General features: G+C 45.4%; 5 protein-coding genes and 2 pseudogenes across 6 annotated transcripts; 2 read left to right on the plus strand and 5 right to left on the minus strand.

The window, feature by feature from the left end:
• The window catches only part of LOC136468711 (uncharacterized), a 2,074-nt pseudogene extending 817 nt beyond the window's left edge, over window positions 1-1,257 (minus strand).
• Window positions 1,258-4,483: 3,226 nt separating this feature from the next.
• Window positions 4,484-6,240, minus strand: LOC136471375 (BIIDXI-like protein At5g11420). Its single transcript, XM_066469098.1, has 3 exons — window positions 5,994-6,240; window positions 5,405-5,905; window positions 4,484-5,279 (listed from the first exon to the last, which is right to left on the minus strand). The coding sequence occupies exons 1-3, from the start codon at window positions 6,073-6,075 to the stop codon at window positions 4,744-4,746; spliced, it is 1,119 nt and encodes a 372-aa protein (XP_066325195.1). The 5' UTR covers window positions 6,076-6,240; the 3' UTR covers window positions 4,484-4,743.
• A 2,702-nt stretch (window positions 6,241-8,942) lies between these two features.
• LOC136471376 (26S proteasome regulatory subunit 8 homolog A-like) lies at window positions 8,943-13,816 on the minus strand. The gene is made up of 9 exons (XM_066469099.1): window positions 13,488-13,816; window positions 12,522-12,619; window positions 11,272-11,496; window positions 11,141-11,203; window positions 10,892-11,055; window positions 10,605-10,761; window positions 10,419-10,517; window positions 10,221-10,331; window positions 8,943-9,443 (listed from the first exon to the last, which is right to left on the minus strand). Exons 1-9 carry the CDS (start codon window positions 13,696-13,698, stop codon window positions 9,303-9,305), a joined length of 1,269 nt encoding a protein of 422 aa, XP_066325196.1. The 5' UTR covers window positions 13,699-13,816; the 3' UTR covers window positions 8,943-9,302.
• Window positions 13,817-17,593: 3,777 nt separating this feature from the next.
• Window positions 17,594-24,482, plus strand: LOC136476004 (uncharacterized). 2 transcript variants are annotated; one of them, XM_066473670.1, is made up of 8 exons: window positions 17,838-17,976; window positions 18,754-18,848; window positions 18,925-19,060; window positions 19,749-19,830; window positions 20,870-21,045; window positions 21,649-21,786; window positions 21,872-22,011; window positions 23,945-24,482. In XM_066473670.1, the coding sequence occupies exons 3-8, from the start codon at window positions 18,936-18,938 to the stop codon at window positions 24,112-24,114; spliced, it is 831 nt and encodes a 276-aa protein (XP_066329767.1). In that variant the 5' UTR covers window positions 17,838-17,976; window positions 18,754-18,848; window positions 18,925-18,935; the 3' UTR covers window positions 24,115-24,482. The 2 variants fall into 2 exon arrangements, with proteins under 2 accessions (XP_066329766.1, XP_066329767.1); XM_066473669.1 differs by lacking the exon at window positions 18,754-18,848 and having other exon boundaries at window positions 17,594-17,976; window positions 23,945-24,481.
• A 229-nt stretch (window positions 24,483-24,711) lies between these two features.
• LOC136475998 (3-ketoacyl-CoA synthase 11-like) lies at window positions 24,712-27,250 on the minus strand. The gene is made up of 2 exons (XM_066473661.1): window positions 27,075-27,250; window positions 24,712-26,559 (listed from the first exon to the last, which is right to left on the minus strand). Exon 2 carries the CDS (start codon window positions 26,550-26,552, stop codon window positions 24,990-24,992), a length of 1,563 nt encoding a protein of 520 aa, XP_066329758.1. The 5' UTR covers window positions 26,553-26,559; window positions 27,075-27,250; the 3' UTR covers window positions 24,712-24,989.
• LOC136468712 (UDP-glycosyltransferase 73C3-like) lies at window positions 27,067-41,661 on the plus strand (annotated as a pseudogene).
• Window positions 41,662-52,260: 10,599 nt separating this feature from the next.
• LOC136476000 (UDP-glycosyltransferase 73C3-like) lies at window positions 52,261-53,852 on the minus strand. The gene has a single exon (XM_066473663.1). It carries the CDS (start codon window positions 53,850-53,852, stop codon window positions 52,341-52,343), a length of 1,512 nt encoding a protein of 503 aa, XP_066329760.1. The 3' UTR covers window positions 52,261-52,340.
• Window positions 53,853-70,913: the final 17,061 nt, after the last annotated feature.

The raw sequence follows: 70,913 nt of genomic DNA on the forward strand, positions 1-70,913 counted from the left end.
GTAGTATGCCTTCTTCCCACTGTTGTGCTATCTTCTTTCTGACGTACCTCTTCTCCATTATCAACTCCCTGAGTCTGTCCACTAGCTCATGGATATGAAGTCCCTTGAACTACTTAATCTGAGCATTGAAACTCTCAGACACGTTATTTGTCAAGTAGTCACACTTGCTCTCCTCTGAGAAGCCACACCTGTACCATATTCTGCCATGATAGCGCTCTAGAAAGTCAATTACACCTGGAGCGAATTCATAGATTTTCTGGATATGCCACTTGAAAAGCCCTTCTGTGTAGCTCCTTGCAGCAGGGTACATGTGTTCAGTAAAGACATCCCCTGAGTAGCGTTTCATGAAGTTTTGATATAGGTGTCTCTTGCACTCTCTGTTCTCTGCCTGTGGGAACACAACCCACATGGCTTTCTCTAACCCTTTACAAGCATCTGAGCATAACACCAGACCTGGAGGGTCTCCTATGACTACGTGCAAATTCTCCAAAAACCACTTCCAGTTATCCTCAGTCTCAGAGTAAAAAATTCCATATGCAATATGGTACAACCAGTTGTGTCCATCCACCCCAGTAGCTGAAGCTAACTGTCTAGTATATTTTCCATGCAGACAAGATGCATCTACACCAATGAATGGTCTACAACCAGCTAAGAAGCCATCAATGCATGGCTTCAAAGCAACAAATACTCTCTTGAACCTATTCTTTTTACCAACCTTCTCTAACTCAATTTGTACTCTACTTCCAGGAGAACTAAGTTCAATCTGTGCAGCCCAATTGAAAAGGATTTGAAAGTTTTCCTCACACTTACCATGAATGTGGTTTAGAGCTTGCTGTAAACCAGACCATGCTTTTGAGTACTTCAGCTTTATGCCAAAATCACCCTCCAACTTGTCTCTAGCATCCTTGGCTCCCTTAGTTGGGTTCTTCTTAATTCAATCCCCAAGTCTATCCGCACACCAACCCTGGGTAGCCATTTTGCCTTCTCTAAGCTTGGTGGTAGGACAATTGTGCTTGGCAGGTAGGACTTTGATCTGAAAAAGACATATTACAATGACTTAGTCACACATATTGACATGTACAAGGCATAATAAGGTTGATATGAACTTACCTGTACAGTTTTCTTATCAAAAATGGTAGAAGCATGTATGCGCCAAGGGCAATCACTAGCAGCACACCTCGCAATAAACCTTGTCTTGTCTATTCGGACCCCAAGTGCAAACTCAAAACCCTTGACGACAGCGTAATGCCTTATGGCTTTCCTGAATGCAATGATATCAAGAAATAGCTCTCCCTTTTGGATTTTTGGATTCAAAGGATCATGCAGAACATGAACATCCAAAGGGTCTTTATCACCAACCTCTGCCTCATCAACAACAGGAACAACATTATCATCATTATCAATACTAGAAGCAAATGCATTTTCAGATGCCTATGCATTGTCAGACTGTGCATTGTTAGACTGTGTATTATCATTAGCTGCCTCTACATTCCCAGTTGCCTGTGCAGTTGGCATTGAAATATACATAGCTTCATCATCCACTCCAACATATTCTTTAGCGTTATGAAACATATCAAGCACTACATCTACATCTACAGCAGCTGCCTTTGGAATGTCATCAGCAGACACATTGCATTTGGTTGTAGGCTCTGTAGGCATGTTAGCATCAAGGTTGCCTAACTCTACATCAGGAGGAACCACACAAAGTGGCTCCAGTGCACCAAATTCAGCATCTAAACAAACTGCCTTATCAAACACTCCAACTACAACCTGATAGCTCCTCTCCTCCTTGTACATTTCAAACATATCAACCATCTAAATCTCATTAGCTAGCCTAACATCCTCATGTAGTCTTTTGTCATAGAACCACACTGTAGGTTTCTGAGCAGAAGATAAATTCAACTCCTTACACAGACTACTCAGTAGCAACTCAAGTGTCAAACTCCCAAACTCGACATCCCACTTAAAAATAGTTCCCTTCATGTATGATTTCCTCCCATCAGAGCCATTGGAAGCGAAAGCTTCCACTTTAACCTCTAGCGCGAACATCTCACACCTAACGCAAATGAAATTGTAAATATGCAGAATGGCGTACATCTACACTAGCAAAGCACATAGAACCCTAATCCTAGCACTATGATGGACAAAACGACATCAAGAGTGCAAGAAAGGTACTTGTTGTCGTCGTCCTCCATCACCGCCGCTACCAATTGTCGTGGAGCACCGGTGGGGGTTATGGGGGCTCCATCGCCTTCGGTGTAGGCATGGTTGCCTCTGGGATCCCCAGCCACCATCGCCTGCTTACTTGCCTGGCCACCTACTCTGGTTCTCCAGCCGCTGCCGCCTGCACCGCCGTCGCTGCCTCCTTCAATCGCGCCAGCCGCCGCCACCTTCAATTGTCGAGCTAGGGTTCGTCGCTGAGAAAGGGGAACGGGAAGGAGAGAAAAAGAGTGAGAGCGACGCGAGCTGCTTAACGGAGGAGGCTGATAGATAACGCTCGTTTGCGTCCCTGTACGCATACGGTGCTGATAGTGGGCCCTAGTACATGGCATGTGTACAAAATGGCAAGGTTCAGGGATAACGGGAATTATAATGTCCTATCTCCGAATAGAGGATTTATAATGGCGTTTCTCAATACTTGAAGAATTATAATGGCCTCAATCTAAATATCCCAAAATTTTTTTGGACAGATCAAACGAACCGGAGGCGGAAGCGAGGGTACCTATCAAGATCAAAAGATGGTCGAGCTCGACGGAGCCGCCTCCTCCTCCGTCTTGGTGCTTCACAGCTCTGTTGCCATCATCATCGTGGCCCCGTACAATGGATCTAGTAGGCACTGCTTCTGGGAGGGGGCGGGTCGACGCGCATCTGCCACATCCTTGGCCGGAGCGGCGCCTCCGCTCCTGTTATGTTTGCCGCCGAGCCTGAGGAGGCCCTCCTAGCTGGCGGAGGCGTCGGCTCCTCCTGGCAGGCAGTGGCGACGGCGATGACCCAGAGACGGCGAGCCGCCACCGTCGGGTTCTACGCAGGCGACCTTCCTCTTCTGCCGCCACCACTGTTTGTGCTGAGATATCTTAGCTTCACCAGTGTTAAAAAGTGTGAGGGCGAGAGAGATAGGAGAGGAGATATGGCAGTCAACCTCATCGGGCCGCTGCGCCGACCGCCCGCACCGCCCGGGCGGGAAAACGAATGGGAAAGCAAGGATGGGGAGAGGCAGGGCGGCTCACCTACCGTAGTCGGCAGGACGATAGGGGACTAGGGAGACAGAACCGAGGGGCGCGCGACGTCTTTACTCCATGCCACGTCAGGTTTGCATCGCGGCGGAGGAGGCTGGTCCGCATCGCACCACCGCACCCCGCGCACGTGCCCAGTAGGCCCGGCAAAAGGCAGATTTTTCAGGCGGCACCGCTGTTGGGACCGAAGCCGTCAACCAATCCCTGATAGACAACGAGCTGGGCTGGCCAATCTCCAAGCGACAACGGCAAAGGTGCGCAGGCCCTCTGACCGGCACCGCAGAGACTCCTGTAGCGCTGGAGGCCAGGCCCATTGCGCCACCGCTGGATCCAAATCCAACCGCCGGCATTCGTTTCGATGACGCGACCACGCTGAGGCCAGGTCGGCTCCTACTGTTCTCTTGTTTTTAAATGCTTGAACTGTAGTAAAAATTTCATACTCATTGAATCATGTATAATTTAGTTATAGATTTATTTAGTCTACCATAAAAAAATAGAAAATGTATGTTCTCAAGCATACAATGATTATCTACCATAAAAATTTCACCACAATCGGACCACATAAACTGCAACTAGAAATTAATCACAGAAAAGCATAGATCTAAAGCTACAGAATTTTTTTTTGTACTAAAGCATACCATATCATATGTTTATTGTGTATATCTACTTATGCGGAGTCCAACAAAATTAGATTTTTTATTTTATGATTTTTCTGTAATTCACTATGATTTTTCAAATATTCAACCAAAATAAATATAAAAGAAAAAAGAAAAACCACATAGAGAATCAGCTAGAGAGGTCATATGTCCGGTTGAAGAAGAAGGGGGAGGAGTTATGTCTGTTTTTTCAGTTCATGAAAGAAAATCAGACTTTTGCGATAGTTAATGGAGGTAACTGTACTTTCTCCTTCGTGGATTGGCCTCCATTCTCCTGTAGGGCTCTCCGCCCTAATGGATAGGCCCTTTTTCTTACTCGATTTCCAGGATGAGCTTTTTTCCCTCTAAACATACAAGGCCCAATAGGGCTAGGCCTAGATTTAGAGACCAGGGCCTTGGTCATGCCCTAGCCCAACATCAGAAATAACACGTATATGACAATCTGAAACTTCCATCCAAATTTTGTTTAATTTTTTTCTCATATATTTCTCACTCATTCTCTAATCCGGACACTGCATTCTTTAATTCTTGTTTACGTGGAAACTTAAAGTAGTAGTAGAAACCATCGTCCTGTTCGTTTGGCTTTGTTTAGCTGATAAGTCATTGCTGAAAGTACTGTTAGCTGATTTGGTTTGATAGAAAAATATTGTTTATTAATTGAAAAAGTACAGCTTATAAGCTTAACAAACCCAAACGTATGCTATCTGACAGGACAATTTCCCATGGTTCGATCAATTTTCTGACAAACACGGCAAGTAACCGTGCGATAAAAACAGCACGAAAAAAATTCCTCCGTCTCCCTCTCGCACGCACGCGGCAAGCCCGAGCTCTACCGACCACCGGGCTTTTGCTCTCTAGCCGCGCTTATTGGTGCGCACGCTGACGACGGCGACGTCGTCGAGCACGGGCCCGCAGAGCGAGCTGAGGTCGTCGCTCCTGGTGCTGTAGAAGGAGCTAAAGAAGACGAGCCTGGTGCGCGTGGACGCGGCGCGGAACGGAAGCACGGCGCGCTTCACGCCGCCCTTCCCCGCCGACTCATACGCCACCTTGGTGGACTCCCGGCCCGCGTAGGCCTCCACCATGAGCGACCCCCGGCAAGCGTTGCTGGCGTCGCCGACCGTGAAGGACAGCGCGTACTGCCTCCCCGGCACGGTGCGGATCACCTGCGCGATGGCGCTCTCTCTCCCAGCCAGCAGCTCCACGGCGCGCCGCCCCCGGGGCACCGCGAAGCTGTCGCCGTCGATGTACTTGATGGCCTTGAGCGACTCCACCATCCACCCGGGAAGCGGCGAGTGGTCGTCCACCACCCGCGACGGGATCAGCACGCCCCACTTGGCCCCCGGGATGATGTACGGGCCCTCCTCGAAGTCGCCGTTCTTCACCAGGTTCTCTGCAATCAGGCATACAAAATTAAGGACTCGTCGACCGTCGTGTCAGGTCAGGCCACCGCCGGCCGGCACGCCTGATCGATGATGATGCAGCGCGGCAGCTCAGGGTGGGTGCAAGCATGCTTACTGTTGGTGCGGTGAGGCGGGTTGAGCGTCTTGATGGCGACGGAGTCGATGAGAGGACCGCAGGCGGGGTCCTCGGTGACGCCGGGGTTGTGGATGACGACCTCCACCTCGTCGGCGTCGGCGACCCAGGCCCAGGCGTACGAGTCCCAGCCGTTGCTGCTGTACATGGTCTGCATGGCCAGCAGGCCCGACTGCCCCGACGCCGACACGTTCAGCTGCTCCGCCTGCGCGCACGTCCGCGCCGCGCTGAACGTGAGCGAGTAACGGGCGCCGCGGGCGGCGCCCCGGAGCCGCTGCCTGATGGACGCCTCGTTGCCGAGCCGCACGGCGTAGGCGCCCTCAGGCACCACCAGCACCATGTCCCCCTGCTTCTGCCCCGACGGGATGTACTCCACGAACCCCGACGTCTGCCACGACGGGATCGCCGACGCGCCCACCACCCGCGTCCCACGCAGCTGCGACGGCGCCGGCCCCCGCTCGAAGTTGCCGTTCGGGAGCAGACCTGCATTCCATTTCCATGGCAGAAAAATCAATGAGAGATGGCGCCAAGAAACTGAACAACGACAGTGAATCAAAATCAACCACGTTACCATCAGTGATTCCGAGCGTCAGTCTGCACGTTGCGCACAGCAGCAGAAGCATCACCGGCACAGCGATGGCTAACCTTCCCATCTTGCTCCAATTTGCTCTCGATCTAAAGAGACGAACAGACTCTGAACTACGAATCGTGTTGCTCTGAATTTCTGATCGATCGATCGATCAATGTGGCCTGAGGTGGAGTGAGGAGGGCGCGGTGCTTAAATGGAGTGGGAGGCGACCTCCGGGACTGCACCTCGATTTGGGAGAGCTTAACCGTTCTGCCACTGAGGCGTTACCTCTGCAAGGTTCAGTTATACTATGTCAGAACCTGCGACGTGCGGTCTTCATGATCTGGCAGAGTCAAGAACATGAGTCCATGTTCGAGATCAATCAGTAACGCTTCTTATTGCTGAAACAAAATGCAATCAATTTGCAGGGCTCAGCCTGTAATATGGACCAAGATTCCACCTTATAGTTCTGAATTGTTTTTTCTTTGGATCACTCTCCTAAAGCTAAAGCTAAAGTTTGAGATGATGTGAGTCAGTGACAAACCGTCAGAAAAAATCGGAGTGTCGGTATTGCCCATTTTTTCGGTTCAGTTTGGTGTCCAAACAACTTATGTGACAGGGACTAAACTTTAGTCCCTCGAACCAAACAGGCCCGGAAGTATGCAGATCTTTCGGACATTATAGGAGGTGTTAGGCTTTAGATAGGTAGATCTGAAGCGAAATAGCTTCATGAGTGACTGGCATAAGATGAGATCTTCAAAGTGAAGAAGACCTTGCCTTATCGGTATGCCTTTAATTTGTGGCTTTTTTTGGATAGATCATCATTTATGGTGAGGCTTTTACTGAATTTAGCTAGGTACCGTCGGTATTCATGCTAAAACTGATGTACATGTGTTCTCAATTTGGGACAGTTTCTACTGTAACAGTGCAGATCAACAACGTCGTGAGTTCTGCTTCGCAATTCAGTTTTCAGTGAGAAGTGTGGCCTTTAACATCGCGGGTATGGCCAAGTCGCCAAGAGTCGAGACTCAAGCACCGATCTTTACAAGTGCTAACTGCAATACTACATTGTTGTTGTCTTGTGGATGATATACAAAGCCTGCGGTCTGCAGATCAAAAAGCAGCGCAGCAGACAATCTGAGCCTTTCTGTGATTAGTTTACTTGCTTGATCTCTGAACCCGTGGAAGTGGCAGTTTTGCCTATATGGCCAATAATGGGCACTCCAATCCATGTGAGGGACTGACGATGCCAAAGACCTTTGTTCTATCTTCCTTGCATCCACCGACCATATCATGGACTGAAATTTACCTGTAGTAATCGCGGATTGCTCATGCAGTGCATATCTGCACAGGTCGGCAAGACATGCACGCAGATCGCAGGGGGGACGGCCCCGGACCCCGGGATGCGATTCCGGCATGTGACCGCGCCTGCGCTGGCTTATCGGGTGATCGATCATGTGCCCGTGGAGGCTGGAGCTGATCGAAAGGAGGGCGGAGGCAGCAGGGCAGCAGATGGCAGGCACTCGCATGTGCAATTGCATGTGGAGGTGGAGCTACGCCAAGGCTTGTGCTCAATGCTCATGTGGGCATGTGTCTCTCCAGCTTTAGGTTCCAATAAGTACCCGCTACCGGATTTAGGTTTCAATAAGTTGATCCTGTCGGATGGAAACGGTTCCATTTCGTTTTGGATCATCAGTGCCACACCGACAGCTCTCCTATTTTATGACCTCTTCTTTAGCTTTTAAGCTAGTGTATGTGTGCTCAGTTTTTATGAAGAATGGACTGTGTGCCTACACAGCTTTTTTTCTTTTTCTTTGAAACACAACCTATATATATATATGCTCGCAGGTGAAACTAGAAAAAACTGATTTTACTGGGCTCTCTGGCTCCTCTCCGGTATTGTAGTAGGGAGCGGGGAAAGAAACCCTCCCAAATAATGTTCGTTGGGATTTTGTTCGTCTCTGTGCTGCATGTTCAAGGCAGAGGAGTAAAGGCGATCTGAATGAAGATGGTAGGAGGATGAACTAACTCTACGGAGATGAAATCCCGGTCTTGGACATGCATGCATGAGACGCTGCATCCAGCCTATTCCAGAACCTGAATCTGTGTTGTCTCCACACTCTCTTCTGTGTGCGTCAAGGGCTTGGCTGGTTTTTTATGGTCACAGTCACGGGAGCTGTGTGTACGCATGAATGCATTGCGTTCCGCCCAATAATCAACGCTTCACTCTCTCTGCTATGCACTTGTGTGGGTAGTACTTGTGTCATGACAGTACTTATCCCCTTCTCAAAAACAAATGCTAGTAGTACTTATCGCTTCAGGTTCAGAGCCGAGCTAGCCGCTGCCGCCCACTGACGTCTGATGGAGACCAATCTGATTTCAAGTAAGCTTCTGATGGTCTTATTGCACAGTGATCTAGGGAATCAAACCCGACCAGCACGGCAAAGTTGCAAGCACTAATTTCTGCTGAAAACGGCATCTCCAAGTTCTTAAGAAACATTTTTCTAAGTGGCTAAAATGAGCAGAAAGCAATTTATTTATCTTCCGTCAACAGTTACTAATAAAAATGCGGCTAGGCACGGCCAGGCAGTGTGCCTACGGTGGGCAGAGGCAGCAAAGCGGGGGAGAAATAGAAAGTTCAGGAAAAACTAGCGTGAGACAGAAAAATCAAGGCAAACCAGCAGATAGAGCGAGTGAACGCGGGGGATTTGTAAATATGAACACGGGACAGATTTACAAGCAAGCATGGATGTTGAGGGAATTCAGATAGGAAACTATTTGAGGACAGGTTTTACCCTTTCTTAGAAAGATTTTTGGGTGTTGAATTAAAGAGCCCTTAGGCTAGGAGTTGCTCTAACAACGTGAAAACATGCTACACACGAGAACATGGGATCAATTGCCTCCAAAGACACAGAACATCGCATGGACAGTCAAATAGAACATCGATAATCAGAGCAGTAACCATTATGCAGTGTTCATTACGATTGGGTTGACAAACTGCAAACACCGCAAACCAAGTAGGAACTGCAAACCATTATGCAGTGTTCATCATCGCGAGCTAGCAATGCATTAGTACCGTAATCTAGCTGATCTGATAAAATTCAACTTTGCAACAACATACTACATCCGTTACAAGGAAAACTTTAAACATAGGCATGCACGGCATAACTTAAGAGCACATCGCAAAGGTCCAGAGCATGCCGTTACACCATTCCACTGCTTTGGCAAAGGTGGTAAAAGATATAATAAGAATATGAAGGCACTAGCTTCAGGGACGCCGTGAAAGGTGGGTACAACAAGGCATGATGAGCCTCACTTCCAGAGCTTGCGCAGGGACATGTTCTTCTCCGTGTCTTTCTTCATCACCTTGGCCACTGCCATCTCGAAGTCCTCCTGGGTAACGTGCACCCTTCTCTCACGGAGAGCAAACATCCCAGCCTCTGTGCAGACGGCCTGAACAACAAAAAATGGAAGGAAAAAAACAGTCTGAGTTACTTCGAATCAACACAAGGTCTATCAAGAAAATAGCAACAATGAGGCACCAAAACACAAAGCTATGCACGTAGGAACTATAAGATCACATATTCACATAAGCATTGAAATCCCAGTTAAAACAAGAAATTCTAAAAAAATGATAGTACAAACAAAATTGCTACACAAATAAATATAAATAAGTAAATAAGAAGGCTCTCTTTCACAGGGTCGAGAAAAGGCCACGAAGTGCCTTATGACAAGAATAGATCTATCTATCTAATCTATCTAAGGTTGTAATAAACAGAATTTTCTGCCTCAATTTTCAGCAGACCTGATTATTGTCGTGCAAACATCTCAATGCCCCAACATGGTAGTTTGGTCATTAATGAGTGTGATGAATTTCAGTACTTACCATATAAAAAGCTCAACTAAGACCACTTATAGCTAACTAACTTCTCTAGGCTTTAAATCCTAAATCTTGATCTTATACTGATGGTGATGTAACTACGTGGGCAAAAATGGAATAGAACTTGATGCGAATAATGTGCTGAGGTCCAAGATGTATCAGCTAGAGATTGCTATATGAGCAAGCTTTCTGAACTCTCGACTCTATAATCATGAGCATTATTGCGAGTTGTGACTAAAAAGATGCGAGAGCATAACTTTCTGCTTGAATGGATGGACAAACAAGCAAACATCACAAAATTGAAATAAGAGGCAGCACACAGTTCATCAGATGAAGTGGATTTAACAAACCTTGAGCTCAGCTCCTGAGGCCCCATTCATCTTTTCCGCGATCTTCTTCAGATCAATACCACGCATCAAGTTCATTTTTCTTGAATGAATCTTCAAGATATCGAAACGTGACTGCAAGGGCAAAAGATTAAGCACCCTGTCAGCAGGAGTAGCCATGTAAAATCAATGGGTATAACAGGACGAGTTAGCCGAACATACATCCTCATTAGGATTTGGAAATTCAATCTTCCTGTCTATGCGGCCAGGCCTCAGAAGGGCTTGATCCAAGATGTCTATTCTGTTCGTTGCCATCAAAACCTGTAATAAATATTTAAAACATCACATCACAATTATATACATTTACAAATCACTAATTCAGCACACAGGAACACAAGTGATGCATACCTTAATTTTGTTTGATGCTTCAAAACCATCAAGCTGGTTTAGAAGTTCAAGCATGGTACGCTGCACTTCACTATCACCGTTGCCAGTTCCAGACTCCATTCTAGCAGATCCGATAGAGTCAATTTCATCCATAAATATAATGGATGGTGCATGTTCCCTGCAATAAGTTAACCAGATAACTAAGCCCACAATTAAAGATAATAACAGAATATGTATATGCAAAATTATGCTCACAAACAACTAATGCTTCAGGTACAACAGGAAAAGAAATGTGGAGCTCAGCCTACCTGGCCATAACAAAGAGTTCCCGAACCATCCGGGAGCCCTCACCAATATACTTCTGAACCAACTCAGAACCAGACACCCTAATGAAGGTGCAGTCAGTGTGATGAGCAACCGCACGTGCCAGCAATGTCTTTCCTGTACCCGGAGGTCCATAAAGGAGGACACCCTGAAAAATAAATAAGATCTCAGTCTTTTCCAGCTACATGTAAAGTTCAAATAAGTTAAGATGGTCTTCAAGGGAGAAAACAAACCTTTGGTTGGGCAATTCCAAGGCTCTCAAACAGCTCCGGATGTTTGATTGGAAGCTCGATGACCTGAAAGTTGACTTCACAAATCAGAATGTGCATATTTTGATGATAACACATTTTAGTTCAAAACAAACCTCTTTGATCTCTTTAATTTGCTGGTCAAGGCCTCCAATCATATCATAAGTAGAATCAGGAACCTTCTCAACTTTCATGAGATTGACCAATGGATCAACTTTGCTTGGTAGGATCAGATGGAGCATATAGCTGTCATTCCGAAGAGCAACTCTTGTTGAAGGTGTGATCTTTGTGATATCAATGCTCTTATCTAGATCCACCACATATTTGCCTTCGGGATGTACCTGAGCAATTTCATTTAGAAAGTTAATATCACTTTGATAACCAGGAAGTTCGAACTCCCATTGAGAGCTCTCAGACAAGGAATCCAATAATAACAAGATATTGGATTACAAAAAACTGCCACATCCAAATCAGTCACAGCTTTAAACATGTATTCACAAAACAATGTCAGGGAACTCTTCTCCATATTGAAAAAAAAAACTTATATCAGGTGTTCAAAAACATTTCTAATATGCAGAGTTGCAAGAAAATACAGAATTTTCAATTGGTACTGGGATCCATAAAACATAGTTTACACAAACTGGACTGCATATGCAGTATATGCTACTTAAGGATTATTTGTCAGCAGTGTCAGACCTATAGAAATCTAAAAAAGAGGGGGCCCAAATCATCTTCAAACTCTAGAACCCCTCTTTGATCTGTTACGTGTTTCGAAAAATTAGGAGGGCCTCCGCTATCGCAGAATTGGGGGGGGGGGGGGGGGGGGGGGGGGGGGGGGGGGGGTGTAAAGTCCCAAACCACTAGATCTGTGCCTGTTTGTCAGTAGACATAAGACATATACCGACAATGTGACAGCCAAGATAGAAAAATGTGAAGGCTGGTGCTAATTTGTACAAGGCATCTAAGATACTTTGTATTACCATGGCCAAATAATTCTTTTACTTGTTTAGTTGTTCTAAATATGTGGTAGGAACATGGATCTATATAATGCAGTCCAGTGCTGAATATTTGTTCTTTGTAAGCATAGTTCCATGGATTCATAATGCAGTCAAGGTGATGAATATTTGTTCTTTGTAAAATACAAGAGTCACAATTTCCACAGATGAACTTATCTTTAAAAACAAAGACATATTCCTATAAGCTCATTTATAGGTGTTAAAGTACTCTTCTAGCAGAGCACTCTTCTAGCAGAGCACTGGTAAAATCTCATTAGAGCTTTGTTTTATATAACAGCAAGAATCAATACTTTTAAGCAGAAAATGATATTCATATGAAGTACTGACTGTAGAGTAGGCAAAAAAATTACCTTCACCAGAACCTTTGATTTCCCCATGACCTTCACCACCTCACCAACATACGAGCCAGGCTCTTGAAGCAACTGCAGCTCTTCCCTGAGCATTCTAACTGAAAAAACAAAATTGCAAGGCCAAATTTAGAGTACGGTAATCAGAAAACAATACATGTAGGAGGATGTGCTGCTCCTGAAACAGAGACAGCAGGAATTTAGTAAATCCTATAAACAAAAAAGCATCATGGTGCAATCATGCGAGTGAATATTACTCCACTAGGTAATGGGGACGCAGGGCGTCAAGATAATTTCACATTGGAAATGTTCAGTTAGAGGCGAATTTAGTTTATGATTTCTATTAGAATGTCACACAATAGGCAGCCACAATACCACAATCATGTCAAAGAAACGAAGGCATTGAATAATAATGGATAACCTCAGGAATACAGAAACCTGATTGAAATATATTATCCTAACAACCCCACAAGAATGTGGTAGAACAAAAGTGAAAGACAACATACGCAAACACTGACAAGCAACAGATAGCCTGCACATCTTATATGCATAATTCACTCCCAAAATCAAGGCCCAAACACAGCAAAACAACAGTTACCACTATGGCACTACCATCCACAATTCAAACTGAAAAGTCCAAGTCATCCTGCTGCTCAAGCAGCTAAATATCTAAAGCATATTCAATTGGAGCTATTCTTCAGTCAATCCAACACACTGATTAGTAATTAACAGGCCATCTTCATCAGATCAGATAATTTGGCTAAGAAACTTCAGCTTGACGAACAAGCGGGCGTCGAAACCCAACTAAGGCAACTAAAACCCGTGCCTTTGGCCACGATTCACACCCAGCTACAGGTAGGGTTTCCATCAACGCGATCGAGGAATCATCACCACACGAAACCGCGTTTGCGGGAGGGGCACATCGACTCTAGGTTTTGTGGGGGCGTAATAACCAAGAAGAGATGTCACCTCGGGAGTTGAGGTCGTTGCGCTGGGCCTCGAGGCGGTTGAGGTTGTGGGTCTTCTGCCGGATCTGGAGCTGCAGGTCGTGGATGTGCTGCAGGTAGTACTGCCGTAGCCCCTCTCCCCCACCGCCGCTCCTCCCCTTCGCGGCCGCCGCGGCCTCGTCGCCGGACGCCGCCGGCGTGGGCTTCGAGATGTCCATCGCCACCGTCACCATATTCGCCGGCTCGGGTAGGTCGCGTTCGGGGTGGGGGGTTCTTCTTGCGTTGGAAGAAAGGTCGACCCGGAAGCTGAAGTGGGCTTGCTTGTTGGCTTGGGTCTGGGCGTCTGGCGGTCAGGGCAGCTTTGTTTGTTTCGGCGCCTCGGTTAATAGAGGCGGTCAGCCCCCGACTCCGAAACCTCTCTCTGCTGGGCTTATCAACTCAGGCCATGTTTAGTTCACGCCGGATTCGGCGCCGCCGGGAAAACGGACACCGTAGCGTTTTGTTTTTATTGGGTAATAATTGTCCAATCGTTGACTAATTAGGCTCAAAACGTTTGTCTCGTAAAGTACCACCAAACTGTACAATTAGTTTTTGATTTTCGTCAATATTTAGTACTCCATATATGTACCATAAATTTGATGTGACGGGAAATCTTCTTTTTGCATAGTGCCAAATTCTGGAATTTGGGGGCAACTAAACATGGCCTCACTCACGCTCTTCCAGGGTTCAAAATTTTGGCGAAATTTCGCGAAATTCGGTAATTTTGGTGGTGGTTAAAAGAAAAATCCGAAATTTTGTAATACACTAATACATGTGTTATATAACTTTAGACTCAATTTTTTATTGTTTATATTGCATATTTTTGTATTCAATAGATGTGTACTCATAAATCATACTAATATTTGTTTAGATTTAAATGTTTTTTTTTAGAAAAAAGCATACTTCATGTGCTAGTCTCTAAAAAATTTCGCTGAAATTTCGGCCAAATTTCGTGAAATTCGGTAGTTTCGGTTGTGGCCGAAATTTTTGCAATACCGAAATTAAAAACCCTACGCTCTTCTTCGTAGATGCGAAGAAAGGGGGTCTAAGTTGAGAACGTCGACTCCGAACTCAGCAAAGTTCTCCGTGTCCCTTCTCCATCTATTTTTTTATAGGAAAAATAAGAAAAACTCATTTGTAAGAGTACCCTATATCCCTTCGTCATTTTTTAGCACTCAAATCGGCCTCCTCCGCACGGACTTCCCTGCGACGCGCGCGGGGCCCGGTGTTCGTGGCGGTGTACCATCCCGTGCAGACGCTGGTGGTGGCCATCATAGCGTCGCTCACCCTGGGCGACAAGTTCTACCTGGGCGGCATCATCGGCACCGTGCTCATCATCGCCGGCCTCTTCCTCGTGCTCTGGGGCAAGAGCGAGGAGAGGGCGCGCATCGCCAGGGACGCCGCGACCGTCATCTCCGGCAGCGACCGTGACCGCGAGGGTCTAATTGCGGGCGGTGCTGGTGGTGGCATTCGGAACCACAACGCCTGACGATCGATCGATGAATCCTTCGTCATGATCCATGGTGCATGGAGATCAGAGGCCGTATGCGTATGATTCATGAGGCTGCCATGCTGCGCCTCTGCTGCACTCATGGATTGGAGCGATATGATCCGATCCAACAGATTGCCTGTACTGCAATGCTACACACCGGCAGATTGCCTGCGCACGTTCGACAAAGGAAGGAGGAGGTGGCGGCCTAGGATTGCGCGACCACGATGACTTTCGCTCAGAAAAAAATACCATAAAAAAACTCAGGTGGGACCAAATTTTGATTTTTTTTTTGGAAGTCATTTATTAGGAACTCTTGGAGATGGCCTTATTTTTTTCCTCCCAGTATCTTTTGGGGAGTTGCAAAATTACATGATTTGAGGAGAGAAAAATAAGGTACTCTCGGAGATGCTCTAAGCCGACTTCTTATTTATCTTATCTATATTCTATCTATTATGATATTTACTATCTTCATATTATATATCAGCAAACTTGTACAAACACTACAATATACAACGGAGTTTAAGGGTGTATTTGGTTCGAAGAATAAGGTGATCCATCATCTTTTCACTCCTCACTTTTTATATTTGGTTTGTGGAATGGAATAAGTTGATCCATTGTCACCTCATTTCTCATAAGCTAATAATTAGTATATGCATGATGAATGTGTTGATTCTACCAAAATTCATAGGATGAACTCATGATGCATCACCACATGAAGCATGGTGTGACTCCACGAACCAAACACACCATAAAATCACGTATCATTTGTTAGTATCGTGAGACATGCCTTATTTTAATTCACGTGAATATAGGTCATGAGCTTAAATATAAATAGGATAATGAACAAATTAAGATTTTAATTTCTAATTTATCATGTAATACTATTTTAAGTAAAACTGGCTAGAACACTTATGCTATGAAAAGCAGAGTGCGTTGGACCAAAATTTAAATAAACTTTCGCTTCATAGAGCTTCTCTAATAGTCTTTCTAAAACTTACTTTTTAAATCATCAATTAGAGACTCATTGAATAAAAACTTTCTATAACTTTCTTACTCATCAAAATGTGCGCACTCTAGAGAGCTAGCCTCGCTCTCCGTCTTTGACTAGTGAAAAATCCAAAAAAAATGATACTTATACTTGGATAACCAATTAAACAAGTTGTTGCTAGGTATTTTTTTCACCAAAACTTCTATTTCTAACCATTATGAAGATACAAAGTGTCTCTTAGAATTGGTCTTAACATGCCGGTGGAACATTATATTCTTATTTAAAAGGTTAAAATCAGAAAAACCCAACCGGTGGAAAAAAAAACCAGAAAACAAAAAATGGAGTGGAAAAAAATTATACAAAACAAAAAAAACAAGCTTGCTGGTGGGAAAAAATATCGCAGAACAAAAGAACCTGAGGGTGGAAAAAATCGGAAAACAAAAACCCCACAGGAAAAATCGGGAAAAAATAATTGAAGATTTTGCCCATGAAAACATAGGCCCGTTCGCTGGTGTGAAACTTGGCTAAAAATACTGTTCCGGCTGAATTGTTGTGAGAGAAAAACACTGTTTCGGCTGAAAAAAGAAGTCAAACAAACCGAATATAAAGTAAGCCGAACAGAGCCATAATTGAAGAATTGTTTATATATATTATATATAGTACGCTTTTTTAATGTTCATGGGAAACAGTTCTGTTACTACTTAAAAAGGTTTCCCGTCCGTCTAAATAAATAAAATAAGGAATGAAAATAATTTCTGTGTCAACGAGTGCCACTGGCGAGACGGCCACCCCTACTCCCGCTTCCAATTGCACTGCAACAGCCATTTGGCCCCGTTCGTTCAAAAACACTGTTTCGACTGATTTGTTATGAGAAAAAATACTGTTTCGGCTAAAAAAGAAGTCGAACAAGCTGAATATGAGATAAGCCAAACAGGGCCTTTGAGATTGGACTAGAGACTAGAGACTAGAGACTAAAAGAGGATTAAGAGTATGTTTGGTTTTATAGGACTATAGACTATTTTTAGTCATTTTTAATCCCTTTTAACCAAATAGGAGGGACTATTAGAGGGACTTTTAGTCTCTAGTCCACTATTCCTTTGAAAGATGCTTTTTAAGGACTAATGGACCAACTTTACAGCCTTTATCTCTCCCTCTCACTCCTCTCTCGCCTCTGTCCATAGGAAGAAGGATATTTTAGTCTTTATTCAGCCCTTTAGTCCTTGAAATTAAACATGTTATCCAGGGACTAAAGACTAGAGACTAAAAGAGTATTAAAAGAGGGACTAAATAACATGTTTGGTTTCAGGGACTAAAAGAGACTAAATGGCTGAATAAAGACTAAAATATCCTTCTTCTTCCTTTGGACACAGGTGAGGGAGTAGAGAGAGGGAGAGATAAGGGCTGTAAAGTTGATCCATTAGTCCTAAAAGCCTCTTTCAAGGGATTAGTGGACCAGAGACTAAAAATTCCTGTACGAGTCCCTTCTATTTTATTAAAATAGTAAAAAAGGGAATAAAAAGTAGTGTCTGACACGCCTAAAAATAAAAATATCCCTTCTCTGTTCGCCTGTTTCACATCACACTAGTATATATACAATAGTAGTACTAGTTAGATTCCCGATCCGTTGGTCTCCACCACATCGCTGTAATTATCCCACCATCAACACCAGGCACAATTTCTGTGTACAAATAACAAATCAAACCACAGATCCGGATCATCCAATCCGGTACGGACCCCAATTTAACCCTGATTTTTTCGTTTTTTTAATCGGTCTAGGGCTAGGGCTAGTGCACCGCGCTGTTTTAGGTTGTGCTCGGTGGCGGTGAGGTGTTGAAGCTGCTAAGGTTAGGAAAGGATTGCCGAGAGGCGGAGGGATGGACAAGAAGAAGGTGGCGGTGCCGACGGTGTGCCATGGGCACTCGCGCCCGGTGGTGGACCTCTTCTACAGCCCCGTCACGCCCGACGGCTATTTCCTCATCAGCGCTAGCAAAGGTACGCCATCGCTGAACCCGTCACTTTTGCTTGATTTATAGATTGGGAGTGAGTGTGTGAGTTATATTGTGGATATGAATTGCAAGATGATTGAGATAGATGGTTCCTAAGGTGAAAAATGCAGTTAATTTCGTAGATACTGGTGGATTGTGTAGTCATGTACATTCGGCTGCTACTGATGTTCATCTTGGTAAGCATGTAACTGTCACAGAGACCCTGGTCCAGAATCTGGATCTATATCGATTGATTGTTACATGTGGATGCTTTATTATATTAGTTTCCAGCAATTGCTGTTTGAATTGTGAGATCGAACCATCAAGTTGTCAATACCTGATAAATTGGCTATGCTATTCAGTTGTCATTGGCTCATTGCATTTAGCTGCCTCCGCGTTTTGTGTGCATTCAAGTACAAAACAAGCCGTTGAGTCACTGATAGATGAGACCACCTCTTGTTTGCCTCCGATCCCATGGCAGTCAGTGTTTAAGTGACTTGGGTTATTGCTCTTTAACATAGCAAAACTGAGGAACTGTTGTAATGTTCAGGGCTTAAGCTGAACCAGATACTAAGTTGTTGAGTGTTGACCATATAACTGTTCTTTTGAGCCTAATTACTTGATCTGCTTATGCATACATTTGGATTCCTTGTTGGAAGTATTATCTTAGGTATCTCTTTGGTTTAGCTAAATAGTCAGTTCCTATAGTTTTTACTGTACAGCAATCATTAGATTTTTTTAGCATTATTAGTTGGCACAAGAAATTTGACTATTTATTCAGCAGTTCAATTCTACTGGATCATATCATAAATTCTGGTGAAGGGCGTGTCCATATTTATACGGTACAGGGGCAATGTCATCAGTTACAATTTGCACCGTGTGAGCTTCGTCTATTGTTGGATAGTGTTCCTTGCTTATTGCATCGCTGTTATTGATAGCATGGTTTTGTTTGCAGATTCAAATCCAATGCTTCGCAATGGTGAAACTGGAGATTGGATTGGGACATTTCAAGGCCACAAAGGCGCTGTATGGAGCGCTTGCCTTGACACCAATGCTCTGCGTGCTGCATCTGGTTCTGCTGACTTTTCAGCGTATGGTTCTCATTTCACAAAGTCCCCTGGTGTTACTGTAATTATTCCCTCTGAAGGATGCTGCATATCATTTGAATTGACCATCTGTTTACCATTCGCTGGTGTATTTTTTTCTTGTGTTATCTCAATTTGGCTATTTACTACTACATTAATTTTGGCATGTTATATGTTGTAAAGACATCTCAATTTGGCTGGGAATTTTTGTAATATAAGTCACATTTTTCTTTTCTTTTCAAGGGCTATTCTCAATTTTCATAATACATGATGTTTAAAGAGTTAGAATGCACTAAGATAAATGAGGGCTCCCGATTTGATTTCAGTATGTTACTCGATTTGGTTAACTTTTCATTGCATTTGTTAATTACTATCTACTGAAAAGCAAATATGATACAAACTATGTGAAATAAACGCTACCAAGAAACACAAGATTAACTTTGTGCTGGATGATTTGACTTGGAGAAAAGTCGAAAGTGTAAATACTAATCTATGTAAGTTAACCAACCCTTCTATATCTTGAATAATATGTCAACTGGCTGGATTTTGCACCAGCTACCTGAATGAAAAAATGAACTGTCAAAATGACATGGGATGGTTTACATGAATGGCATATAAGCTCAGTTTCCACATGATGCTCTAGATTGTCCGTTTCCATTTTTGGGAATATGTGTTGATTATCTCTTTTTTTCAGAAAAATATGGGATGCACTAACAGGCGATGTGCTCCACTCCTTCGAACACAAGCATATTGTCCGTGCATGTGCTTTTTCTGAGGTTATAGTCTTACCATATTCAAGCATCATAAATGTTCCTCTCCTGTAGTCATGTAATTCTGTTGGCTGCTTTTATTGCCCTTTTTGTCGCCTTGTTCCGATCAATTCTTTCTTTTTTACTGGTGACCTGCAACACATTCCTCTATTTTTTATTGGTTGAGTGTAATGGTGATTATTTGTATTATTTTGCGTTGTAAATTTTAGATGCCTGCTTATCATATTGGTTATTAATAATGCCAAAAATGTATGTACCCATTACTTTTGTGTGGTTGCATGGATCCCTAGAATTGATGATTTATGCAAACTTTGTCTAGGTCTCTAGGAAGTGTCTAAAAACAGTATATTTGTACCTAAAAGTTTATCAATATTCTATTACAATTTTTGGATTGACCGATTGACCTTAAATTAGCATCCTATTGAATTACTGATGTAAACATCACTTATCTGATCATCACAAGTTTTTAAGTGGCTCTAGTTGATATCATACTTCGAAGTGATCCACAGCCTTGCATTGTCTAAGAAAGTTATTAGTTTATGATGAAACAGTAGAATTTCAATTCTTTCTTATCTCCTAAGCTATCATAAACTTTCCTTTCCATTTAACTCTATTTATTCAACCTTCTCATGTGATTCAGGTTGGAGTTTTCTAATTTAACAAGGTGATCGATTATGCCTCTTGTATTTCATGGAGAATATGTAGTTTCATTATTATGTATAGCTACTTGTCCAGTTGTGTACATTCTGAAATCTGAACTGTAGCAAGATGACTTGCTAGTCTAGTCTGAAATTCTGTATAAGGTTTATTTTCTCTAGCCCAGTTAACTTACTCATCAAATAGGATTTGGAAATGTCCATCTTGAAGATAATCTTGAACATAACCTTCTTATGACTAATTCTAGAAATTTAACCATTAAATCATTTTAAACTTCTTTGAATCCCTACAGTTTCTTTCCTTCAGTTTATTTTTCGCCGCATTAACTCAGAGAGTTTTCTGCATGCATAGATTTATATCTCATCTAAAACACAAATGTTTCTTGCAGGATACCCACATGTTGCTTACAGGAGGTTTTGAGAAGATTTTGCGTATATATGATTTGAACCTCCCAGATGCAACTCCAAGAGAAATTGACAAATCACCTGGTTCTGTCAGAACTGTCACTTGGCTTCATAGTGACCAAACTATATTAAGTTCCTGCACGGATTTAGGTGGTGTGAGGTTTGTCTGCATGTACTGTTAACTGCATTATTTTTAGCTCCAGATTAGTATTGCCAATTTGCTATGTAGAAGTTGATTTTATATACAAAATAAGCATTCTGAACTGTTATTGATAGGGCCTGGCAGAGATGGCTGTTATTTGGGGTTGGGCCCTGTTAAACTGCGAACACAAAGACATAATTCAGAACTCAACTTTTACGAATTCATTTAATTTTGAAATAATAATTAAATTCTTGCACTGAAGAAGCTCCTCTATTTCCCTAGAAATCATATCTTGATCTCTGTCTTCTGTGTCTCTTTACTTGCAAAGTCTGCACCTTAAGTATGTCACTGTCGAAAGTGTGTCACGTACATATCAATGCAAATACCAATATGGACATATACATCTGTGAATCCAATGATTTTGATATAGGAATATGAGGTAATCAGATTGATTATTTACCCTTTACAGGTTTCTAGCAACTTCCTTGCACTTTTTTTAAGAACTCTAATTAAAATAATGTTAAGCTGAACTATGTATTTAAGTACCTTATCAAAACATGTGTTAAATTTAAGTTATGTATTTTTTTTTTGTTCTTCTTGATTGGTACCGCCTCTTGATAGGTTATGGGATGTAAGGAGTGGGAAAATTGTCCAAACACTTGAAACCAAATCACCTGTCACCAGCTCAGAAGTAAGCCAAGATGGTCGGTTTATCACGACAACTGATGGCTCAAGCGTGAAGTTTTGGGATGCAAATCAGTAAGACATTTCTGTACCTTACTTTGACAATGCCGAGAGATGCGTTGGCTTTGTTGCTTACATAATATATCTTGTTTTTCTGCAGCTTTGGACTTGTTAAGAGCTATAATATGCCATGTGCAGTGGAGTCAGCTTCTCTTGAACCGAAGTGTGGGAATAAATTTGTCACTGGTGGAGAAGACATGTGGGTTCGTGTCTTCGATTTCTTCACTGGAGAAGAATTAGGTAAGTCTCTCTGTTCCAAGGTTTGTCTATAGTTCTTTGTCATGATACCTACAACTTGTTTCAGAATATTCTTGCTGCAACAAATTTGCCTTGTCGAGAGCCCCCCCCCCCCCCGAGTATTTTCCTGTTTTAGTAACATTAGATTGTCACTTGCGAGGCTGCAATGAACTATGGTTAAAGTTAGACCCCATATGACGAATCTTTACTTCTTCGCTTAGTCTGTTATTCATTTTTTTTTCTTGAACACGCGCCAGAGCTGCGCATCATTTTATTAAGAAGAAGAAATAAAAAGGGGGGGGGGGGTAAGAACACTTACAACACACAACCACACTGTCCCAATTCTTCATGCACGCCTTTAAAAGATGTACATGACCTCGGCCTAAGATTGAACTTACATCTGGCTCAAGGACAAGGAGGTACGAAATCCCTCCAGGCCCCACAGCTGTAGCTCTTCACAAGCAAGCTGAAGTGCTCTAGCTATGCTAGGAGAAACCCCATTAAACACACAACGGGTGTGGTGGTTCCACAAGGTCCGCCCCTAGAATGATGAGGGAGTTAAGTCCCTTCTGAATCAGGTTTTCGACCCCTAGAATGATGAGGGAGTTAAGTCCCTTCCAAATCAGGTTATCAACTCCAACAACAGATTTTTTTCCCACCTATCAACAAGGGAGAACTCCGCAGCTTGCGAAGCAAGGATCAGTAGCCGATCATTTGCAAAATGTTGAGTCAGAATTCCCACACACAGGACAAGGTGGTTCATCATCTCTTCATCTTGATCACAATGTGGGCATTAGGCTGGATTTGGAAGGTCTCGTGTGCGAGACGAACAGCAGTCCAACATCTACCATGGGCAACTAGCCACAAAATGAAGCGGGATTTGCCCGGGCCCAGTATTTCCAAATCATTTCCCACGGAAGAGACCCTCGTATGCTGTCTTACTGGAGTACTGACCATTAGTCGAGAAATGCGAAATCTGAGTACTCCGCACCAGGTTGCAGGGCCACCTCAGAAAGAAGATCCCAAAGCAGTATACATTCAGAAATCGCAATTACAGTCAATGCACCTTGGATATCAGAAATCCAGACCTGACCAATGAGGGCCTCAAGCACTGTCCTTTTTGGGAGCCAATCTAAACACACTAGGAGCAAGATTGGCTATCCTCTGGACATGAATCCATCTATCGGTCCAAAATAAAGTTTTTACCCCACCTCCCACCTTGGTTGTTACTGCCATAGAGAAGAAAGCATGGACACAGTGATGAACTTGAATAGGAAACTTCAACCGCGGCCGACCGGGGTCAGTTTTTTTGTAACCACAGCCACAGCGCATTCTGAGAGCCCAACCAAGGTTTTGGAGATTAGAGATGCCTAGTCCACTTAGTTCTCAAGGGAGACATGTCTTGGCCCATGCCAGTAGGCTCTTTATTCAAAATTGTAGCTGATATTCTGCTTGTCTATTCACTTTGGTCCTCTCTTTTTTAATAAGTGCCAGTTGCTTGTAGACCTGAACTTCCAAAGTCTGTTTATGGTACCATTTCTTTAAGGGTGCCCTTTCTTTAAAGTTGTTTCTGGTATTATATAAGTTTGTTTCGGCTGGCTGCCTGGTTCACAGCTGTGGTTAAACAAATATTGCTAGTTGACATAAGTGTTCTGTTTCTTATGGGATCATTCCAAGCATTCTCTGTGTGGATTTGAATCTCAAGTTATTAGCATTCTTTCTTTCCTTTTGTTTTGCAAAACATGATTACCATTCATTTGAAGTAGCTCAGGGGTCAGGGATGTTATAGAAGCTATAGAACATTCTGTTTTCATTACATGACAGTCGAATATTCATTCCATTGCAGTCGTTATTGTAATTTATTATTATTATCCAAAAAACTATGCACCTGACTATCCTCACTGAACTTGCGGCTATGTTGCTTTCTGCTAAACAGCATGTAACAAGGGGCACCATGGTCCGGTCCACTGCGTACGGTTTACTCCAGTTGGTGAATCTTATGCATCAGGATCCGAAGATGGAACCATCCGAATCTGGCAGTTGGGTCCAGCTAACAGCGACGAACAGGAGGCAGCAAATGCAAACGGGAAGACAAAGGTGGGGTAAATGATGTCACACGCAAGATCGAAGGCTTCCACATTCCTTAACTCCTAAGGACGTGCAGGCAGAGGGGTAGGGATGCACGCTTGCTAGGAGACTTTTGTGGGATGCTCTTTCCCTTCCTTCCTCCCAGAATCGGTTGTTGTAAACTTGTAAAAGTATAAGCACTGGCCTTCTGTGGTTGGGTTTCCTGTAACAGCACCTAGGTGAATGGTGGAATTTTGTTGGGGGTCCTCCTTGTACTTCTCAAAGTCTGGAGGGTACTCCCACTGAGGTGAACGAATATACAAGAGTAAAAAAAAGAGAGAGAGAGAGAGACAATTTTATGTTTTTTGCGGTTAAGGTTAAATATACCATTTTTAGTTCGTTATTAATCGTGTGCAGCTAAAGAGTAATCCACTCCCACGAGGATGATTGTTAGCCTGGTCGCGACACCGAAGTGGATTTCCATAACTGCCTGTCCCTTTGATTGAGCTAGCAAAGCACTGTACACTGAAGCTTCCCCTTCGATGGTGCTGTTTGAAAGTTTTGAGATGCTCAGCGGCATGTCCTTTGTTTGGTTCAGGTAAAATGAGATGAAGCTAAAATCAGACGGAGCTAGTGAGTTGAGATGGTTTATGTATCGAAGAGCAGAAAGGCTCAGATCAAACAAGAGTGTGGAATTGTCAGAACACAGAACTGTCAACTGCTAGATAGGCCAGGGGCCGAGGGCCATACAGAAACAACACGAATGCTATGTATAATCCGAACTCAGAGAAGTCAATCATCGCCTTTCCTAGTGATATAAACTAAAGAAAATCCCCACCAGATCCTTTACCCAAACAATTGCAAACTCCGAAGGAATAGTAAACACTATCGTTAACCACGATCGGTGGTGCATTTCACTCGGTGGAAACCTTGGAGACCTTGGGAACATCCACGGGGAACCTGTCGATCTCGTCCATCCACGGGTTGGTCTCCTCCGCCGGGTTCACCGAGCGGAGCGCCCTCCACACGGCGCTGTTGCACTTGAACCCCGACCCGAACGCGATCTGCCACACGCGGTGGCGCCGGCGGATCCTCCCCTTGGCCTCGCTGTAGGCCAGCTCGTACCAGAGCGAGCTGCTGGACGTGTTCCCGAACCGGTGCAGCGTCATCCGCGACGGCTCCATGTGCCAGTCCGTGAGCGACAGGTTGCTCTCCAGCTCGTCCAGCACGGCGCGCCCCCCCGCGTGGATGCAGAAGTGCTCGAAGGCCAGCTTGAAGTCCGGGATGTACGGCTTCACCTTCTTCATCTTGAGCACCTTCTTGGCGACCAGCGTGGCCATGAACAGCAGCTGCTCCGACAGCGGCAGCACCAGCGGGCCCAGCGTCGTGATGTTGGTCTTGAGCGCGTCGCCCGCCACCGCCATCAGGTCCCTGGACAGCGACACGCCCAGGACGCCCTCGGCGTCCTCCTCCTGCGTCACGCAGCCGAAGCACCGGTCGTCGGCGCCCTTGTGCGTGCGCACCGTGTGCACCAGCTCGTACTTGGCCCGCCGCCGGTCGGACCGCCGGTTCGAGAGCAGCACCGCCGCGCCGCCCATCCGGAACAGGCAGTTGGACACCAGCTTGGAGCGGTCGTTGCCCGAGTACCAGTTGAGCGTGATGTTCTCCGTGCTGATCACCAGCGCGTACGACCCCGGGTGCGTCTGCAGCAGGTCCCTGGCGAGGTCCACGGACAGCAACCCCGCGCTGCACCCCATCCCGCCGAGGTTGTAGCTCACCACGTTCCCGCGCAGCTTGTAGTGGTTCACCACCATGGCCGACAGCGACGGCGTCGGGTTGAACAGGCTGCAGTTCACCACCAGGATCCCGATGTCCTTGGGCTTCACGCCCGTCTTGGCCAGCAGCTCGTCCACGGCGCCGAACATCACCTCCCGCGCCTCCGCGCGCGCCTCGTCCATGGACGGGTTGGGCGGCACCCGTGTGACGGCGGGGGGAAGGTACGTGTCCTCGCCGAGCCCCGAGCGCTCCAGGATCTTGCGCTGGAACTCGAGGCTGGCGTCCGTGAAGCAGCCGGTGAGCCTGGAGCAGCGCATGAAGGTGTCGCGCGTGCACCGCCGCTCGGGACCCGGCTTGTAGCAGGCGAAGTCCACCAGGTACACGGGCCGCGGGCGGGTCAGGAAGTAGGCCGTGCCCAGGAAGACGAGCAGCGTGGAGCAGGCCACCACGGAGATGAGGTTGAGGCGGAGGTGCGCCCACAGGTCGGCCACGTCGCGCGGGGACAGCGTGGAGAGGTGCACGGCGACCAGCACCATCAGTGGGGTCAGCAGCAGGTACATGCCGTGGGTGATGAGGTAATGGTACCCCAGCTTCACGTACTTGAGCCGCACCGACTGCTGGAAGTCCGGCAGCTGCCGCGACGGCGACGGCGTGGCGCCCGTGGCGGCGGCCGGATCGGTCGGCGGCGCCGGGTTTTCCATGGCCCCTCTGTAACAGAGTTCGGTCAGGTCAGTAAAGCGAGAAAAACAACAACGCCGAGATGAAACTTCACAATCTTGTGCTTTGTTGCTTGTGTAAAGGATCTGAGTAGAGAGATATGGCTAGCTGAAAAAAATGCAACGCGTTTCCTTAATTTCTTCAACATCCGAGTCAAGAAGTTGCCACAAAAATCGACCAAACAAAAATGAATGTAAAGTAACCCTCATATTTTTTTTCCTTAAATCTGAATTATCAGTTATCTTAGGTGCCAAAGAACAGCAATTCAGAACAGAAATGGTCACAAGTTTTTCTTTCTGTCCCCTTGTAAATTCGAAGAGATCACTCCCAAACAATAGCGCGGAAGAAACTAATCAAGCCGAACAAGAATCTTTCTCGCGAGCTCAAGATCCGATCACGGAAATGGCTACGGGTTCCCTTCCTCAAGGGTAGGAAAAACGAGCAACAACGGATCAAATACGCCATGTGCGCGATCAACAAAAGAGGAAAGGCGTCTCGATGCGTACCAATCAAACTGCAGAGGAGCCGCACCAGATCAAGTCCCCTGTGATCGGAACCAGGCTCCACTCGAAGCACGACGGGGAAGGAACTCAGGGAGGAGAGGAGCGGCCACCTCCGTTCACTGCCCCGCCCGCCGGAGCCGGGGTTTTAATAGAGGAGGAGGAGGAGGAGGAGAGGGCGGTGAAGGCGGAACGGTGCGAGGGTCCACCTGACAGCTTCGGCGTCCCCCGACGGGCCTCTGGCGGGCAGGTGGGCCCGTATCGAGATGGCATGGGCTGGCCGAGGGTTGGGGGCACCAGCGGTCAGCGACATCTGGCGGTGGCGGTGAGTTTGTGAGATGTGGGGCGGAGAGAACGTGGCTGGGGTGACGGGATTTTCTTGCGGGAACAGCCGGCGGTTTGTCCGTTTTCTCCGCGGATCAACTGCAGTTTGGATCTGAAGTCGCGAGACATCTTTTCGGAGGATTAGCAGGACTCTACTAATTCGTGGATAAGGCAACTGTCGATGTGAAATGGAACTCTAGCAGAGACAGGAACGGTATGATGGTACGGCGAGATCATGAATCCATCCATGATTCTCTGACGATTGACGAGTTACAGTCACGACGGTCCTTTGACAAGTCACTGTGCTGAGAATTTTCCTCTGACGCATTCCTGGGGTACCAAAAGCAAGAAGGGGGGCGACTTTGACTGGCGTTCAGGCTCATCAGGCCTTCCAGAACCGGGGGGTGTCCATGGAAGCTTCCACACGTTGTTGCCGCACGTCTCGTCGGCGCTCGGCGACCGTGGACCTGCCACGGAAGGAGCACGCGAGCGCACGGCGGGACCATTCAGCTCAGCTGGCCTGGGAAACGTGAAGCGGTCCACGCCTCCACGGCCTGACTAGGTTATGGCCTACGTCTCACTCACCTGGGCTTCACGCCTCCACGTATTGCAAGTTGGTGTGGACCAAATTTTAAGTTGAATTGGCTCGTAGCAATAACAATTACCTTTTCTGTTAATTTTTGGAGTAATTTAGAAATTTAGTCCTTTCTATTAATTGCTATTTAAGAATTCGTAGTTCATCAGTGTTATTAGTCTTTGTCCTTTTAAATTAGATCTGATGTATTATGAATCTATACATATATGTGTTTGTTCCATTTGTACTTAAGCAATTCAAATCCTGTTATAGAATGCCAAGTATGTTTGTGATGTTATATTTTCTTTGCACTTCATACATATTTTATTATTTGAGTAATTTTTATCACAAATTCCATCTTAACAATGCTATCCACTTAATTAAGCACCTCTTAAATATCCAAGTGCAGGTACACTAGGGGTGGCATCAGGGTTGTACTTGCTGAATATCACTAGAACATTCTCATCCTTGCCACGCAAAAATCGTCGCATCCCCGTCCCTGTCTCTAGTCCTGAGGACAGATTTTGTCCGCCTCCGCCTCGACAGGGGACAACATACCTGATGGGTATCCATACACGACTATGCCTCATAATCTAACAAGTCACTTGCCAATTTGCCATGTTATCGTTCATGTGTCAAAGCCTTATGCATTATGACATTTTCTATGAAGATTGCGAGCATCATAATTAATTGTTTTCCATGAAAATGTGATCATCACCAAATCTACGATTTTCTATTGTTTTACCACAGAAGGTTTTTAGAGACGACACATATTGTATGACAATAGTTTTTCTTCACAAGGACGTCATATCATGGATTAGGTACTGTGAGGAAAATAAACCTATATATTAATGCAAATATCTAGTCATCACATCAGGCCACATATGTTGTAATGGTTATATAGTTAGAAAATATTTGTTGCATTCCTTCAAGTAAATGGGTCACATTGCATACATAAGGAAGTTGGCTAAATACATATTTATTTATTGATATTGCTGAAACAAGAAAATAGTAATGGGGAATATTATTATTTAAGTAGAATGCTAGGCTTGTGGGGTCTTGGACTTAGGAGCTTGGTGGTGGGGCACAAATTTGGCAGCAACACTGGCCAGAAAAAGGAGGAGTCCTCTTGCGAAAGGTAGATTTGAATTGGTGTTCTCCGTACCACACTTGACATTGGATATTACAATTTTTAGGAACACATCGTTGTTGTACCCAATCACAGCTCACATCATCTGCAAATTGCTGGTTAGTGTATTTTCTCAACTCAATATATTAGGTACCAAAAAGTATGTATGTACCTCTTGAGGGGAATGATGTTGATTGTATAATCATGACAAACACAAGAGATACTGGCTGCGTTCGGCTGGTATGAAAACCAGCCGAATTTCACTATTACCGGATGAAAAACATTGTTCACGCTCTCATAAATTCCTCCAGATTCATCCAGATTTCTCCAAATTCCTCCGAGCGAACAGGCCTACTATAAGGCACGCGTTCCCCATTGTGCCACATCTAGAGGCTGCCATGATTTGAGGAAAGAACAATTTGCAAATGTGCTTATACTTCAGTGTGGTCCTTGATAGGCTCCTTAGATGGTATTTATAGAGGCATGGACTATGATATAATAAATACCAGTTGTCCTTATCTATATTAATGTTTGCATATCTCAGTGGCATGTTGTGTAATCTTGATAGATTGAAATACTAAATGTGACCATATCCAAGTTACATATATAGTATTGTTTATTACCTTCAATCATATTCCCTTCCTAGTGTCATTAATTGCTTTAGAATTAGTTCAACATAGTCTAATACTATTCTAGAACACATCATTCGTGATGGCCTTAACTCTCATTTGGCATTGATTAATTGTTGGCAGACCATTCAATTATGTTTCTTTATGAAAATAAACTTGAAATTGCTTTGTTTGGATGATTTTCTTCCTTGCCGCATGCCTTCACCTATATTAATGTTTGCATATCTCAATGGCATGTTTTATAATCTTGATAGATTCAAATACTAAATGTGACCAGGTTACATATATAGTCTTCTTTATTACCTTGAATCACATTCCCTTCGTAGTGTTATTAATTGCTTTTAAATTAGTCCAACATGGTCTAATATTATTCTAGAACACACCATTCATGCTAGCCTTAACTCCCATTAGGCATCGATTAATTGTTGCAGACGAAATTATTATGTTTCTTTATGAAAATAAACTTGAAATTGCTTTGTGTGGATGATTATATTTTTCTCCTTGCGGCATGCCCTTATCTATGTTAATGTTTGCATATCTCAATGTCATGTTTTGTAATCTTGATAGATTCAAATACCAAATGTGACCATATCCAGGTTAAATATATAGTCATTTTTATTTCCTTGAATCAAATTCCCTTCACAGTGTCGTTAATTGCTTTTGAATCAATTCAACATTGTCTAATACTATTGTAGAACACATCATTGTGCTGGCTTTAACTATGATTAGACATTAATTAATTATGGGCAGACCAAGCAATTGTGTCTCTTTATGAAAATAAACTCCACATGGCTTTGTGTGAATGATTATATTTCTCGTTGCCGCATGCTAGAGCATTGTAAAAACATGTTCTTGTTAATTTAGTATTATTTTTTTTGCAATCATCTCTCTAAGAGAAAATGGCATAGGGTTGAATAATTTAGACCTTGTTCCGTTTTGTCGGGATTTTAAGTGCTTGAATGGGATTAAATCCCCAACAAGTCGAATCCCCATCAATCACCTTCAGTGTAACTCCCTAGAGTCCAAATGACATAGGTCTACTCTGTCTGCTGAGCGAACCACACACTACCTCCAAACCTCTTACACTTTCATCCATGTTTCACGTAAAAAAGTTAAACCGGGGATAGTGGCCTAACCCACCCTTAACAACTAAAGTGGAACTGAACCCGCACAAGCTCACGTCAATATACACATGGGTCACTATGAGCTAAATCCTTATTGGGCCATAGTCGCATACACCCCCATCAAAAAGTCCAATGTCCTTATCATCCCAAGCTCGATGGTGTCATCTTCGGTGTCCCTTGATGTCCCTGCTAGAGTTAAACCTAATGGAGCTCAAGCTTGATGGCGTTGTCATCGGCCGTCACTGCATGATCCCAAAGCCACCATGGCTTCTCCAACCGGTGAGGAACTGAGGATTGGGCTAAGGAGGAAGAAGGGTTCTCTACTTCTCTTGATTGCTGGTGGGTGGTGAGATGAGAGCCTTAGAGGTGGTGGCGTGGACTGGTGGTGGTGAGCTGGGTGTGGCCTGTGGGCGAAGGTGGCACCATATGTCCGCACAAGCTTTGTGTCGTGCGTAGTGTTGCGCCTGCCCACCCGTATCCCATGCGTTGCTTGGACGCGGGAGTCGGACTGATGGTGGGGGCCACTGGCTAGTACGGTACAAAGAGATGATGTGATTTGGGGAGAAAATCTAGGGTTCCACACTTCTACTGTTTATATACGCCATCTTTGGGCTTGGGTCAAAATACTTGTATTTTGTTATTTTGACCTATTTTCGCAGAAACTCTAGAATTTCTAGGAACTTGATAGGTAACAGGGACGGGAATATACAGAACGTTCTCACCCCACTATACTCGATGGGGATGCAATTTTTCCATTAAAAAATTGGCAGGCAACTAGGGAGCAAATTCGTCCTAAATCCATTCCCTAATGTATCAAATCCCCATTAGACATTGGAGATCAGGTACCCATTGTCATCCTAAAGTACTAGACCTACACTACATCCTAGGTCCAAACAGATTATGGACATATACCCGTTTGCCATGTCGGCAAGCGGGTTTGGCTTAGATCTGTTTGGACAGTGACACGGTGCGAGCCAGGTTAGATGCACATTTTAGGAATCTAGGGGCCCAGATGATATAGTCTTTACCAAGTTTAAGGGTCACTACTTTACTTGGAAGATGAAATTAGAGAGGTGCCTGACGGTTTACTTGTTAAACGCTTTAGCACTTTTTATTCTACTAGCAAAAAACATGTTCGTGCATTGCAATGGGAGAAGAAAAAAGCTACTCCATTTGTTCTTAATTATAAGTCATTCTGGCTTTTCTAGAGACATCGAACTCTATAAAATTTGAAAGCTATAGTTTATTTTATGATGACCATGACATATATAATATAACTTAATATTGGGCATAATATGACAATGTCCTATTAAGTCTTCCAACTTTAATATTTTTTTCTATTATAAGGCACAAAAACATTTACTCATAAATATATTATAACTTTAATTTTATACTATCCATATGTTGATAGAGTTAGATATCGAGGTCAATCAATTTCTTTAAGAATCCATAAAAATATTTAGGAAACAGAATCCATAAAAATGTATAATTCTAATATTTGATTACAATCCATAAAAAGTTAGTTGCCGTCATGTCAAGGATTATACTGGTATATGCTACATCTTGGTAATACATTTATTTACAATTAGATTGTATAATAAATTGTTCAAGATTTTAGTTTACAGTTTGATTAGTTGGATCATCGTCTGATTGAAGTTCTATTAAGAATAATGAGTTTTATTCTTAATCAAAACTACATCAACAATTTAGTGGTGAGAACATTTATTTATTAGCATGACGTAGAGGATGAGGAGGGCAATGATAGAGTCGACAAGGATCCATAGAGGAGGTCCATCGTCGAAGTCGCTCGAGGGATGGGTAGGAGAGAAGAAGCGCTTCGAGTCAGAGGACACAAAAAAATGGGACGGACACCGGAGATCGATTGAGCGGCAAAGCAAGTGCAGCACTATGGCTAGCACGTTGTGTTTAAACTTCTAAGGATGCTAGGAAAACATCCCGATGAGATGCAGGAGTATAGTATAGGCAATGTGGGGGAGTATTTGTCTTTAAATGAGTTATCCCGTGGTAAGATTGTGTCTTCTAATATGTTGCGGATACTCTACGAGAATCTTGGACTTTTGTGGCGCACCTTACGAAAGAAGGAATGTCTTTTTAGAGTTATAGGTCACCTAGTCCATAAAGGTAAGTTAGGCCTTTAAAAGGAGATAAATGCTTTTTAAAGTTGTGGCTCATGTGGACCACAAAGGTAAGTGGGTCATTAAAAAGACTGAGACAAGAAAATGAAGATTGGAGAGGATATCTTGTACCGTAAGTAAGCAAGGATTTTGATATCAAGAATGCAAAAGTGACTTCAAAATATTATTACATCAAGTTTTGCAATACCCTTCTATACTCTAATCTAGCAGCCCATAATTTTCAGTTTTTATGTTTATAATTATAGGATCATGCCCTGCGTTGTACGGAAACAAAATAATGTCACGAAAATTTTAAGTTTGGACGTGTCTTGTACTATTAAAAAATGATTCTTTTAGAGTCATGAGACGGCCATATATTCCACTCTTACTGCTATCATTTGTCTTCACAACTACAAGAAGCGGTCTAACATTAAGCACGCCGCGCGGGGAGTAACACAGTGCAAATACCGTCCACCTCAGCACGAGCTGAGCGTCGATCACAGTTGAGGTTGACAGACACAGGATGATGCTCTTTGCTCTGTCTATGGCGATGGACTCTGCACACGGAGAAGGCCATCGTATAATTTGATTTTAAATCATATTAAACTTCCCCAGCAACGCTCGATGTTCTTCTAGTTATCATAATGTAAAGTCACAAAAGTTTTGCCTGTGGGCTGCAATGGGAGCTAAAAGGTTGACACAAGATACAAAAATGAAATAAACCTAGCTCGAGTTATTGACTAATTTCACGGTTCCATCATACCTGAGCAAATCTAGGGTTTTGCTAATAATTGGAGATAAACTCCTGAGATATATCCATTAAAATTGGGATCAACGTCAAGTTGGCCAAGGAGCAGGAGTAGCCGCAACAGTTTTTGTATATTCACTACGCTATAAACTGTGAATAATTTGGAGGCCTCACAAAGCTCCGGCTCCTCTTGCCGAATCACTAGTGTACATACATGCGGGAAATGCACCTCAAGGAGCTGCCACATTCGCTTGCAGTTGGCACAGCCACCAGGCACCCGAACTCTACAGGTTGAGAATTAGCGCATGAGTAGGTTAAATTCCTTTGTACGTAGGAAACTTGCAGACAGGCGTTGATACAAAGCACACATCGAAGATGTAAACATTGGTTATGTCATTGGAAAACAGACAAAACTATGAATTGAAAAGGCTGAAACTCTGAGTAGCGAGACTGAAACTCTGAATCACTAAGGCATTTCCTTTCCTTCTCTTCTAGTTTCTGAATAAGAATTAGCAAGGCAGGGTTGGAAACGATCAAACAATACTAAGATAACCACTAAAGATAACTCACTGGTGAAGCTTCTACAAGAGAATCGAGTTACATACCTCGATTGACCTATCTCATTACTTTCCACCCATCTCTTGAAATCTCCAATGATCATCTGCGTACAGACAAAGGAGCAAGAGTCGGCACGCGTCACACAATCTGGCAAGCTGCGGCATGTCTACAATGTTGTCAGGAGCAAGGAAATTCCTCTCAATTTGGTCAATGCAGACAATCTTCAGAGACGACACCGAGAAAACATGGCGGAGCACAAGCAAATGCAAATGCTTCTTCATCTGTTCCTGCTCAAGACTTTACCAAACAAAAATCATAAATCAAATCATTTCTTTCTTATTGTTTCAAAAAGAAATTCCAAGCTGGGTCACGTGAAACACCCTCGCATGCGCATGCGATCAGTTCTGTAAAAATGAAGTACTGGAACATATCATTTGGAAGGAACAGAACAAGAGGAACAAGACATCGTCGCACGTTTACTACTAGCTACAGCACGAAATTACCATACAGTAACGCAAATGCAGTACTAATTGCTACTGAAACCCCAATCAGACACCATAGTGATCGATCATTAAACTTATCTTACAGACACATCACACCATGCTGTCCTTACACTACACAATGACCAACAGACCAGACATCTATTAAAGCAACTAGCATGTGCACACACACATGCATGGAGGCCACGCACACCACACCAACTGGACCGCGAAGAAACAGAGGACTCATGCATCTCACGGCGCCGGTGAATCGCCCAGACGACGCGCAGCTCCTCCACAGCGGAGCAGGTCCGCCTGCGCGGCGCGACGCTTCGCGTAGCTCTCAAGGATCATGAGCAGGACGCAGAGGATAAGGAGGGCGATGATGGAGCCCACAAGGATCCACGAGACAAGGTCCATCGTCGAACTCGCTCAAGGGATGGCTCTGGAGAGAAGCAAGTGCTCTTAGGAGTACTGTGTAGGCAATGAGGGGAGTATTTGGCTTTAAATGAGCTATCTCGTGGTAAGATTATTGTGTCTTATGGTACGGTGCGGATACTCTACGAGAATCTTGGACTTTTATGACCCACCTTATGAAAGAAGGAAGGGATTTCTAGAGGTGTAGCTCACATGGACCACAGAGGTAAGTTAAGCCTTTAAAAAAGAGAAACAATGATGCTGTTTAGATTGATGGCTCATATGGACTACAAAGGTAAATTGAGTCTTTAAAAAGATAGAATAAAGGAAATGGAGATTTAAGAGGATATCTTATACTGTAAGCAAGCAAGGATTACAAAAGTGCCTATTCCATCGATCTTTGCACGACCCTTCTCTACTTGAAACTAGCAACCCATAATTTTTAGTTTTTATATTTATAATTATAGGATCATACCCGTGCGTTACAACAGAAACAAAATAATACCCTAAAAATCTTACGTTTGAACATGCGTGGTACTATTCAAAAAAATTATTCTTTAAGAGCGATGTGACGGTCATTCCACTCTTGCTGCCATCGATGGCCTTCCACAACCAAGGATGAGGTCTAACAAGCATGCCGTGCGGGGAGCTACACGGTGCAGATGCCGTCCACCTCAGCGCAGGTTGAGCGGTGGAGACGACGCTCTATTCATGGTGATGGACTGGGCACACACACGGAGGAGGTCATCATGGCAGCGTGGAGGGGCACGTCAGGATTTGACGACGGCCAATGCGAGGAGTGTTTTTGTCTCATTAGAACTTGGCCGGACTCCCACACTTTTATGTTAAGTAAAGGCTTTTATTAAGAATAATAAAAAATATTCAATCCTAGTATTATTTTCTTGACCATATTTTCATTATTATCATAATAAAAAGTCATAAAAGCTTTGTCCGTGAGCTACAACATGAGCTAAAAGCTTGACACAAGATACAAATAATGGAATAAGCTTAGCTCGAGTTACTGACTTATTTCAGATCCCGTCCCACCTGAGATAAGCTAGGTTTTGGCTAATAATGGGAGATAAACTCTTGACATATATCCATTAAAGTTAGAATCAACGTCAAGTTGGGCAAGGAGCAGGAGTAGCATCAGTTTTGGTTTATTAACTATGCTCTAAACCATGAATAATTGGGAGGCATCACAAAGCTCCGGCTTCTCTTGCCAAATCGTTCCTTAACCTGCTCTAAAACCAATTGAAGGACTGTGTAGACGACCAGAGGAGGGGGTGAATGGGAGCCTAATCCAATTTTCTTTCAATTTTAGCTATTGTCCCAATTTCAACCTCAAAGCGCTCGCAAACTCAAATACATGTACATGTGGAAAGTGCAGCTTAAGGAGATGCCACACATTCGCTTGCAGTTGGCACAATACTGGGCACCCAAGCTCTATAGATTGAGAATTAGCACATGTGTAGCTCAATGCCTTAGGTAGGAAACTTGCAGACAACCATACAAATTAATTGATACCACCCTCTATCCCAAATTATATGTCATTTTGGGTTTATTATGTATCTCACGGCGCTGGTGGCTCGCCCAAATGACACGCAGCTCCTCTGCCGGGGAGCAGGTCTGTCTGCGGGGCGCGACGTTTCACGTGGCTCCCAAGGATCATGAGCAAGACACAGAGGATGAGGAGGGTGATGATGGAGCCGACAAGGATCCACGAGAGGAGGTCCATCGTCAAACTCGCTCAAGGGATGGGTCTGGAGAGAAGCAAGCGCTCTTAGGAGTATTGTATAAGCAATAAGGGAAGTATTTGGCTTTAAATGAGCTATCTTGTGGTAAGTTTATTGTGTCTTACATTGTATGATGTGGTTACTCTATGAGAATCTTGGACTTTTATGACCCACCTTACAAGAGAAGGAAAAGATTTTTAGAGGTGTAGCTTACGTAGACTACAAAGATAAATTAAGCCTTCTGTAAAGAGAGAAGGAAGTGCTTTTTAGATTGATGGCTCACATGGACCACAAAGGTAATTTAGTCTTTTTAAAAAGGTAAGTTAGGTTTTTAAAAAGATAGAGAAAAGAAAATGAAGATTGGGGAGGATATCTTATATCGTAAGCAAGCAAGGATTTTGATCACAAGAATGTAAAAGTGCCTATTCAATCGATCTTTGCAAGGCTCTTCTACATTCGAAGCTAGCAGCCCATAATTTTGAGTTCTCATCGTTATATTCCAGCGTAAAATAAAAAATTCTCTCAAAACGATATATGGTCATAAGGTATTGTGATGCATCGGGCTTCGAGCCTATTGTTCTAAAATAATACTCTCTCCATTCAAAATTATAAGACGTTATGATTTTTCTGGATACGTAACTTTTGCTATACAGTTAGATATCCACTATGTCTAGATACATAGTAAAAGCAATGTATTTAGAAAAGCTAAAATGTGTTATAGTTTGGAATGAAGGGAGTAGATTGTTTTTACGGACAGCTGGGAATTTCACTATTTTCCCCATGATTAATCGATAACAAAAATTATATGAAACTATCTTGCCATAAAAAAAATTATATAACTACGAACGCACATATATCAGAGTGTAATCAACCCGAAAGAGACTGCTCAAGCTCAGCTGAACTAGAAGATGAGGCAGAACATCGTCCATAGAAGGTTTACCCTTTTCTAATGTATATTTGCTAAATGGTCAATGTTCTTTTCATAGGTTCATTTCGTAGTTGCTACAGTGCAAGTATGATTAGCACTACAGTAAAGAGCATGTTGTCTTTTTTTCTGCTTAGCACAACTCCGGCTCCAAGACCCATGTTAGATTTGTAGTTAATATTTTATCGAAATTGTAAACAGAATGAGTCACGTAAATTCACTTGATAGGCTCCAGATCTGTTACACAGATGGCATGTTTTATTATTCATATGTTTTTGGTACTTTTTTCTTTTATATATGTCATTGTGGGCATTCCAATTATAGATGTACTTAGGAGACATGTTTTAATCAATCTATTCTTTATTTGCGTTGAGTCGATTTTGGTTCAGTCTCACAAGGATGCTTGATACAGAGCTACATATAATCCTTTGTACTTTGGTTATGCAAAGTTGAATTTTGATTTATTATTTTATATAAGCATTTTAGTTAGTTTAACCAAAGATCCACCTTATTGATCATGATGTGAGCCCATAGCAACACACAAGCTATTAACCAGTAGAGATATACCCTCTCCATCTTAAAATAAGTGTCGCTACGGTACTGTACCTAAGTTTGACTAGGTTTGTAGAAAATATTAGCAACATTTATATCTCTAAATGAGTTTATTAAGAAAATAGATGGGACGATCTACGTAATGATATTAATTATGTACTATAAATATTGATATTTTTTTGTATATATTTAGTTAAAATTAAATACGTTTAACTCCTCGAGAAATGAAAACAACATTTATTTTGAGAGTAGGAGAGTATATAGATAGAAGAGAGAAGAGAGGAGGAGAGTTTATTTCTCTTTTTTATTTCTAAATATAAACACATCAAAGCCATACCTACGTCCGCCACACGAATGATAAACCCGAATGCCAACTTTGCTGATGTGGATAAGGGTCCTCTGAACTCGATCGTATTTCCAAATGGAAGTAGTTTTGGCCTGCAATCCTAGATCCGTCGTATTCTATCCTATACTTTTATAAAGCAAAACCTCACTAAAGAACTATCTCATTCCACAGCGCTCTACGTCATCACTAACAAAAACCGCAACAGTTAATCACGCCTGAATCACCCAGCCATTAGATTACCACTAATCCTCCTATCTGCTCGACTGCATGCGCACTGCCCGGTCATCTCCAGCACCTCTTCACCTCCCCACAAATCCAGAGAAACGGTCATCACCCACTCATCTTTGATAAGAAGGTGCACCCAGCAGAGACGAGCGCATACAGCACCACCAGGTGAGGAGCACCATGACGGCCCCCAGCTTCTCCCCTCCGTCATCCGCGGATCCACCACCACCGAGGTCGAACCTCTCCACACCATGACCCAAGAAGAGGAACACTGCGATCTCCTCCTGCGTGAGCTCCCCACGACCTCCTCGCCGTCTTCCCCGCCCTTGACCCGCTGGAGCTGGACACTGCTGCCTGCCCCACGCGGCCACGCCGGTGTACGCGCGGAGGAGCCGTGCGATCGAGCATGAGGCTGGCACACAGCAGGGGCGGATCTACCAATATGGCGGCCTCCAGACCTCCGCTCCGGTGAGAACCCCCCTGCGGACTGCCTCTTCTTCGTGCGTGGCAACGCTCGGCTTCTTTTTTTTTTTCGCGCGACGGACGGAGGTCGGAAGGTAGACGACGGCGGACGACTCTGCGCACGAGCAAACTACTGGACTCCTGCTAGGCCTATTGGGCTGTGTACAAAAGCCCAATGGAGGCTGAAGCGTTTTATAGTCTATTAGACTTCAGCAGTGATTTTCCCTTTCTGTTGTGTCGAATCAGTCTATAATTCATGTTGGGAATCACTGTAGCTCCACTCTTTGTCCCCATGTTTATTACTTATTACTTTAAAAATTCCAGTATAATCTTAGAAAATTCAGATAATACGTTTCAATACTTTTGATCTTTTTTTCATCATAGTGAAGAGTGCTTATTATAATTTCTGAGTTGTCCAATAGACAACTACTTGCTTATGTTTCCATATTACATCTAAAAGTTCTAAATACTCAGTGCTCCATAAGAATAATACGATAGCCATCACTAATTCCCGCAGCAACGCGCGTGGAATTCTTCTAGCAAGAAAACAAACTCAAGTAATTTTTCGCAAGCAATTTCCAGTCGAAATTTTGTACCATTCTCGGTGGCCAACATTCTTGAGTGGCCAAATTGTTTGCCACTTGAGTGGCCAACATTCTTCATCCATCCGGATGCTCCCCAAGTTCCTTGCCACTCGCCTCTACGTCGACAATGGTGCGCACGGAGGACGACCCTCTCAGCTTCCTTGACAGCGACACCGCCTCTGCCGCCACACTTCGTCCTGGTCCCTCTCGTGGTGCAGGGCCAGGTCATCCCGCTGGTCGACCTCGCGCGCCTCCTCGAGAGGAGCGCGGAGGGCGGAGCGCGCGTGAGCGTGGTCACCACGCCGCTCAACGTCGCGCGGCAGCGCGGCGTCGCCGAGCAGGCCGCACGCGCTGGGCTGCTCCTCGAGTTCGTCGAGCTCCCCTTCCCGCCGGCTGAGTCCAGTCTGCCCCCCGATTTCGAGAATGCCGACATGCTCGCTCAACAATAGCCAGTTCCTCCCTTTCTTATTGGAGCTGCGGGAGCTCGCCGGCCCGTTCGACGCCTACGTGCGCTCGCTAACGCCGTGCCCCAGCTGTATCATCTCTGACTGGTGCAACCCATGGACGGCCGGCGTGGCCAGGAGCCTCGGAATCCCGCGGCTGTTCTTCTACGTCGTGCTTCTTCTCTCTCTGCGACCTCCAGGCCTCCAACCACGGGCTGCACGAGCGGATAGCCGCGGGCGGCGACCAGGACAAGCATGCCGTGCCGGTTGTGGTGACGAAAGCCACCGCGCCCGGTTTCTTCACCCACCCAGCGACCCAGCTGCTGCGCGATGAGGCCATGGAGGCCATGCGCACAGCCGATGGCGCAGTCGTGAACACGTTCTTGGACATCGAGGCCCAGTTCGTGTCGCGCTGCGAGGCGGCACTGGGCAAGCCGGTGTGGACGCTCGGCCCGCTCAGCCTCTGTAACCGGGACGCCGAGGCCACGGCGTCGCGCGGCAAGGTGCCCGCCGGCGCCGCTGGTCAGCAGCAGGCCATCACGGCGTGGCTGGACAAGCAGGCCCCCGGCTCTGTCGTGTACGTCAGCTTCGGCAGCGTCGCGCGCAAGCGCCCCAAGGCCCAAGCAGCTGTTCGAGGTCGGCCACGGCCTCGAGGACTCCGGCAGGCCGTACCTCTGGGTCGTGAAGGAGTCCGGGGCAAGCACGGCGGAGGTGCAGTGGTGGCTCCAGGATCTGGAGGCTCGCACGGCCGGGCGCGGCCTCGTGGTCCGCGGCTGGGCGCCGCAGCTGGCCGTCCTGTCACACCGCGCCGTCGGCGGATTCGTCATGCACTGTGGGTGGAGCTCTCTCCTCGAGGCCATCGTGCATGGCGTGCCCGTCGTGACGTGGCCACACTTCGGGGACCAGTTCTTCAACGAGCAGCTGGCCGTGGACGTCCTCGGGGTCGGCGTGGCCATCGGCGTGACAGCTCCGGTGTTCATTCTGGACGACGAGTCCGTGGCAGTCGTGCGGGGCGACATCGTGCGGGCCGTGTCCGCGTTGATGGGCGGAGGGGAGACGGCTGACGAGAGGAGGAGGAAGGCCAAGGAGTACGGGGAGAAAGATCACAGGGCCATGGAGAAAGGAGGCTTGTCCTATGAAAGCTTGACACGGCTGGCACAAAGCTTCATGCGGAGTGAAGTCAAAGAACACCAGGACAGATGACTAGTGTGTGTTTCTGCATTTCTTGAACTCTTCGGATTCGGTGGAATTACCGATAATGTGTTGGTATCATATTCATATTCTCCTGAATATATAGTGGCCTCAGTCTCATGTACTGTACTCTTTATGTCCACAAAAGAAAAAGAATACAACTGTAGGATTTGTGTAAGCCAAATTAACTTAACTTAGACTAAACTCATAGCGAATAACATTAACATTTATGTCTTAGGTTTACTACGAAAATATATTTCATAATTAATTAATGGAACTTATCCTCTATCATAAATGTTATTAATTTTTTATACAACTTTGATCAAACTTGAAATCATTTGGCTACTCAAAAAGTGATAATTGCATCATTTTATAGATGAAGGGAGTATGTTTCGTGATGTGTCTAAGTGTAACGTTCATCTCCAAACATTCATTTCATTTTTTAATATTAGTACGTATAAATATAAGTTTAGATTAGGCCAGTCTCAATGGAGAGTTTCACCTCCCAGTTTCCAACACGTGAAACTTTGATATGAAACGGGTCTCTCCCACAGTGTAAAGTTTCATGGCACGGTTTCGTCCCTTATTTTACTATTCATGGGTCCCACCTATCCCTATCATCCCTCTCTTCCCCGCATCCTTCTCGTCACCGCCTGGAGGCCGAGCATGGAGTAGAGGCCGAGCATGGCGGCGGGCGGGTGGAGCCCTCACGCTCGCGGCGCCCGCGACCGGCAGCGACTGTGACTGGCAGAGGACGTGTGGCGGGCGGAGTCGCGACGGGGCAGCTCGCGACAGACGGCTCACGACGAACGGCGCCGGTGGATCTCCCGCGACTGGCGGACGAGCGCCCGTGGCCGGCGACCTCGCCCGCGGCGGTCCGGCGGCCGCGCCCTGCAGAGCTCCTGCCCGCGCCGGCGGATCTCCCGCGACCGGCGGACGAGCGAGCGCGTCGGGCGGCCTCGCCCGCAATGGTCCAGCGACCGCGCCCTGCGGAGTCGCGATGAAGAATGCACGGTCCCGGAGAAGAAAAGTTGCGATGAAACGAAGGAAGGGCCTCAGTGCAGGTTCCACGGCGTTTCCAAAGTTTTGGAAACAGTGCGGATAAGTTTCGTGGCCATGAACGAATCCCTTCTCTCTCCTCTCAGTTTCATGCAAAAAAACTGACGTGGCACCTTATTAATTGTGCATGAAACCCCCATGAAACCCCATTAAGGCTGGCCTTACGTGACAACTCTAGGGTTGGAGGGAGGGTGAAGACCAAGATGAAGTACCAAGCTCATCAATCCCATTCTGATCTTCCATTCCAGTGCCAACTGAAATGGCAGATCAATCCCATTTGACTCCTCGATTCTTGTGTTTCCAAGTTCAGGGTCAACCAACACTCCAAAACAAAGCCCATGTTTAGTTCCAACTCAAAATCCCAAAAAGTGCTATAGTAGCCATCACATCGAATGTTTGCGGTCCATGCATGGAGCATTAAATGTAGACGAAAAAAAAACTAATTACACAGTTTGGTGGAAAATTATGAGACGAACGTTTTGAGCCTAATTAGTCCATGTTTGAACACTAATTGCCAAATAAAAACGAAAGTGCTACAGTAGCCCAAAATTCCAACTTCCTGAAACTAAACACAGCCAAATTTACACTTCAGAAATAAGTGGCCCCCATCCCCATCAAACCTCCAGCAGACTGGATACTTGATATCTACATCCATTCCTCTCCAACTTATATTTGTTTGCAGGGGAAGGCTATTGTGTGCAACCCGCCATACACAATGTTTCATTTGTGTGTGGGGCAAGCCGAGAGGAGCGCGACAAAGGCGGTGGCGGTGGCCGGGACGTCACCTCCCAGTTTCCAACACGTGAAACTTTGATATGAAACGGGTCTCTCCCACAGTGTAAAGTTTCATGGCACGGTTTCGTCCCTTATTTTACTATTCATGGGTCCCACCTATCCCTATCATCCCTCTCTTCCCCGCATCCTTCTCGTCACCGCCTGGAGGCCGAGCATGGAGTAGAGGCCGAGCATGGCGGCGGGCGGGTGGAGCCCTCACGCTCGCGGCGCCCGCGACCGGCAGCGACTGTGACTGGCAGAGGACGTGTGGCGGGCGGAGTCGCGACGGGGCAGCTCGCGACAGACGGCTCACGACGAACGGCGCCGGTGGATCTCCCGCGACTGGCGGACGAGCGCCCGTGGCCGGCGACCTCGCCCGCGGCGGTCCGGCGGCCGCGCCCTGCAGAGCTCCTGCCCGCGCCGGCGGATCTCCCGCGACCGGCGGACGAGCGAGCGCGTCGGGCGGCCTCGCCCGCAATGGTCCAGCGACCGCGCCCTGCGGAGTCGCGATGAAGAATGCACGGTCCCGGAGAAGAAAAGTTGCGATGAAACGAAGGAAGGGCCTCAGTGCAGGTTCCACGGCGTTTCCAAAGTTTTGGAAACAGTGCGGATAAGTTTCGTGGCCATGAACGAATCCCTTCTCTCTCCTCTCAGTTTCATGCAAAAAAACTGACGTGGCACCTTATTAATTGTGCATGAAACCCCCATGAAACCCCATTAAGGCTGGCCTTACGTGACAACTCTAGGGTTGGAGGGAGGGTGAAGACCAAGATGAAGTACCAAGCTCATCAATCCCATTCTGATCTTCCATTCCAGTGCCAACTGAAATGGCAGATCAATCCCATTTGACTCCTCGATTCTTGTGTTTCCAAGTTCAGGGTCAACCAACACTCCAAAACAAAGCCCATGTTTAGTTCCAACTCAAAATCCCAAAAAGTGCTATAGTAGCCATCACATCGAATGTTTGCGGTCCATGCATGGAGCATTAAATGTAGACGAAAAAAAAACTAATTACACAGTTTGGTGGAAAATTATGAGACGAACGTTTTGAGCCTAATTAGTCCATGTTTGAACACTAATTGCCAAATAAAAACGAAAGTGCTACAGTAGCCCAAAATTCCAACTTCCTGAAACTAAACACAGCCAAATTTACACTTCAGAAATAAGTGGCCCCCATCCCCATCAAACCTCCAGCAGACTGGATACTTGATATCTACATCCATTCCTCTCCAACTTATATTTGTTTGCAGGGGAAGGCTATTGTGTGCAACCCGCCATACACAATGTTTCATTTGTGTGTGGGGCAAGCCGAGAGGAGCGCGACAAAGGCGGTGGCGGTGGCCGGGACGCAGGATTGCAACCACGCGGCTATCTGCGCACCTTGATGCCAATCTCGTGCCCAGAAAAACAAGATGCGGACGCCCCTGAGCCGCACCCAGAAGAAGAACGCCGGGCGGCAGGAGCCGCCAGGAGTCGCGGCCAGGCGCCGTGGACACCCGCCAGCAGGCACTGCCGCTGCCTGCTCCGAGATGCCACGCCGCCCGCCCCCCGCGCACCGCGCCGCCGCACCGTGCGCCCTAGGCCGTACCACCGCCAGGCACCACGTCGCCCTACACCACACGAGCCTACATCGCACCGCCGCCCGCTCCTGGTGGCATGTGTTTTGACGAGTCGAGGAAGAGCCAAAAAGAGATAAGGGGCACTGCAGTCATTTAGCCTTTTCTTTTCAATTTTCAATTTTTTTAATCCATCTATTGCCTGGGTATTTGACGGACATCCAAAAGAGGGGCAGACCGACAGTTCAATTCAAAATAACGACGGTAAAAACACAAAGTTGAAAAAACATGGACAAAATTACAATTGGAGTACTAGACAAAGGCAAGAACATAATTTTCCTATGTTTATACAGTAAACAGCAACTGCTTAATTAGTATAGACGGCCATATCATGTACTCCTACGTTTGTACTCCTATATATATATATTAATTGTAGCTACATAGTACTATCTAATCAATCCTACGAATATATGTACGACGTATACATAATAAGATAATCAACACAGTACCTCTCATCGTAATCTTCTGCTTCTCATGAATGGCTTGTTGGTTTCAGCCAGGGCTTATCAATTATGGTGCAATGTTTTTCTCTCACAGTAAACCAGTATCAGCCGGGCTTATCAGCTCAGACCAGCGAACAGACTGAATATGTGAACTATACAGAATTACATTATTTCTATACTGTACATGTTTTCTCCTAGAGACTAGTAACAATCTACTTAGTATAATGTATACGTACGTGTTGTTCAACTTTGTCATGATATACGTATCATGACAAGTATAATCGGACTGGAATTTGAATATCCGAAGACAAGGACAAAATTAAAGATTACAAACGATACTGTGCCAAAAAAAAACATGCATAGTCTGCTAATTACTGTAGGCACTAATTGAACCCTATTCGTCGACACCATAAATAGGCACAAAGTTGGATAACCAAATCATGGCCACAAAAGATATGTACCGAACCTCCCAGCAGTATGCAGGTGCAGCGGCGGATCCTGGAAAAACTTTAGCGGGCTGAATAAAAGTGCGACAACAATATACCTCCGATTGCTGTTCATTCTTAAGTTTTAGGCTCTGTTCGCTTGTGTTATTCAGCCGGTTTTAATCCGTACAGATCAACCGTGAAACAGTATTTTTCTCTCATAATAAATCAGCCATACAAATCAGTAAAAGCTGATTTAATACCAGCTGATCAGGATGTTAGCCCCACCTACACGATAAAACTTTACCTAAAAATTCATGGGGCTCTAGGCCTCCGGTATCGATAGGGGGCCACCACTCGCTTTATCCCCCTCCGGATGGAAACAGGCTACTCTGGAGTCTCAAGAGCTCACCTCACCAGAGATATATATAATAACAATTATACTATTATATATAGGCCCATGGCGCAAAAGTACTGTTCATGGCTAAAAGTTACTGTTCATAACTGCTTTCATCTCACAGATTTCTCTAGATTCATCTAGATTTCTCCAAGCGAACGGACCATAGGCATTTTTTTATTAAGCACTAATATGCCACTTCCACGAGAAAAAGCGATTAGGAGGTGTAGGTGCTGATGACACAAAGCCACAAAAGTGGCAACTTTAGTTGAGTTCTCCAAAAAGAGCGTGTGAACAATTCTTTCTTGCATCATTTGTTATGGATTATCTGAGCCCCAAAAAAATTCTAGCTAGATTCCTATATATGCTGGGCAAATTACCCAAAGTCGTTGCTAAAAACAAATATTTTGTGCGTGCGCTGGGTTTGGTAGTTTTCTCAGAAGCAATCTCAGCAGAAGAAATGCCAGAGAGAGAGAGAGCATGGTTGAGGTAGCCTGTTCATTTAGCTAAAATTTGATTTATACTAGTTTATTGTGATCCGAAAGCACTGTTTATTCACTGAAAATTACTGTTGAAGTAGTTCAGAAAAGCAGCTTATGGTATCAACGGCAACACGAAGGCGCGGATCATATCATCGGCTACAACAAGAATATCAAATAAAATCCATACATGCATGCATGTACGTGCGCACCTTACTTTTAACGTGACGGCAGTTATGCGCGCGCGCGCGCATATATATATATATATATATATATATATATATATATATATATAGACACACACACACTAGAATTTATTATGTCAAACTACTGCTTCTTCAGCTGGAAGTTTGTACTTTAATCGTACGTCCACTGGATCGATGATTTGTACACAACATAATGCAAGCAAACAGATACTACTATATAACAATAATGTGCTTAATTCCTGTTAGTTCAAGAATGCAAATGGACAGGTTTGAATCAGTCGCCGTTGAGGCAATGCAACTGGCCTTTAAAAATTGAAGTAAAATGTCCAAGATCAGTCTAGCTAATAAAATACAGGCGTTGGCTGTGTTTGGAAAGCGTCATGCACAATGAACATGTGTGCATAGGTTTCCTCCCCTGTTTTCCGTTGGCGGTTTTCCCTCCTATCTGTGGGTTCGTGTTCCTCCCATCATTTGGACCTCCGCCTCCGTTACACGTTGCACAATCAACATTTGGATCATATATTAGTACAAAATATATATAGTTTTAATTTTTTTGAAACGAATAGGCAGGAGAGCTGCCCGCTATATTAAAAAGAAGGAATGCCTGGACAGGAACTGTACAACCACAAGAAAGAAAACCAAGCACAAACACAAAGAGCGAAAGAGGAGAAAAAAGACCTCCACTGGGGAGGTGCCGATCAAAATTGCAAATGGCGGTGGCTCACAATATTAGCTAGGTGTTGCGCACCCACCATGATCCACACTCTCACCTCTTCCTTGATTTTCTGAAGCACCGCAAGGTTTGTGGACTCTGCATATTGGAAAACTCTTGCATTTCTTTCCTTCCAAATCTCCCAACAAACTAGGATGATGATCAAGCGGAGGCCTGATGATAAATCATGTTGCCCATAAAAAAAGAGAGTCAAGAAGTCTCTACTATATATAGTATAGTATGTATATATAGCTGTTATATATATACTGCACTCGGTCAGAAAGCACCAAACTGTCTGAAATTGTTGCACATATATACTCCCTCCGTCCACAAAAGAATGCAATTCTCTCTTCCTGAGAAGTCAATTAATTTAAACTTTGACCAAAATTATATAAAAAAAACACTAACATTCCTGATGCAAATTTAGTATCATTAGATTAGTCATAGAATATATTTTCATAATAAATTTATTTAGAGATATAAATATTAATCCTATTTATTATAAATTTGGTCAAACTTGAGCTACTTTGACTGGCACGGATCCTATAATTGCATTCTTTTCATCGATGAGATAATTATTTAATTCATCTATGCAAGATATTTCTTATTGTTGTTTCTAACAACAAGGGTAAGTCAAAATTTATTTGAGGTGTTGTATTAATCGTAAAAATAATAATAATTAGCTTTCGCAATCATACCCCTCGGCTTGCCTATGCTAGCCCTATAGTAAATCGATCCTACAGTATCCGTATATTCTGTTCCAACTGGAATGAAATGGATAAATATGGAACGAACATATCAGTGTACAGTCTTGGCGTCTTGCACGTACGGTACACCATAATTTCGGCTTTGCCTGCCGACCAACGGCAACCAACCCAACCCCCACGCTTCCAGGTGGCCCCGTTTGGCCGGGCTCCCGCGGGCTTCAGGTCCTGCACTGTAGCCGGGTGGCCGCCCAGCGGCCGACATGTGTCTACAGGAGCCGGAGCCGCGGAGCCAGAAAAATGAGCTTCTCCGACTCCGGTTGTGTCAGTGAGAGAGGAAAAGAGGAGAGAAAAAAACGGCTTTGATGAACAGTAACCAGCCGGAGCCGGAGCCACCGGAGCCCGGCCAAACGGGCCGAGTGAGCAGGTGTATGATTGCCTTTGGCATCTCCCGCACAAACGCATGCATAACGAACCGCGGGAGTCCTGCACGGTGCGATGGATCTCTCGTTTGTCTCGCGGCCTGGTCCTCAACCCCAAATTTGTCCTGGGATACATGCGCCTCCCCTTTTGCACGCCGATCACATTCGATCTGTTTGCTGGATGATTTCTAGGCTGGTTTGAACCGGTTGGTGCTGGTTTGCTGTAAAAAAAATACTATTAACTAACTGGTTTGGGCTGACTGAAACCCACAAGCGCCGATTAAAGCATATGTTTTGTGGGCACCATTTCTAGGAGTCCTTTGTCGTCTGAGCTTTGTCGTCCGTTTGGTTCACTAGCAAACTCGTTGGGCAGCCAAAACACCATAGTGAGAAACATATGTATCACCGTTGAGTTGATAGTGACGGTTCGTTCTGACCAGAGTCCGTCATTCATTTTTGACAAGTGAAGAGTGACAAGTCTCCGAAAAAAAAAGTCAAAACACTGTTTTAGTTATTTATTAAAAGAAAATTACTGTTTCAGTAAAAAAAACTAAAAAAATATGGATTATAACAGAAGCGGGGGCACAGGGGCTTCCCGACGCGGGCAGCAATTGCTATTAGCCTCACCTAAAAGCTGATGTGCACGTCGGTAGGAAATTATTTAGGCCACTGTTCTTTCAACGCAGGCACACAGTGATATCTCTAGTCCTGCACCCGTCTACTCTCTCCCTTCCTGTCACATCCTTTGCTTTTCCCAAGCGCGTGTTTAGTTGTCTAAATTTTGGAATTTGAGTTATTGTAGCATTTTTGTTTTTATTTGGCAAATAGTGTTCAACTGTGAACTAATTAGGCTCAAAATGTTCGTCTCGCAATTTTCAACTAAACTGTGCAATTAGTTTTTTTCGTCTACATTTAATGCTACATGCATATATCGCATGATTCGATATGATAGATACTGTAGCACTTTTTAAGATTATGGGTGGAAACTAAACATGCGTCAAGTGTTGCAACGCGGTCACTGTTGATTAGCTCCTAGACTTGCCAGAGTGTGGTCTTGGGGAGAGACGGCGTCAGGGCAGAGCACCTATTCCTTACGATGCACTCTTCGGACGCTCAGCTTGTTCGGCTGGACTAATTAAAAAAATACTGTTTATACTGATTTTTACTGTCTGCATTGATTTTTTACGAGAAAAAATACTACCCCAACAAAAAAAAAAAAAAAACGATCGGCCAGCCGATCTATGCCAGCCGAACATCTTGGCTGCTTCAGCCTTTTGGCAGGCGAGGGCATTGTTGCCTCTGCAAACGCACCTGACAGTCCGCGGGGCTACCAAATCATATGACATGACTGTAAAATGTGGACGTGGAGGTTTGGGCAGTACGCCACGGTGGAGCGTTAGTGAAGGCCTAGGGTGTTTATTCCACGGACTAAATTTTAGTCCTATCATATCGAATATTTCACTAATTTAGAGTATTAAATATAGATTAATTATAAAATTAACTACACAGATTAAGACTAATCTGCGAGATGAATCGATTAAGCCTAAGCAGCCCACGATTTTACAATGTGGTGCTACAATAAATATACGCTAATGATGGATTAATTAGGCTTAATAGATTCATCTCGTAAATTAGTCTCCATATGTGTAATTAGTTTTATAATTAACTCATATTTAGTCCTCCTAATTAACGTTCAAACGTCCGATATGATAGGGACTAAACTTTAGTCTCTGTAACTAAACATCCCCTAGGAGTTCATCACTGACTTTTGTACCACCAGTCACTTTTAACTGAACTCATGGGAATGGGCCTTTTCCTTCTTCCATCACCCTTTACTCGACGCTCACATGAAAAGTTGGGGTACCTCTCTCGCGAATCATTTTGAAATTACTGAGTTCCTAGTTGCTCGTTTTCACATCGATAAAAATATGGTTCAAAGTGAGAGCAATCAATCACCTTTGGCTGCAACGATCCTGAAATTTAGGTCTAGGAAAACACACATTATTTTCCGTACACTAAGGATAACAAGTTAATGACTGAACATATACTATTTGACGATTCAGATTAGAGGATGACAATATTTGAAGATCTAATTTAAGATATTTTTAACTAAAATCCTTACTTCTATCAAAAAGGAAGGATATAGAGAGGCTTGCAGAGTTGTTCTAAGTTATGTGAGTTTGTTTATGAATCACAGTACTCATATATGCATGTGCACTCAGTCCTATTAATGCATGTACATATCCTACCTGCGTGCCCACCTCAATCTTACTTCTATAAACACACATACGCACCCTACTATGAGTACCTTCGAAAGATTGAGAGTGGTCCGACAAGCTCATTGCTGTCAAGTGTCGCTTACCACTAAATTTAAAAAATTCTAAACATGCATGTCAAGTCGAGAACTTACGACATAAGTGAGCATGCAGGTCCCAGCATAAGGAACTTGATCAACCAGCGCGCGGAGCCACCCTTATTTCGCCTGCGAATCTTTAAGGCTGAATCTTGATCCGATCAGCATTAATGTTTTGACAGGCACTAGTGGCTAACCAAGTCACTCACTCAACGTAGTCATCAATCAACATCAAATCTTGCATCAATCTACAAGTTGCTCAGACAAACCAGGTCGGTTGCACGTTCTTTTTTCCCAGTCGAAAAAACGACGGGTGCAAGATCTTAAAGTGCCATACTCCATACATAGATTTGCCTCCAATTGGATACCCCCCGAATTGGTCTAGCTAGTTCCTTTCGATACCTACCATGAAAACGACGAGGTAGCTAAGGCACGTAAATTATTGGGAGATTTGATTGGACTTATCCTTGAAGCAAGCATGTGACCAAATGACCAATGGCCTTGGTTGATTGCCACGACGAACACTTCTTCATTCCAAGCGGGCTAGGCGACTAGCGGAGCGCCGCAGCCTATGAAACGCGGTGGGCAATAATGCCAAATGATCGAGCGGCGGGCAAACAAAAAAAGACTTACGTACTGGCATCATATACTCTTGAAGCAGGAAAGTTTTTTTTTTTTGATAAGAAGGAAGAGTTTACAGGGTCAGAAGACCCCCTTACAAGTGCGAGATGCGCTACTACTTACAGCAGACCAAACGGCTGCAGGTTTTGGCCAGCACTCCAACCATCGTGATGCGGCTGCAGGTTTTGGCAGCCACTCCATTCTGCCACTCGGCTCCAAACCAAACGGGAAAAGGGGCACTCGATGAATAAAGCATGAAAGATTTGGGTGGAAAAAGAAAACCATGGAACACAATCACTGGTTGTTACATAGTAGTTACTAGTACATTACATACCAGTTTCAAAAAAAAAAAAAAAAAGGAAAACGTACTTACATACCATACCGTCGATGAAAACGAACATGGCAATTTGCAAGCTTCTGCTATTCTTCCTGCATCCGTACTGCCATTGCAATGGTAGTCCATGCATGCACTGTTCTAGCCTAACCTTTTCTGCCTCCACATTGCCTGAAGCTCTCAATCAGCTGCGTCAGGTTCTCATACGAGGACCCTCCTTTCTCCATGGCCACATGAGCTTTCTCCCCGTACTCCTTGACCTTCCTCCTCCTCTCGTCCGCCTCCTCCCCTTCGCCCATCAGCGCCGACACCGCCCGCACGATGTCCCCACGCGCCACGGCTACGTTCTCGTCGTCGAACACCATCACGGGCGCCGTGACGCCGACGGGCGCGCCGACGCCGAGCACGTCCACCACCAGCCGCTCGTTCAGGAACTGGTCGGAGAAGTGCGGCCAAGTCACCACGGGCACGCCGTGCGCCACGGACTCCAGCAGCGAGTTCCAGCCGCAGTGGGTGACGAACCCGCCCACGGCGCGGTGGGACAGGATGGCGAGCTGCGGCGCCCAGCCACGCACCACGAGGCCGCGCCCCGCCGTGCGCGCCTCTAGCGCCCCCAGCCACTCTTGCACCTCCGGCGCCGCGGCCACCTCGGCCTCCTTCACCACCCAGAGGAACGGCCTGCCGGAGTCCTCGAGGCCGTGGCCGACCTCGAACAGCTGCTTCGGGAGCTTCCGCGCCAGGCTGCCAAAGCTGACGAACACGACGGAGTCCGTGTCCTTCGTGTCGAGCCAAGCGGCCACCACGCTCTGCAGCTGGACGCCGCCCGACGACGTGTCCCCGCGCAACGCCATGGCATCGACGTCCCGGTTGGAGAGGCAGAGCGGGCCAAGCGTCCACACGGGTTTGCCGAGCGCCGCCTCGTAGCACGACACGAACTGGCCCTCGAGGTCCACGAACGTGTTCACCACCGCGCCGTCGGCCGTGTGCATGGCCTCCACGCACTCCGTCCAGAGCGCCTCCCACCCCGGCGAGTTAAAGAAGCCCGGCGCCGTGGCCTTGGTCACCTCCACGTGCACCGGCATGCCTGGCACGACGAACCTCTCCTGGTCGTCAGCCGCCGCGGTCAGCTCGCGTAACCCGTGATCGATGCCGTTGAGGTCGCAGAGAGAGTAGAAACACGACGGCCCGTGGAAGAAGAGGCGAGGGATGCCGAGGCTTCTGGCCACGCCGGCCGTCCACGCGTTGCACCAGTCGGAGATGATGCAGCTCGGGCGCAGCGCCAGTGCTCGTAGGTACGCTTCCAGCGGGCCGGCGAGCTTCTGCACGGTGTTGAACAAGGGGATGAAGTGTCCGTTGTCCGTGACCTGGTCCACGTTCTCGATGCCCGGGGGCAGGCCGCCGTCGGTGTCCGTCGGCAGCTGGAGCTCGACGATCTCGAGGGACAACTTAGTGCGCACGGCCTGCTCGGCGACGCCACGCAGCCGTGCGCCGTTCAGCGGTGTCGTCACCAAGCTTGCGCGCGCGCCGCGCTCCGCCAGGAGGCGGGCGAGGTCGACCATGGGGATGGTGTGGCCCTGCGCCACGAGGGGGACGATGACGAAGTGAGGTGGCGGTGGTGGCGCTGGCATAGCAGCAGCGGCTTCCTTGGTGGGCGTCATGGACGTGCTAAGCAGCCTAAGCTAACTTCGGGCGGGCACTGCAGGAATGGTGTAAGAAATAGAGTGGCCTGGGAGTAGAAGGATCGAGGTGCTGATTTTATATAGCCATGGGACGCTACTTTTTTTTTCCACAAGTTGGCTCGATCCTCCCAGGTTTCCAGCCAAAATTTGGCAAACATTTTGGAAACTTTCGTAGACTCGTAACGCTTTTTTTTTCTTTTTTTTTTTTTGTATTTCAAGGGTCATTTAATCTTCAGAAATCAAAGCTTGCACGCGGCTGAAAACCTTCGAATTATCCACCGAACTCCGAACATCAGTATTTTTTTCCCTACAAAGGCTGAGCATATATATATTTATAAATTATAACTAAGGGTTACATCTACCATTACTCATGTTGTCAGGACAGATTTTTACAAGCTTGATTTTCTAGAACAGAACATGAGCAACCTATTTGGCTATTTTTGTCTCTTCTACGATGCGCAATCTCAGCCTCTGTAAGCTCATCCACGGGCACCGACCATCAGATAGGCAAGGATGCCCTCTGAATTCCTTGGAAAAGTTTCAGTTGTCGAGACGTTTAGCAGGAGCCGGACCATCGAAGCCAGCAAGGCAGCAATCTTGGCGTCATCGATCTCACCAGAAGCTTGCACAGCTGCGTGAGACCTCCAATGATCTTTCCTCGTCATGTCCGTACGTTTTACCGTTTGGACATACTCCCTGACTCGCTCCGTTCTAAATTATAAGTCATTTTGATTTTTTTTAGTACATAGTTTATGCTATGTATAGACATAGCGTGATATCTAGGTAGAAAATAAAAGTTATGTATCTAGAAAAACCAAATACCTTATAATTTAAAAAGGAGGAAGCATTTTTTTTTCAAAACACGAACGCATGTAGATATGGAAAAGGAAAAAGGGGATTGCTATTATACAAGTTTTTTTTGTGTGTGTGCAAATGGTCAGGCGACGTTGCCGGAGTCATGCTTATCTGGGTGCTTACGTCAGCTCAACAGCAAAAGACAGCAGATGGACCAAAAATCCATCACCTGAGACCACAGCCGACTGAATTCTAGCATTATTTATTTCCACGTTCCTCCCAGTATATGTAAAACTGCCATACCTGATCCTCAAGAGTCAAGATCCTTGAGCGTCATATTTGCAATAAGAGTCTATGCGACCTCTAGATCATTAAGGATGGATCCGACCCCTTTATTATGATCTGCAAATTACGGAGAAAAATATTTTATTGGATAGCCAAAATTCTTTGTGATAATATGCAAACAGCCTAAATAAAGAGTAAAGAATGAGAACAAAAGTGACCATCACTTCTAGATGCTGCCGCCCAATCTTTGGCACAGACCAATGCTTCCACCACCTCAGGTTCGAGACGACTACTGAATTGATCAATGACACGTCCCCTTCATTAAAAGCGGATTCCGAAGCAATAGTGGATGCTTGGATGGCTAAGACATCACGGGCAAATTGAGCTAGATCTCAAATTTATTAGAACCAGCTTTAGGAACCCTTAGTGGTGGTTCTTCCATGTATTTGTCCAAGTCACTTGCCTTTGCCTCACCTTCATCAGCTCCTCAACCTCCCCCCTCCCAAATGTGTGTCATATAGGTAGTTCTGAAAATCATCTTCTTCTTCCATAAAGTCACTCTTTGTTTCAGTATTGACACATAGAGTTTGGTCCAGCAGGGCTTTGAGAAAAAGAATCATAATCTGGTACATTTTCTTGACATCAACAATGAACTCTTCTACTTTACCATAGTATAATATTGGGCCATAAATCTTTCTCATGTAAAACTCTACTGCCTTTCATTTGTACCTAGGGTCAAGAAAGAAAGCCACAGTAAGGGCAACATTTGACTTGTTCCAGTACTTCTCAAGCTTAGTGTTCATAGAATTTGCCATTTCTCTAATAGTGTCATTTGCACTAGTACACCACTCCTTAATTTCACAAAAGCTTTGGTAAAACAGATTTGCTGTTGGATATGCAGTACTTGACAATAACTCAGTGGTAAACCTCTTCAAGCATTTACAAAGTGTTTGCGCCTGATCCCATTTTCATCAGACACCATTACCCCTGCGTACCTTTTTTTGTCAGTTTCATAAAGCCTATCAGAAGCATCTCTATAACATATGGCCTCCTTCAACAAAAGTTGAATTCCACCTGATCTGAACATCCAGTGAGAGACCCCTGGCTGTGTTCAGACCACACTCTGCTGTACGGACACTAGTATGTCAGATTTGTGAACGTTTGGACCTTGTCTCCAAAGTCCTCACAGTCCCAATCACCTATCCCCATCTCCGCAGACTGCAGCGTTCCTATCCCAAATAGTTACATCAGCACGACCAATCGACGATTAGCACGACCAATCGCTCTTGGATAGCCGATAGACTTGCTAGACGAGGTCTTCCCCATCCTGAGCAGTGCCCCTTTTGCGATCATGAGGATGAAACAATTCAGCATCTCCTCTGTACTTGTGTCTTCTCCCAACAATTTTGGCATCAGTTGTTGAATCGTTTTGGACTCCCTGATCTTGCTCCCCATATAGCGGGGTTTTTTGAATGGTAGCAGCATGCTGGTATGAATTTCAGCAAGGAGGCTCGGCGTGGATTTGACTCGTTGGTCGTACTAGGGGCTTGGATCCTTTGGAAGACAAGGAATGATATAGTGTTTAACAGTGCCTCGCCAAGAATTGATCAGGCACTCCTCCTTGCACTCGATGAGGCTGATCTCTGGATGCTTGCAGGTGCCAAAGGCTTAAGTGGTCTGGTCGCTACTCGACCAGCGATTCTTGATAAGAACAGGCGTGTATGTAATTTAAGAAAACAGTGCGAGTGGGTGGTTTGTGTCTGTATGGCTAATTTAGCCTTTATCTCCTTTCTTAATGCAACGATATGCAGCTCTCCTGCTCATTCGAAAAAAAAAATACTAGGCCATAAATCTTTCTCATGTAAAACTCTACTGCCATTCATTTGTACTGTACCTAGGGTCAACAAAGAAAGTCACAATAAGAGCAACATTTGACCCCATGCCAAGCAGCCCCGGCTCCCCCAGAACACCTCCTCCCTTTCCCAATTCGCCTATCATGCAAACTTTCTTGGCTCTCCCATGGTATGGCATCGGCGGTGTGCCACTGGAGGAGCCTGCCATTGACGGGGGTGGGCCTGAGGATGATGCTCCCACTAGAGAAGAGGCTGTCGCGACTGCTCAGGAGCTAGGCCCCCTAGAAGGCGTCCCAGCGTCCACGTTTGGGGCTGCCTCTGAAGAGGAGCACGAGAGTGTGGCCCGCAAGCGTCGCGTCCGTCGCAAGCGGGCGATTGACTCCACCAAGAAGCTGCCACGCAGCACTCGCCTCGCCGAGAAGGAGCAGCCAATGTATGAAGACCCTTCCACGAAGGCCGAACGTATCCAGATGGCCCGTGTCGACTTCTCTGGTGCTTCCCGTCGCCTTAGAGCTGCTATCTCCAAAACTCACCTCCTCACTAATCCTTCCTCTCCTTTAACTGATGTCCAGGTCCCTAGCCGACAGTGCATCTGCTTGTGGAGCCTCTGAGGACGACCTAACCAAGATCAGTGAGGAGTTGCTGGTGCAGCCTGGTTCCGAATGAGCACCTCCAATGGTACCGGTGGCGTCAGTTGGTGTGAAACTCTTTCTATAATATATGGTGTGTGCTTTCTGGATAATGGGTAGAACTTTCTCCTTGTGTTTTTGGAATGTCCGTGGTCTTGGTGACAGAGAGAAATGTAATGACGTTCTTGCTGAACTCCTGTCCTCCTCCCCCCCACATCGCCCTCCTCCAAGAAACCAAGCTCTCTGATCTCACTTCCACTAACTCTACTCCTTCCTTCCGCGTTCCTTGCATGCCTATCACTCTCTCCCTGCCACCGGGTCCTCCGGTGGCCTGCTGACTGCTTGGAACACTGCCTCATTCACCTGTAACCACTACTCCCACACCAGGTCCACCCTCACGGTCCATCTTACTGAGACCTCATCCAATCTCAATTTTGCCCTAACTAATGTCTACGCTCCCTCTGTTCCTGAGCTCAGACCGCCATTCCTTCAGGAACTCAAAGATATTGCTCCCCAAGATAACACTCCTTGGCTTGTCTGTGGGGACTTTAATATGATCCGCTACTCCCATGAAAAAAATAACAGCAACTTCAGAGCTGGTGAAGCTGAAGCTTTCAATGAGTAATGACACCATCAACGAGCTGTGTCTTATTGAGCTCCCTCTCTTGGATCGTCAGTACACTTGGTCTAACCGGAGGGAGTCTCCCAGTCTTGAACGTCTAGATCGGGCCTTCATTAATGTTGCTTGGGATTCCACTTTGCCTAACTCCATTCTTTCCTCCCTCACTCGCACCACCTCTGATGATGCCCCCCTCAAGATCCAAATTTCAACATCTGTGCCCAAATCCTCCCTGTTCCGGTTTGAAAACTCTTGGTCCCTTCATCCCAACTACCAGGATGTCGTTTCTACTACTTGGAATCTCCATCGGGTGCCTCAGGATGCTGCCTCCTCCCTTGTCATCAAGCTGAAAAGAACCAGAGCGGCGTCAAAGACTTGGTGTAGGAAACGGGGCACGGTGTCTCAGCAGGAAACGGACTGCAAGCTGGTGATTGCGCTTCTGGACTCCATTGAGGAAAGCAGGCCCCTCTCCCGCGTTGAACTTGTTCTTCGGCAAATCATTGTCGCCCTCCTTAGTCGTACGGTTAAGGAAAAGCTGATTCACTGGAAATAAAGAAGTAAAGTTCGGGCTGCGATTGAAGGAGATGAAAATACTAGATTCTTTCATGCTTGTGCCTCCCAACGCCTTCGTCACAACAAAATCCAAATTCTTGAGCAAGATGGCATTGAATTGTCTGGCCATGAGCATAAAGCCCGATTGCTTTTTGAATTCTACGCTCTCTCCTTGGTGTTTCCCGTCCTACAAGCTGGGGTTTTGATTTGAACTTGCTCTATCCAGGTCACCAACCAAATCTCTCCCATTTAGACGTTCCCTTTCACCCAAAAGAAATTAAGACGGCCTTTTTTTTCCATGCTTGCTGTTTCCATCCCCGGGCCGGATGGCTTTGGGCCGGCCTTCTACAAATCCTGCTGGAACACCACCGCCCCCTTCTTTTTTTTCCTTGTTCGATTCTTTTCACAGCCGTAGCATAGATCTTGAACGAGTGAACCCATGACCGGAAACAGTGACTTTGTCGCATGCCACAGGCACTCGATAAAGACAAAAAAAAAACATTCGGCAAACAGCACACGACATCTACAGTGTCGGCAAATGTCTCTTTGCCGAGTGTTTTCTATCGGGCACTCGTCAAATACTTCGCCGAGAGCTGAAACCGACACCCGGCGAAAAAAATTAACACGACGGCGCGGAGATGGTCACGACATGTTTGCCGAGTGTCCCGGACCTGACACTCGGCAAACCTAAATTCTTTGCCGAGTGTCCAATATCTGACACTCGACAAACATGCCTTCTTTGCCGAGTGTCAAATCCCGGCCACTCGGCAAACCTGTCATCTTTGCCGAGTGTCAAATCCCGGGCACTCGGTAAACCTGTCATCTTTGCCGAGTGTCACAGCGCAGACACTCGGCAAAGAAGCCATTTTAGTCCCAGAATGCACAGATTTTGGCCACGTGTCCTCTTTACCGAGTGTTTTTTACCCTGGCACTTGGCAAAATGCCTCTTTGCTGAGTGTAACACTCGACAAAGCGACCATATATTTCCTAGTTTTATTGTTTGGTCACGTATAACGTACCCTACTCAAATAAATATTACAGGCATCACACACAGTTCACAATAAGCATCACAGGCAGTTCATATAGATATATCGACAACACATAAATACAAATAAACTTCAGAATCACTAGTAGGTTCATTCACAACCACAAATAGTCACAAGTAGTCACAGGTAATCCACAAATACAAATGCAAAAAAAAAAAATCACAAGTAGTCACTTAGGCCACGAGTTCCACTGCGACCACGCTGGGTCATGAGGCTCATTCGATGCCACCGATTGATTCTGCACAAAGGAGAAGAGATTGCATGTGTGAGACAAGATTGAACAACATGTATGGTCTCTCTGCTGCCTAACTAGTATAACCCTTGCAACTATCAGCAGTATCTTCTCAGTTGCATTGTACTCTGGTATGATTGCTTAAGTACTAGTTGGTAACAAACATATAACATTAGTCACTAAGTTTCTAGTGTCTAGGCATCTTTGTAAGATTGATTTTGCATAAACTAGAAACAATGATTATAAGATTGTAAAGTGACTCACAGTACCTGAAACAGTATTTGGAGTAGGTTGAGGAGGGATTGACATCGGTGGTGGAGGTTGACCGATTACAGCATAAACACCCCTCATATATTCAAACATCTGCAGCCGCTCTGCTTTCTTCCTCAGCTGCTCTGCCTCCATCCTCTGCCGCTGCCTCCACCCTCTGCCGCTCTGCCTCCATCTTCGCCTCTAGCTACTCCCGGTGCCTCGTTTCTTGTTCTAGCTGAGCCTACATTATTTCATCCCAATGTTATAATAAAAATGCAAAAGTTTGTAAAAATCAATGAACGATGAATAAAACAGAAGTAACTTGGAGTGCGTTCATCTGAAATCGTGTAGAGTCCGGCTGTGGACGTATCGCCGGGCTAGAACGAGTGCTCCGTGCTAGAATGTGGGAGAGAGTGGGAGTACTGGCCGTGTCGATTGTGCAGTCGCCAATCCAGAACCGGCCATGCTTCTTGCCTCCTCCCACCCTCATGACCACTTCTCCATCAAGGTCATGGGCGCTCGAATCGTACTCTAGGCCATGGACCACCCTTGCCATCGATGTGTATCCATCGAGGCGGCTGTGGATGGACTCGTTGCTGTACGCCAAGGGCGGGTCCTTCGGGTTGTAGGCGATGTCGGCTGTCGCCTTGCCCTTGTGGGCCAAAGCATATGCCATGTGAAAGCATCTAGGCCCCTAAGTGGATTTCGGTGATTAATGTCAATACAAGATTACTATGACTAACGTGTGTTTTGTAGAGGCAATTAAGTTAGGTCATGGTAATGAAGATCGATTGGGCAATCGAGGTTGTCATGCCCCTACGATGAAAATCGTTTCGGTTTTCAAAGGATGGACGACAAGGTTAAGGATAACTAGTTCTAAGTGTCAATTGAAGTTGGAGAGACACTTAGAGTAGTTTAGGACTTTGTTTTTCCTTTGGCCGTACTATGAAGGGGGGTATGAACGGGTAGCTTGACCTAGTTGAGTCTAGTGAGTTAGGTGTGATGCACACTTGTGAAAACTAGCTCTAGGTAGCTCCTTTGAATGCCTAAAATCCTTTGGAGCAAACTTCATTCACATATGATCGAAAGTTGAAAGTGAATGGAGGGTCAAATACTGACCGGACGCTGGCTCCGGTGCGACCGGACGCTGGCCGCAGGGTCCGGTCAGTTCATTTGACTGAGGAGAACAAGTCTGGAGTGACCGGATGCTGAGGGCCAGCGTCCAATCGACTCTAGTAAGGGTCCAGACTTGAGAAAGTGTGACCGGACGCGTCCGGTCAGTGGTGACCGGACCCTGAGTATCCAGCGTCCGGTCGTTTACAGTAAGCATCCAAGAGCGACCGGACGTGTTTGGTCGGTACTGACCGGACCCTGACAGCGTCCGGTCATCACATGAAAATTGTTGCGCGGATTGAACTGACCGGAGCGTCCGGTCAAAACGATCGGAGCGTCCGGTCGTCCCGTAGAAGCTCATAACGGTTCGTTTTTCAGGCTGCCTTATAAATAGAAGCTCCACTCATGAGTGGAGTTACTTTTGCTCATTCCAACAGCTGAGAAACACGTTTGTGAGTGCCAAGAAGAGCAAGGTCCTAGTGAGGTGTTTATGATTTGAGAATCCAAGAGTGAAACCTCATTAGTGAATCAAGAGTAGACAAGTGTGCATCCATCTTCTCATTAGGCTTCGCGTGGTCAAGTGAGAGTTCGTGCTTGTTACTCTTGGTGATCGCCATCACCTAGACGGCTTGGTGGTGATTGGGAGCTTGGTGATCACCCGGCGGAGCTTGTGGGTGACCCAACTCAAGTTGTGAGCGGCTTTGGGTGATTCGCCGCGATGGAGTGTCGAAGAATCAACCCATAGAGAGCACTTGATCCTTGCGCGGATCAAGGGGGAGCTACATCCTTGTGCGGGTGCTCCAACGAGGACTAGTGGGGAGTGGCGACTCTCCGATACCTTGGCAAAACATCACCGCGTTCCTTTCTCTCCCTATTTACTTTAAGCACTTACTTTGAGTATTTACTTTGAGCAATTCAATACTTGTTTTACATTCATAGAATTGCTATGCTAGAGTAAGTTTGGAATATAGGGTGCAAGTCATTTGTGCGTTGATTTGATAGAAACACTTTTCTAGGCACAAGGGGTTAATTGGGCTATCCGTAGGATTTGATTATTGCAAGAAAATTGAGAATTAGCCCAATTCACCCCCCTCTTGGGCATCTTGATCCTTTCAATTGGTATCAGAGCCTCGTGCTCACATTTTTAAGCTTAATCGCTTAGAGCAAGATGTCTCACGGGGATGGACCTCCTCCTATCTTTGAGGGAGATGATTTTCCATATTGGAAAATCCGCATGGAGGCGTACTTAGAAGCTCTAGACGTTGGAATTCTTAGAGCCGCCTCTCAAGGGTTCCCAACACCTAAGAATGCCGCACAACTTCAAGGCGATGAAGTAAATTATGAAAAATGGAATGCAAAGGCTCGTAACACCATCTTTAGAGGCCTTTGTAAAGATGTGTTCAATCGTGTAAGAAACCACAAAGATGCCCATGCACTATGGTCGGATGTTTGTGCGCTCCATGAGGGAACCAAGAGTGAGCGTGAGGAATGCTATCATCTTGTAATTAAAAAGCTAAATTCTTTTGAGATGTTTCCCAAAGAAAGTGCTAATGCGATGTATTCTCGTTTAAATGTTCTTGTAGAGAAAGTCAATGGGCTTGGACTTACTCAAATGTCACCATCCGACGTTGTGAGAAAAATCTTGAGTGTCCTCTCCATTGACAAATATGGGCACATTGTGACCGTGCTACATCAAGGTGATCTTTCCGCTGCTACACCGACACAAATCTTGGGAAAGATCAATGCTCATGAGATGTACATGCACATCACACCTCAAGATGGCTCATCCTCTACAAAGAAGAAAGAGAAGGACTTAGCATTCAAAGCTAGCCAAGATAAGGGCAAAGCAAGACTTGAGTATGAGAGCTCAAGTGATGAAGATGATGAAGAAAGCCTTGCTCTCATGGTGAAGAAGACCACCAAGATGCTAAAAAGGCTAAACAAGAGTGGCATCAAGTTCGACGGCAAGAAGAAGAAGTTCTTCACTAGCTCAAGAAGAAAGCCAATCTCCGAGATGGATTGCTACAATTGTGGCGAACTTGGCCACCTAGCTCATCAATGCACAAAGCCCAAGAAAGACAAGTTTAAGAACAAGGGCAAGAAAGATGATTCAAGCGATGAAGATGAAAAGAAAAAGAACAAGCCATACAAGAAGAGAGATGGCAAAAAGACTGACTTCTACAAGAAGAAGAAGAGTGGCAAGGCCTACATTGTCGGTGATTGGCTCACGGACATTGATTCATCAAGTGGATCATCCGATGATGATAGTGACGATGAAAAGGTGGCCGCCATTGCTATTGATCTTGCATCTTCACCGCCATCATCGCCATCATCCTCTACACACCTATGCCTTATGGCCAAAGGTGAACGCAAGGTAACTAAAAGTGATGATAGTAGTGATGATGAACATGCTAGTGATGATGATAGCGATAGCGATGATGATGACTCACCTACATATGATGATCTTGTCAAAATATTAAGAAAATATACTAAGATCATTAGAAAGAGTAGAGCTACAAATGAAAAACTTGATGCTAAAAATGATTCACTCTTAGCTAAGTGTGATACATTAGAGAAGGCTAATGATGAGCTCAAAGAAACAAATGACTCTATATCATCCAAACTCAAGGAGCTCAAATCTTCTAAGAAAGAGCTTAAAGATAAACATGATAAACTTGAGTGGGTGCACAATGAGCTTATCACTAGTCACAACAAACTAAAAGATGAATATACAACTCTAAAGATCAATTATGATACCCTTGTTATTGCACAAGAATTATTACCAAATGAGCCACATGATGCTACTAACCATGTTGTTAAGATTGATATAGCTACCTCATATGATGATTTAATTGATGAGAGCATAGCATGGATCTAGTAGCAAAGGCAAGCAAGTGGTTGAGTGCAATGACTATGATGAGTATGTCAAGCTCAAGAGTGACCATGAGAAGCTCATGAAAGATCTTGAAGAGATGAAAAGTCACAACACCATTGTGCTAGAAACTCTTGATCATGACAAAGAGTTGATCCTTGAGAATGAGAAGCTCAAAGAAGAAAACAAGAAACTCAATGAAGAGAAGAACAATGATATTCTCAAGGAAGAGAACAAGAAGCTCAAGATGGAGAAAGAGCATCTCAAGGTGGGATTGAGCAAGTTTGCTAGAGGCAAGCATCTCCAAAGTGAGCTATTCATGAATACCGTCATGAAGATGGATAGAAGTGGTATTGGATATATGGCAAGTGTAGAGAAGAAGAAGGCTCAAGCTCAACATCAACAATCAAAGCCAAAGCTAAAGCCAAAGAGATGTTTTGAGTGTGGACAAGAAGGCCACTTTGCTCATGAGTGTCAAACTCCACCACCACAACCCTTGCCCAAGCATGCTAGACCCTTTGCTTTCAATGCTCACTGCATGCTTAGAAAAGATTCTAGTGGAAAGATGAAAGTCATGTTCTTAGGACCCTCAACAAGAGTAGGCCTAAGAAGATTTGGGTGGCTAAGTCACTTGTTGAGAAGGTGAAGGGCCCTCAACAAGTTTGGATCCCTAAAGCTTGAATCTCTTGTGTGTAGGTGAACTACAAGACCGGTGGAAGTTATTGGGTTATTGATAGTGGTTGCACTCAACATATGACCGGTGATCCTCGTATGTTCACCTCACTAGATGAAGAGGTAGATGGATAAGAGAAAATAACTTTTGGAGATAATTCAAAGGGCAAGGTTAAAGGATTGGGCAAAGTGGCAATATCAAATGATCATTCCATCTCCAATGTGCTCTATGTTGCCTCATTGAGTTTCAACTTGCTATCCGTTGGGCAATTGTGTGATCTTGGCTTCCAATGCTTATTCACCGAGAAGGAGGTTGTTGTATCCAAAGTAGATGACAAACAAGTGATATTCAATGGATTTAGATACAACAACTTATATCTAGTTGACTTCACCTCCGAAGATGCAAACTTGAAGACTTGCCTATTCACCAAAATAACACTTGGGTGGCTATGGCATAGAAGACTTGCTCATGTTGGGATGAGCTCACTCAAGAAGCTTATGAAGAATGATTTGGTGAGAGGGTTGAAGGATGTGAAGTTTGAGAAGGACAAGCTTTGTAGTGCATGTCAAGCTGGCAAGCAAGTTGCAAACACTCATCCAACCAAAGCTTTCATGTCAACCACAAGAGTGCTAGAACTCCTACACATGGATTTATTTGGACCAACAACATATAAGAGTTTGGGAGGAAATCTCTATTGTCTTGTGATTGTGGATGACTATTCAAGGTATACATGGGTGTTCTTCCTTCATGACAAATCTGAAGTTGCATCTTATTTCAAGAAGTTTGCCAAGAGAGCTCAAAATGAATTTGAAGTGAAGCTCAAGAAGATAAGAAGTGACAATGGCAAAGAGTTTGACAACACAAACATAGAAGCTTATTGTGATGAAGTTGGAATCAAACATGAAGTCTCCACAACCTATACTCCTCAACAAAATGGTGTAGTTGAGAGGAAGAACCGGACTTTGATCACTCTTGCAAGGACAATGCTAGATGAGTACAACACTCCCGAAGCTCTATGGGCGGAAGCAATCAACACCGCATGTTATGCATCCAACCGCCTATTTCTTCAAAAGTTCCTTATCAAGACACCGTATGAGTTGCTAAATGGGAAGAAGCCGGACATCTCCTTCTTTAGGGTGTTTGGTTGCAAGTGCTACATCTACAAGAAGCGGCAACACCTAGGGAAGTTTCAAAGACGTTGTGATATAGGTTTTCTTGTTGGTTACTCATTGAAGTCCAAAGCATATAGAGTATTTAATCATGCAACCGGCTTGGTTGAAGAAACATATGATGTGGAATTTGATGAATCTAACGGCTCCCAAGGAGCACATGAGAATCTTGATGATGTAGGTGATGAACCATTGAGGGAGGCTATGAAGAATATTCCGGTGGGAGACATCAAGCCAAAAGATGATGAAGATGATGTACAAGTCATCAATCAACCTTCTTCATCAAATGTACCCCAAGATGGTGAAAAAGATGGGAGAGTGGAAAATGAAGATACTCATATCTCCCATGAGCAAATGGTGGTACAAGCACAAGATGTTGATGCTCCACAACCTCCTCCTCAAGTGGTCAATAGAAGAAATACACCTCTCCTACAAGATCATCCACAAGATCTCATCATAGGGAGTCCAACAAAGGGTGTGATGACTCGATCTCAAAAGCTTACTTCATTTATTGCTCATCACTCTTTTGTCTCTTGTTATGAGCCTACCAAGGTAGAAGAAGCTCTTAAAGATCCGGATTGGATCAATGCCATGTATGAAGAGTTGAATAACTTCACTCGCAATAAAGTTTGGACTCTTGAAGAGCGACCAAAAGGTGCAAGAGTCATTGGAACGAAGTGGGTGTTCCACAACAAGCAAGATGATCAAGGTGTTGTTGTGAGGAACAAGGCAAGACTAGTTGCAAAGGGGTTCTCTTAAGTTGAAGGGTTGGATTTTGGAGAGACCTTTGCACCGGTTGCAAGATTAGAAGCCATCCGTATCCTTCTTGCATATGCATCACATCATAAAATAAAACTATATCAAATGGATGTGAAAAGTGCATTTTTAAATGGCTTTATAAATGAACTAGTCTATGTTGATCAACCTCCCGGGTTTGAAGACCCTAGATATCCTAATCATGTTTATAGGTTGTCCAAGGCACTATATGGGCTTAAGCAAGCCCCAAGAGCTTGGTATGAGCGCCTTCAGGACTTCCTCATTGAGAAGGGCTTCACCATTGGGAAGGTCGACACCACACTATTCACCAAGAAGCTTGATGGGCATATCTTTATTTGTCAAGTATATGTTGATGATATCATCTTTGGATCATCAAATGAAGACTCATGCAAAGAATTTGGTGAATTGATGTCGAAGGAGTTCGAGATGTCAATGATTGGTGAGCTTACATTCTTTCTTGGTTTTCAAGTCAAGCAAATGAAAGAAGGCATCTTCATCTCTCAAGAGAAATACACAAAAGATCTTCTCAAGAGATTCAAGATGGATGAATGTAAGCCAATCAAGACACCAATGCCTACAAATGGACATCTCGACCTAGATGAGGGAGGTAACCCGGTTGATCAAACTCTCTACCGTTCTATGATTGGTAGCTTGTTATATTTAACCGCATCTAGGCCCGACATCGTGTTTAGTGTGTGTATGTGTGCTAGATTTCAAGCTAGTCCTAAGGAAACACATTTAATTGCCGTAAAAAGAATCCTTAGGTATCTTAAGCACACACCAAGCATTGGTCTTTGGTATCCCAAAGGAGCTTTATTTGAATTGATTGGCTATTCTGATTCGGATTACGCCGGATGCAAAGTTGATAGAAAGAGCACATCCGGAGGGTGCCATTTGCTTGGTAGATCACTTGTGTCTTGGTCCTCCAAGAAACAAAATAGTGTGGCTTTGTCCACCGCCGAAGCGGAATACATTGCCGCGGGTGCTTGTTGTGCACAAATATTATACATGAAACAAACTTTGCTAGACTATGGAGTAGTTCTAGAGAAAGTACCTCTTTTGTGCGACAATGAAAGTGCGGTAAAACTTACAAATAATCCGGTTCAACACTCTCACACCAAGCATATAGATATCCGCCATCACTTTCTAAGAGATCATGTGGCTAAAAATGATACATCACTAGAAGGTGTAAGATCCGAAGATCAATTAGCGGATATCTTCACAAAACCGCTAGATGAGGCTACATTTTGTAGATTGCGGAATGAGCTCAATATACTTGATTTTAGTAACTTTACTAAAATTTGAGCTTGTGTTGTCCCTTGCATTCATTGTAATATACAACATGTTTAATTTGTGGCAATGCACATAGGGCTTGTCTAACATGGTTAAGATAACCGCCGAAAAACGTGTGAAGAAGCTTAACCTTGGATCAAACTTGACAAGCAACTAATTTTAATTACAAGTATTGCATATGCATGAATGTTGTTTGTCGTTTTGTTCCATTTGCCCTCTTGTTGCCTATTTTTCTTAAAAAGAATTATAGCCTAAGGCAAAATATTTTGAAAAATATGAGGGTTTGAGAGAGGTCACTCATATCAGTCCCAATTGGTGTTTATTTGGATCCTATTCAAGTTGGGACTTGATTGGGAACAGGCAGCGCGAAGGAAGATTGGAGATTTGCTGGAAAAGGTGCACCGGACGCTGCTGTCCAGCGTCCGGTCAGTTCACAGGAGGTGAACTGCTGGTGAAGGAGTGACCGGACGCTGCGTCTGTGCGTCCGGTCAGGAAGGGTTCAGCGTCCGGTCGATCGAAGGGTGCACAAGTTGTACTGACCGGACCCTGCCTGCGTCTGGTCAAGGAACATCGGACGCGTCCGGTCTCGATTCCAGAGGATTTGGACCTCTCTGGAATTGACCGGACGCTGGGTGGTAGCGTCCGGTCGCTACCACCGGAGCGTCCGGTCAGTGGATCTCGCGTGTTTTCAGGACTCTTTTCCGTTTCCTTCTTTGTTTCGCTTCGGATCCTCATATAACCGCGGCTCTGTGTTCCCCTTCCTTGACCTAACCCACGCCGCCGAATCCCTGTGATCGAGCCCTTGCAGCCTTCCCTGCCGCCACTGCCCACCTCACGCCCACAGCCGCCGTGCTCCAGCCGAGCCCGCAGCCGAGCTACGTGCCCTGGCCACGCACGCCACCGCGCTCAGCCCCCACGCCAGCCGCGCGCCGCCGTACCTCACCACGCCACCGAGCTGAAGCACCGCGCTCTCCCCTGTCTGCGCCACCAGCGGCTGTGCCCAGTCCCGTTGCTTCTTGCGCCGGCCTGCTGGTCATCACTTTATGTGCCCTAGCCCTATCATCTCCTTGATTGGTAAGGAAATTTTTTTCTTTCAATCTTGATCTATACAATGGTGACCTAGATCAAATTTTCAATGCACTGATTCCCCATTGCATTCAGGGCTTTTTACCCTAACCCTAGCTCGGTTCCGAGGATCCCCCGCGTGACATCTTATCTTTTCTCGGATCGCTAATCGTCAGGTAGAAAGCCATTCGATTCAAGTTTGCATCTACATTGCTTTCTCTATTAGGGTTTCACATCTATTAGACATATGGTATTTATTTGTATATCCATCTATTCTATCGTGCAGCGAGTCAGTTCCGTTGTGGTTCTTCTGGTAGTTGGCAGTCAACTCGGAGCCAAGCTCGCGAGTAAGGATCGAGGCCAAGCCTCGAAAGCGGCAGTTTGACAGTTGATCTTCATCAGCGGCAGTTCACCATCTTATCAGTTTAGATGGCTCGCACCAAGAATGTTGGTGGTGGCCCACGTGGTGATGATCGGAGGCCCCCGCCTCGCCAGCCAGCCGAATCGAAGGGCAAGTCAACCAAGCAGGTGACATCCAAGAAGCGGAAGTACCCCGACGCAGAGACAGCGAGAGCAGCAGCTGTTGCAGAGGCCGCAGAGCGTGCCAAGAGAGGTGGTGCCCGCAGTGGAGTTGTCATTGCAGATCAGCCAGTTTCACCAGTAGTCAGAGCTGCGATTGAGGAGGTTGAGCGTCGTCACGGTAGTCCAGCTAGGACTGCCACGTTTGCAGGACGACGGGTTGCCATTGAGGAGGGTCCATCAGCATAGCAGCAGTCTCCACCAGCAGAGCCTCAGCCAGCCCAGGAGACTCAGGAGGGTCAGTAGACCGAGGAGACCAAGCTAGCACCTTAGCTACGCCGCTCGAGTCGTACCAGTGCTACAGTTCCACCGAGGCCAGTTACACAGCGCAGAGGTTCACGTCCTCCGCCCAGACCTCAGGGTCCGCCTCCAGTGGTTCACCTCGACTTGAGGGCCACCACCGCCAGACAGGTTCAGCAGCTGTGATTTGTTGAGTTTGAGGTTTGGTTTCCTCCGAGGAGGGATGAGAGAGCAGCTGAGGGTTTCTACATGCCACTGCAGGAGGATTTCTACAATGCTTATCTCAACAGTGGGGCAGTGTTCAGATCTCAGAGAGTCTGTCAGATAGAGTCTATTGTGGCAGCAGCCGGAGAGAGCATTCGGCCATACTTGTCATATTTGCCAGGACTGACAGATCTAATTGGACGGACGGGCATATATGTACCATCTTGGGTCCATCAGTTTTATGCCTCACTCTTTATCGATCCACATCACAGATTCATTCACTTTGCTTTCAGAGGCAAAGACTACAGAGTGACGAGTGGTAGGGTCAGAGAGATACTGAGGCTACAGGAGCAGCCTATCAAAATGCATGAGGTTTGTTATGGACAGCAGGGACCTCCCAGGCGTCCTCATGGAGGACTGGTGCCCCCTACAGATTTAGTGCGCCATTGCTTCAAGGAGCCCTTTGGTGAGGGGTCGAGCAGGAACCCCAGTGACTTGACTCCTACAGCAAGAGTGCTAGAGGCCATCATCAGGAGGACACTACTTCCTAGGTTGGGATATAGCGAGGGTCTGACTCGCTTACAGCTCTAGCTTCTCAATGCCATCATGCAGTAGACAGTATTTGATATCTGGGATCTCCTGCTTTCAGAGATGGAGGACACAATAGCTGAGGGATTCAAGGGTCGCAGGCAGCTTCTCTATGCTCACTGGATCACATTCCTCATCCGCAGAGTTGTGCTTGATAAGCCCCCTGGCATGATGGATGAGTATACAGGTGCCACCACCGAGTTC

This window comes from Miscanthus floridulus, chromosome 8 (assembly GCF_019320115.1).
Source record: "Miscanthus floridulus cultivar M001 chromosome 8, ASM1932011v1, whole genome shotgun sequence".
Lineage (NCBI taxonomy): Eukaryota > Viridiplantae > Streptophyta > Magnoliopsida > Poales > Poaceae > Miscanthus > Miscanthus floridulus.

Coding starts and splice junctions, on each gene's coding strand:
- LOC136471375 (XM_066469098.1), bottom strand. CDS start 6,075: ATGGGAAGGTTAGCCATCGCTGTGCCGGTGATGCTTCTGCTGCTGTGC. Junction 5,906..5,993: donor GACGCTCGGAATCACTGATG/GTAACGTGGTTG, acceptor AATGGAATGCAG/GTCTGCTCCCGAACGGCAAC. Junction 5,280..5,404: donor CCCGCCTCACCGCACCAACA/GTAAGCATGCTT, acceptor GCCTGATTGCAG/AGAACCTGGTGAAGAACGGC.
- LOC136471376 (XM_066469099.1), bottom strand. CDS start 13,698: ATGGTGACGGTGGCGATGGACATCTCGAAGCCCACGCCGGCGGCGTCC. Junction 10,762..10,891: donor GAACTCTTTGTTATGGCCAG/GTAGGCTGAGCT, acceptor AACTTATTGCAG/GGAACATGCACCATCCATTA. Junction 10,518..10,604: donor AAGCATCAAACAAAATTAAG/GTATGCATCACT, acceptor TATTTATTACAG/GTTTTGATGGCAACGAACAG.
- LOC136476004 (XM_066473669.1), top strand. CDS start 17,859: ATGGACAAGAAGAAGGTGGCGGTGCCGACGGTGTGCCATGGGCACTCG. Junction 21,046..21,648: donor ACGGATTTAGGTGGTGTGAG/GTTTGTCTGCAT, acceptor GCCTCTTGATAG/GTTATGGGATGTAAGGAGTG. Junction 21,787..21,871: donor AAGTTTTGGGATGCAAATCA/GTAAGACATTTC, acceptor GTTTTTCTGCAG/CTTTGGACTTGTTAAGAGCT.
- LOC136475998 (XM_066473661.1), bottom strand. CDS start 26,552: ATGGAAAACCCGGCGCCGCCGACCGATCCGGCCGCCGCCACGGGCGCC.
- LOC136476000 (XM_066473663.1), bottom strand. CDS start 53,852: ATGACGCCCACCAAGGAAGCCGCTGCTGCTATGCCAGCGCCACCACCG.